General features: G+C 37.2%; 2 long non-coding RNA genes across 4 annotated transcripts; one reads left to right on the top strand and one right to left on the bottom strand.

Annotated features, from left to right (window-relative positions):
- Window positions 1-32,539: 32,539 nt before the first annotated feature.
- Window positions 32,540-71,870, top strand: LOC147655607 (uncharacterized). 3 transcript variants are annotated; one of them, XR_015289303.1, is made up of 3 exons: window positions 32,540-32,638; window positions 63,279-63,326; window positions 65,629-68,486. It is a non-coding gene; the product is annotated as an uncharacterized LOC147655607 (long non-coding RNA). The 3 variants fall into 3 exon arrangements; XR_015289301.1 differs by lacking the exon at window positions 32,540-32,638 and adding an exon at window positions 62,368-62,470 and having other exon boundaries at window positions 65,629-71,870; XR_015289302.1 differs by lacking the exon at window positions 32,540-32,638 and adding an exon at window positions 62,892-62,956.
- On the bottom strand, window positions 58,066-62,262 carry LOC147655608 (uncharacterized). The gene is made up of 2 exons (XR_015289305.1): window positions 62,101-62,262; window positions 58,066-61,959 (listed from the first exon to the last, which is right to left on the bottom strand). It is a non-coding gene; the product is annotated as an uncharacterized LOC147655608 (long non-coding RNA).
- Window positions 71,871-72,089: the final 219 nt, after the last annotated feature.

Genomic DNA, 72,089 nt, shown 5'->3' with positions numbered 1-72,089 from the left:
GGACAGAATTTAATTTCTCAGATTAAATTACTCCTATTAGTAGAGTCACTACAAGAAACAGTGTAACTTGTATGTCTGACTTCACAAGTTTACAAGCTGTTTGGTTAGTTTAGTGTAAACCTCAAATTTGTCACCAGTGATGTCTGTACTCTTCAACATCATTGAAACTTGCTGCAATTGCTGTTTTTCAGCAGTTTCCAGTTTGGTTTCATTAAACCAACAACTAACTATACACAATTTACAATAATGAAAGAACAAGTTAATGGTGTTTGCTGCAGACTGCAGCTTGTCCCATCTATGGTTCAAAATCTAAAAAATCAGAAGACTAAATGCACTCCTTTTTCTATTGTCACATGAAGAGGGGATATTTCCTTGATTCCTAGTATTTGTCTATCAGTGTCCCAGGAAAGCTGAGACCCTTGTACACAACCAGGCTGTCAGCATCCTATTATGGAGACACATCACTGAGCAGTTCACTGGAATGGAGAGTGGTTTGGCTGACCTGGTTCAGGGACACACACCAACAGCATAAAGAAGACCCCTCAGCAGATCTTCCCACCTTATGACTCCTAAGTGGGTCTTCCCCTTTAATTGAGTATTTTCCCTGATCTTTCCACATCCCTTCTCAGTTTTAGTTGTTACCTCAGATAGTCTCAAGAATATACTGTATTGTCATTTGCAGGTCTAAACAACACTCCAAAGTAATTAAATGGATTTGTACTCAGAATTATTTGATTCTTACTGCTATTGCCTTTTTCCCAACCTGGAAATGAAACTTAAGATAATTTTAGTAAGGAGGTAATATAAGAGGGGATCTTTATTTGGAAGCCTTCAGAGGCAGTTATGGAAAGATGTACATAAAAGGCCACCCCACCCCCACAGGGGTGAGTACATTTTTATAGGTTTTAGGAAATTAGAATAATTGATAAAAAGCACCAATTAGGAGCACAAGTGGGAATGCAATTTTCTCCCCCCTTCCAGGTCAAGCCCCTTCTCTGGAGCCCTTCCTGCAGCATTAGCTGTATTTTGTCCATGAAAATGTATCTCAAAGGGTTTTCTTGGCCTTGGCTCCCAGGAAGAGCCAAGTTAGCATAGATCTTTGTACTCCCCAGGTCTTGGGGCTCTGGAATTTTTTTATCTTTCTGCTTAGGGAAAGGCCATGGAAAATTACTGGGAAAACTAGCTACTAATACAATAGGTGACAGAGTTACAAATAGATGTGTGAAGAATACAGAGAACATAGAAAAATGGTAAAAGCTAAATGGCATCACTGTGGCAACATAAACCATATGGATTTTTTCCTGCTTACTTGATTGGGTGAAATCAACTCAGATTCTAACTGTAAAAATGTTGTCTTTACATGCAGAATCACTTTTTCTTCTGTCTTTCTAAATTTTGCAGATTTAGGAACATTTTTCTTAGCAATCTCATTTGCAAGGATAATTCCAGAAAATAAAAAAAAAAAGAAAAAGAAAAAATGGAAGCAACAAAACTACTGGAAATTTATATTTGAAGTAATGTGAAAGAAAGACATTTTCAACAAAATTTCTCAAGAGAAAAATGTATACTGTGTATCAAATCTTAAGGAAATTATGAAATCTATTTATTCTCAAAAAATTTGCCTGTGTATATATGTGCATGATTGTGTGTTTGTGCACACATGAATTTGCAAAAGAGTTGAAAAATATTTGAAGGAGAGACAGAAATTACATAATAATTACTCTTTGTATATCACTGTAGACAGTGTGTGATTAATTAATGTGGTTTTGCTGTTTTTCTTGGAGAAGAGCCAATCTGTCCACAGCATGAGATTTAGGAATGATTTCTTACATGTGAATGTGCAACAATCAGGTAATTGATTTAGAATTACAGTCAGATTTCTGATCTATTCTACGAAGTCTTTACTTTTATAACTACTTTGCTTATCACAGCAAAAATTCTCTGTTGATAAGGATTTGAGAGATTTTTACTTCTTAGAACCACACTATAATTTGTGTTGTAAACTTCTGTGATGGATTGACCCTTTGCAGCCTCCAGTGGTCATTTACTCCACCTTCCAGGATGGTCATCTATATCCATCCTGATTTATTTTACATTGTATGGAAATAGTCTTCAGTGGTAAGTGAATAATATTCTGGAAATTTTAATATGGAGATGTTTGTAGAATATACAAATGAATGAAGAAGTATATTGTCATAAATTTTTATTTTAAATATTTACATTTTAAGCAGAATTAATGCAGTGTAAGGGGAAGAAAATGAGGTTGAATTTACTTAGATAAGTATCTTTAAGGGACCCTTCCCATGAAATCAGTACTGTATACCGATGCATACTCTATAACCATACACAACCAAATCATCCCTGCCCCCATGAATTTTTAAGCGGTTTAGTCTACATACAGAAGAGACAAAGGTACACAGTAATACATAGAACTTTATTAATCTACATAACCAATCCTTTCACACATCATCAAACTAATGATTATTGCAGTTTTTATAAAAATCCACAGCAAAGTGGTGTATAAAAAAACAATTTTTAGGATGGATGGAAGAGAGGCTTGAAAATATTTACATGGATCTTCTGTGATGGATTGACCCTTTGCAGCTGCCAGATCTCACCCAGTTGTTCTGCCTCTTCCCCTCCTCAAAAAGACAGGGGAGAAAATAAGATGCAAAAGTTCCTGGCTTGAAATAAGACAGGGAGATCACTGACTTGAGGACAACATCTTAAGTACCAGCAGCAGAATAGACACAACTTGAGGAAAAATCACATAATTTAACCAGTAAAGAGTAGAGTTGGACCAGAAGAAGCAAAGACAAAAAACGTAAACCACCTTCCTTCAACCAAGCTCCCTTTCTTTGCAGGCTCAACTTTTGTCCATTATTCCCAAGTTCTTTGCTTCCTCTCCTCCAGCAGCACAGGGGGATGGAAAATGGAGCTGCAATCAGTCCCTAACAACTACTCTCTCCCCCTCATTTCTCCTCATGCTTTTCCCTGCTCCAGTGTGGGGTCTTCCCATGGGCTGCATCCTCCTTCAGGCCATTTTCACCTGCTGTGATGTGGGGTACTTCACAGCCTGAAGAGTGGATATCCAGAACACCTTCTCCACAGGATTTCTCCATCCTGAGGCTGCAGAGGCATCCTTGCCAGGAACTTTCCTCCTCTCTCTCTCTCCCATTGGGGCTGCAGGGCAGTTTCTCACACAGTTCCCTTCAGGCCTGGCTGTCTGGCAGAGTTTTCCCTTCCCTTACTCATCTGTGCCCTGCGGTGAGACTGTTGGATCTGACTGGAACCAACTGTGTCTGCCTCCACACAGGCACCACCCCTCATCCCCTCCCACTCTCACTATGAAAACTTTGCAACTTAAACCAAATGCAATTTTTCAAAGATGCAAGAATACAACAGCAAAGGCATGAAGACTTAAAAGGAAAAACAAACAAACAAACAAAAAACCAACAAAAAAATCCCAAACAAACAAACTAACTAAAAAAACCCAACATAAAAACCACACAAACAAACAACCTCCACCAAAATCTAACCTAACTAGAGGTTAAAAATTGGCTTCCTGGAATAGTTAGAGTTCAAATTCAGTTTTTTCATACAAAAATAGAGATTATACATATAGGATAGGCAAAGTAAAATCATCAGTTTATTTGAGTGACATGGAGAACAGCAAGACAGTGGAAGAATATAGAAAGATTAAAAGCCTAAAGCTGAATGGAAAAACAGTGTTTGTTGCAATGTAGTAAATATACTAGGAGAGAAATATTGAAATTGTCAAGGAAATGGTGTGCCAAATGAGATTCTGAACAAGTTCTACCTGTGTATTTGAAGAGAAAAAGTCATGGCTTATATCTTATGCAGAAAAAACTTGCCAAACAATAACCACAGTTTGTGTCTAAGAGCCCAGAGTAAGTCTAAGAAGGGGCTCTAAGTTGATATGGGTAACTGAAAAGCAGTCTACGAAAAATGTCATTAGTGACAGAGGACAGAAGGACAGCTGTGTAACCTGTTGGGTGGACAGTAGAGAGGGCAAGGTACTCATAAACACGCATGAAGGCAGAGCAAGGGCTGGGGTAACTAGGTTAACATATAAGCTACGTTATGAGGCAGGTAGATAACAGAAGGGAGAAGAGACTAATACCAGGGAAATTCATCTAATAAAAAGAAAGAGCTTTGTGGAGCAGAGTTAGCAGTGATAAGACAGCAGCAGGGTCATGGAAGCAATTTGAGGACATATTTTCAAAAACTTTGCCTCTTTATTGTATGGACAATGTAAAAAATGAGTAAGAAGAAATGAGTGTGGCTGTCAGCATTTACTTGTTAATCAATGAAAGTTCAAATGCTGATTTAAGAGTCAAGATTTTGAAAAATACCTGGTATATACCTTGTTGTTCAGGATATAGAAACAAGCTGGTAAATAAACCACTACCAATCATAACTGTATTAGCTTCTGTCTGAATCACTTTATCCCTGAGGACTTTTTCCTCCTTCCAATTTTTAAGAGAGCTTATATGAAAGTCGTTGAATTTCATATCTTTTACTAGTTCTTTAGTAAAATAACATTTTATCATATTTTGCTGCTCTAGCAACAATACCTCCCTAGATTTTTTAATTGCCCTTATGGCATTCATTTGAACATTATTCTTTTTTTTTTTTTTTTTTAAGTATACAATGTCACTTCCAGAAATTCTTTTCACCATAGTGTTTACCATAGTCTCTGACCATGATGTTTAGTTGTGCTCTCTAAAATCTTTCCTGACAGTTTGCTCACACATACTTTTTGTTTACAGCATGGTCTGCAACTAACTTCCATGCTGCCTGAGAAGACTTCTACCTCCTGTCTTTTTTTTTTACCTTGTTTTCAAGACATTTGTTCATTTCTATGTTGGTCACCTTTCTAAATTGACTGTGGCTCTAATGAATGCCTGCTTTTGTTGCTACAGAAAAGGGCTACAGAAATACTGAAGGACCTAGAGAAAGCCATTTGAAGCTGAGGTCACTTGGTTTGTCCAGCCAGGAGAAGAGGGCACTGAGATCTCATGGTGGTCCTCAACTTATTCACATAGGAAAGCAGAAGGGCAGACAGTGATCTCTTCTCTCTGGTGATCAGTGGCAGGAGTGAGGGAATGGCCTGAGTCTGTGTCAGGAGAGGCTTAGTTTAGGTATTATGAAAAGCTTCTTCACCCATACAGTAGCTGGGCACCAGAAAAGGCTCCCCAGGGAAGTGGTCATGGCACAAAACTGCCAGAGTTCAAGAAGAACTTGGACGATGCTCTCAGGTGCACAGAGTGACTCTTGGGGATGCCCTGTGCAGGGCCAGGAGTGGCCTTAGATGATTTTTGTCTCTTCCAAATAAGAACATTCTATGATTCTATAAATACTGAATTACAAAAATCAGTCACTGTAACTCAATTAGCCTCAAGCATCAGCATTTATAATCACATTCTTTGCTCTGGTGACGACCAAATAAAAAATTACCCTGCCTCTTATGAAACTTCTGTGATCTTTCCCTGATTCAAATAAGGTAAGTCAAGTCTGCCATTTCTCTTTTATGCCCTAATCTCAAAGCATCCCTGACCTCTTTTGTATAGTTGTCATTGTCCCCTATGTGGTCAAGGAGACAGTAATAGCTCAAAATTGCTTTTATTCTCATCTAGGTCTGGATTTTCCCTTGAAGAAGATAACATCCTATAAGATTAAAGTGGAATCTTAAGGGGATGATTGTACAGAGATCTCTGCAAAGTTTTGGTTCATGAAAACCTCAATTTCCCCAAATTCTTTCTATTAGTAATCTTGGTCATAAGGGATATTTAGATATTTACCTCAAAGGAACATAAGCAGCCTACATAATTTACAAGTCTGTAGCATCTGCATTACCCCACCAATACTACATCTGACACTTCATTCATCTGACACTTGGAAATCCATCCTCTTGAAAAATTTCTAAGTGCTCATTTTACCTATTTCAAGTGAAGAGGGATTACTCTAGGTAGCCTAAGGTATCCAGTTGATATGGCTGACTTTCCTTACTAAATTTCTATCCCAAATTAGAGACTTAATTCTCCTGTCATTACTCCATTTATTCCACATTAAAAATGCCTTTAGTTTATTTAGTTACAGATTTTGTTTATTGTTCATCTTCATATGGCAAAGATGGTTTTGGTGTGCTTCAAAGGTATCCATTTATATACTATTGTCACAGTACAGCTAGTGTGTAGCTGGGCAGATAAATCTGGCCATAAACAGAAATCAAATTTGGCTGGCCTAGCTCATTCTAGAAAAGAAGTAGAACAAGTCCCTGGGTGCGTGATGATAGGATGGATTTGAACACAGAGACCACAACCAATCCTGTTCAATCCTGCTGCAGAGATCTCACTTGTCAAGGAGCTGGGTGTTAAAACCCTGACCAATCAGCTGTCTAAACCTGGGAAGTTCAAATTCCCTGTAAAAAGATCTAGCATAATAAACTCTTTGCTATTTGTCTTATAATCAAGAGTCATGATTTTTGTCTTCAACCTATGACTGCATGTAACATGTGTGGGAAGACAGCCATCCCATGAACAGAACAGAGGGAGACAGAACAGTCCATCAGGCTGCATGAAATCATGGCAAATGAGGAAAGCTGCCCAAAACGGCATGAAAAGCTGACCAAAATGGCATGAAGAACTGACAAAAAGTGGCATGGAGAACAGACCAAAACAAAACCAGACCCACTTTGTAAACACCCCTTGTAAATAGAAAACAGTACTGAAGAAATGGAAGAATATTTTTCACTGGAAGAGAACCCCATCCTCAAGGTATATATTCTCCTTTTACCTAGACAGGGAGTAAAGTATATACAGCAGATATTGCTAGCCTTTCTGGTGTTATCTGGAAACCATGGACTGAATGTTATAAAGCCCTGGAAAATTTTTTGGACTCTCTGGGACGGTTGGAAGCCGAGCAGGACGCAAGGGCAGCAGTGGAGATGCTGCGGACACCACCCACTGAAATGCCTACCAAGGACATGGAGTGGGGCAGAGCAATGAGTAAAAGAGTGAGGGGGGGACAGTCATTACTTGCTGAAGCTCCCCCACTGCTGCTGGTGCCAGGTCTATCCTTGGAATGCCTAGGTCCACCCATGCCCCAGCTACAGCGACCATCTTTGTGCTCTATGCCCCGTGACACACTGCAAAGACAGCATGCCAAAAAACCTCAGTGTGGCGGATGCCATGTACTTAGGACACAGCTCACCCAAGACGGCAGCCGCCACATAGCACGGAAGTCATCCAAAGTGGAACACAGCCTGGGGGGATAGAGATACCATGCTGATCATGTGAAGGCAGTGGCCAAAATCGCCCCTGCATTTGTGCCTGGAACTTCCTTTGATGTGCTCACCAGAAGCCAGAAAAAGTGGCATCACCAAAAACCGGAAGAGAAGCTGGCAGCCCCACAGTGCCAGGGCACCACGATTTTTGGACCAGAGCCTCTCACACCACAAACACCAGACGTGTCTGCACAGCCTGCATGGCAATTGCCAATCTGCCACCTCCAATGTTGGCTGCCCCTGCATTGCACACAACTTCACCCGTGCTGCCATCGCCCAAGCCGCCACCAAAACCCACAGCTGCGGAACACCATCTCATGGCATTTGCAGCCAAATTTGCAGAGGCATTGCTGCCACTCTGCATCCACAGACCAGATAAAGAAGGATGTTTGGGCCACCACGCCAGCCCCTCCAAGCCCTTCTACGCCTCCAGCCAACAACTGTAAGTGTACCAGGGCCATAGGAGGAGAACCAGAAGATAGCCCCCAGTCCCCCGATTCAGTTAATCTTGAGGAACACCCTAACAGTGTCATGGGAGAGCTCGTGCTGCCCTGTGCAGTGCAGCATTGGCTAGAGCCGGGGGGAGCTTTTTCCAGCAGTGCATTCCCTCTCCGTATGCCTTCCACACAGGTACGACAGCAGGGGAGGGCATGCATATCTCCAAAGACACAGTGCTGCAACAGCAGTGGCAAGTCTGCCATACTGAGATGCCTGCAACTGCATGATGCTCTGAGCCAACCCCAGCTGCCCCAAAAGCAGACACCCTAAAAGAGGGGCCCCCAAGCATGTGCCCCTATGCCAGAACCTAGGATCAGGGCATGGGCAAAGTCCCCACAGGGAGCCTGGTGAGCAGAAAGCGGTGGTGAAGGTGGTGGAGGGAGGCCTATGAGGGCATGGTGCTGTGGGGGCAGTAGCAATCAGGCCATCCCAAAAAAATAGCACCAGCTGCCATGTGGTGGCAAAGGGCTGGGTACCCTCTCAGCAAGCCCAGCGGGGTGTCAGCAGCTCTCTGCATGTGGGCAGTGAAGGGGCAAATCAAAGAACTTAGCAGCACTGGCCAAGGCAATGCTGACAAAGGCAGCGCTGATTTCCTACCCCATGGTGGCGTTTGCCCAGGAAAGCATGGCTGCCCTCTAGTACCTCAGGCCACCCTCTAGCAGAGCCCCAGAGCCACCCCACCCACCGCTGCTTTGACTCTGTCAAAGTTCTCATGCCCTGCAATATCTAATATGCTGATACTAAATGGAAGAAAAGATTGGGCTAGTTTAACGGCCCCTTCCTCAAGAGAGAGGACTGCAACATTTACACGTGCTAAAATTAAAACTGACTCATATAACATATTAGCTAATTCTTTTGCAGTTATTATGAAGGTGTCATGCCAATGTTACGAATACAGACAGCAGTTTGCCAAGTATGTCCTGAAGTTTATAATACAATGTGTATTGATTTTGCTTCTGTGCACTCTGTAGGCATCATGCTTGCTCCATCAACCTGAAAAACATACCACAGTTTTAAATTTAAATTGTCAAATGCTGTCAGGAGTGTTTGCAGCTGTGAGCTAAACTTGTCATTTCCTATAGCTAATTCATAGAAATTTTCTGCCTTTACTATAGAAATAGCGATTTCTACACGAATTAGAGTCAGTGCTGATATAATGCCTATGTTACCACTATCCCAAACCCCTGATTTAATATTGCCTTTTATGAATAGAGTCTCCTATAATAATTCTATTTAATAAGATATCCTATCAAGTAGAAATTAGCTAATGTTTTTTCAAGGCACTCTTTCTAGAAAACAACTTCCACGTTACATTTTCCTAATGAAAAAAAAATTACCACTAAAATGAGAAACTTAAACGTAGCTACCTTTCATATTTAAAATACTAATCGCATGTTTTCTTATTTTTAAACCAAAATATAACCATGACTTTTAATGTTAAGTTTTTTGCAATTAAGTATACAGATGTTAATCACAGAACTGAAGTAATTTTGAGATTACAAAAAGATCAAAAACTATATGAGAAAGTATTAGCAAGAACTTCTAATTAACAAAAATAATTTATACTGCAAGAAATATATTAAATGAAAATGCATAACCATCCCCCCCCAAAAAAGTTCAAATTAACCAAAATTGTTGATTCGCCCATGTATACTATAAATTCTTATCTTCCTTTTTTTTATTTTCACTGACTAAATCTAACTCAATTTAAAAACTCTTAACAAAAGAAAAATGTTCATTATTTACACTGCTACCATTAAGTGATATTGTTAAGCATACTAATAATACAATAGCTGTATAAGAGTAACTTAATTTCTTCCAGCCTCAACAAACAACTTCATAAGTATCCTTAGATAATGGAAATAACTCACTTTTGTTATCTCTGTTCTGTAATGCTACAAATTATCTATATTTATAGAGACAGACAACCCAACAGATTTTGTATTTGTTTTTGATACTATAACTTTAGAAAGAGATTCTACAATAGAACTGAATATTATTAACATTGTATCTATGTATCAAATAATAAGCTAAGATCACAACCAAGTGAAAAAGCCTTCACAAGAGAAATCCAAAAGCTCCAAATATATACCTTAAACCATCTATGAAACCCTTAAAACACAAAAATGTGTCATTTTTAGTTATATACCAAGATGTAACCTGTAGTGACTGAGACAGAAAGGTATTTCCATTAATAGTTTAAAATTAGTTTGTTTGTAACAAGGATGTGGATGGTACTTTCAGAGGAGTTTTATATATATATATATGTATATAGTTATAGTTATTTATATATCATTAGTTATTTAGATAAGGATAAATAACAAAGCCAGCTGTTCTATGAGTCATTACTGGAAGACTTATTTTAAGGATGTGATAGGGAGTCTGCCCAGTCTGGGTTCCAGCTCTGGGCAAGCTGTGGCCTTGACTGGCAAGGAGAGGTGTGCCATCAAGCCCTCCCAGTCTAGGTCTTAGTTCTGGCCAAACTATGGTCTTGATTGGCAGGGAAAGCTATCAAATCCAGGTGTTTCTGTGCTAAAGATGAAAGCAAGTCAGTTTGACTAGCTGATTTCACTTTGCAAAAGCTGAACCCCTTTTCCTTGAGATAAACACGGAGGTGTCATCTGGGAGAAGCCTTCCAAGTCCTCATTGAAAAAAGGAGGCTCCTCAGCAACGGCAGACCCTGAGTAATAATAAAGCATATAGGCAGTTATAAGTTTCACCTTATTAATATTGTTCAAAGGTGATTATAATTCAAGGTTTACAACTTGCTTCTTTATCTTCTCAGTACAAGGCAGGGCATTCTATGTGCAAACTCTTCTCAGCTAAGTTTATATTAAAAATTTTGGTAGAGTTTTTGTCTAGTATCTTATATCTTTATAGAGTTGCTAGCTCAACACTTTTCAGACTAGATTGGATTTTTTTTTTTTTTTTATAAAGGAAGCTTTAAAGAAATTAATGAGAATGTAAACTACCTTTTTGTCCCTACCTTCACTTTGCAAAGAATCACACTTTGTAAAATGAACCAAGAAGCATCCTAAGTAAATATTGGGACATCCCTTTGGACAGAAAGCCCTATATTCCCACAGCTGCAGTTAGATAATAGAATAAGATGAACTACATTTATTTAGAACAATCATGGACTATGAACAATAAAGCAGAATTATTTGTATGACCTCTGTCTTCCCCCATCTGCCTCAGAAATTGTGATTTCTGTCCTACTGTCATCCCAGAGGTACTGAACTGAAGCACTTTCACAAGGATTCTGTCAAGTCAGTCCAGTCAGCTAGATTTTTCTTGGGGAATCTTCTATTCTGACACAAGGTGAAAACTAAGTAAATATTATCGTTGGATGAGGTGATGCCAGGAGAATTCCTCATTTTTAATATTTTAGATGCCTAACATGTGCTGTATGTCTGTGTTATGCCAAGCAGTGAAAGACCAATTCACCTGAATATTTAAATATACAAGAAAAAGTGATTAAAGCCTCTAACCAAAGAATTTTCAATACCAACGAAATCCTTCTTCTAACTGCACAAACTTGGCATACAGAGATATCCAATTTAAAGTACATATTACCTCTGCCTTGTGACAGCAAGATCACATGGTTGTACTCCTGAGAATGTATTTTCTTTTTCCTTACTGATGATTTTCTGTGTTACTTTCTTCCTTACAATTTTAATAATTTTATTTTCAATACTGTAATAAGTCTGTTGGATAACATGGTATTGAAATATTTTTACTTTTTATTCAAAGAGAAAAGCATGCACATTCAATGTTCTCGAGACCCACCAAAAACGAAAGAGCTGATATTTCTGTGGCACTTGGTGGACAATAGAAAATTAGTAGGATTTTTATTTTGCTCAAAATCACATAGAATCATAGAATCATTGAATAGTTTAGGTTGGAAAGTACCTTAAACATCATCTAGTTACAACCCCTACTTTCGTTGGCAGGGACATTTTCCACTATACCAGGTTACTTTAAGCCCCATCCAACCTAGTCTTGAACCCTTCCAGGGATGGGATATCCACACCTTCTCTCAGAAATCTGAGTTTACTTGAATTTTACAGAATCAGGATTAGTGAATTTGGAATGGACCAATGAGCTTGTGAAATCTTCACCATTCAACTACTAAACACTAAATAAGTCAAGGCTCTGAAAAAAACCGATCAGATTATTCATTATATAATTCTTGAAACTTTGTGTCAAGTTTATTTTTATTGGACAAATTAAGTGCAATGTTGATGATGACATAAAAAATTTATATTACTTTGGACCTGTATTTTACCTATCTAAAAAAATCTTTTACAAAATAAATCACATTTATTGTTGCAAGTGAGAATTCACATTGATTCTAGAAAAACTGTTACAAACCCAGCTTATTTTTACATTTCCATTGGCAGCAATTTCTTGCCAACCAAAAATTTTAACCTTTCTATGTTAAGAAAATACGTATTTTTAGTAATTTAGTGTTTGAAAGAATGTCAGCTTTCAGGATAACTGCTGAAAGAAGAGAAAGCTAAATTCTTCAATGATAAAGTTTATCTCCAAATAAAGGAAAAAGAGTCTGTTTCTTAATCAAGTACTGTTTCAGATTTTCAGAACCTGCAGACTAAATCACTAATCAAATTAAGGGAACATATTTTAACTATTTGCATCAGAAAATTTCCAGAGAACTTAAAAAACCCTATTGAACTGTAGAAGTACATGACTCAAAATATTTTTTTAAGTTCTATCCCTAAACCTTCTCTATCTCTATGGATTGTATTCATACTGTAAATACATTACACTTGGAAGAGTATTGACCCCACATTTGTCTCAGTTGTTCACATTCCAGATTCAGATGTTATTATAAGGCTTAATATGTACATTTTATGAATACAAATGTTTTTAAATAAAGTTCCCTCATACTTTCATTTCAGCAGTTCTATGGTTAGAGTTTTTATTCATCAAGTTCAATCACATTACATATTCATACAGCACTGTTTGTGAAATTGAGCTTTATTTTAAAGTATGAATTTATTGAAAGTCACATAGTCACACATAACTTGCTTTATAGGTTTAGTATCAGTTACAAGACACCAAGCCTAATGTTCAATACCACTACCTCACCACAATCAGAGAACAGGTTGGGTTGGAAGGGTCCTTTAAAGATCATACAGTTCCAAACACCTTCCTTGAGCAGGAACACCTTTCACTAGGCCTGTTTGCTTATAGTTTCATCCAACCTGGCCTTGAACACTTCCAGGAATGGGGAAGCCTCACCACCCCTCTCAGTAAAGGTAAAGAAAGTAGGTTTAGGTTAGAAGAAAATCTTTTAGGAAGATTTAGGAAGATTTAGGAAGAAGAAAATCTTCACACGTTTTCTCCTTTTCCTGTCACTACTTGCCCTTGCAAAAAGTTCTTTTCCATGTTTCTTGCAGTTTCCCTTCATGTACTGGAAGGCCACAATTATGTCAGCCCCAAAAGTCATAGCCTTTTCTTTTCCAGACTGAACAATCTCAGTTCTTTGATGTTTCTCATAGGAGAGGTGCTCCATCTCTCTAATCAACTTGTTGGCCCTCTCTGGACTTGCTCCAACAGGTCCATGTCTGACTCGATCTTCTCGAGTGTGACCTGGCTAGCTCAGTGATGAGGTTTCTCTTCACTCGAGTTTCGAGCCAGCATATGTTTGTGAGATTCACTGATTTTCTTCAAGAATTCAAGTCTATAGAGCGAGTAAAGAAATCAGGGGGGGACTCTCTCTCTGGTTTGCATTCCACAGTTTATTTCTGTGAAGGGGAATCCAAAGGATGAGAGACAAAGGATTTGGGGTCTGGGAGGTCTCTTTTAACAGGGTTTCTCGGAGGGAGGGAACATCAGAGAAAAAACCAATTATTTTTCTCAGTTAGTACATCTTACAAACTTTCTACAAATCAAGGTTACACACACCAAGATAAGAAATAACAGACACCAACTTCTTCCAATGCCCACAAAGGTGTAGGAGTATTCTCCACAGAGGGGCAGGGGGGGAGAGAGGGGGGGCTTGGTTTCCTGGCAACCCAGGGGGGAAAGAAAGGGAAGGCAAGGTAAGCCTGGCCTCCCAGCTTCCATAGCTCAGAGGCATTCTGGGACAGGAAAAACAAAGTTACAAACTTCCGTGTTGGAAAGAAGGGTTCTCTTCTCCCAACCCCGTGCTTTCCTGGGCTAAAGAAACTTCAAGCAGCTGGAAATGCCAGCGGGGTCTTCTCTTTATCCGGCCTCTCGCCGTGGGGCTGAGGAGAGAAACTTCAGTAACCATGGTAACTTGACACCAGGTAAACAGTTAGGAGAAAGAGAAGCTGGGGGTGGGGGGAGAATCACAACTAAAAGATGGGAAAAGATACATTTCAGGCTATCAACTACAACACATGTCCTTCCTGTGCTGGGGACCCCAGAGCTGGGTGCAGCACTGCAGGTGGAGTCTCACCAGAGCAGAGGAGACAGAGTCTCCTCCCTCCCTTGCTGGCCACGCTGCTTTGGATGCAGCCCAGAACATGTTTGGTTTCTGGGCTGTGAGTGCACATGGCTGGGTCATGTCCAGGCTCTCATCCCCCAGCACCCCCAAGTCCTTCTGGGCAAGGCTGCTCTTGATCTGTTTATCCCCCAGCCTGTGCTGATACCACGGGTAATCCCAACCCAGGTGCAGCTTGGTCTTGTTAAACCTCGTGAGATTCCCATGGGCCACTTCTAGAGACTGTCCAGCTCCCTCTGGGTGTCATCCCATCCTTCAGGTGTATCAACCACACCACTCAGCTTAGTGTCATCTGCCAATTACCAGAGGGTACAACCACCAGTGGCTTACCCACCTTCTAGATACCACCAACTCAAGGGCGTTTTGGTTTTTTTTTTCTTGTGTTTTTGTTTTGTTTTTTTTTAAATTGCAGATTCTTTCTGAGCAGTATTTCACTAATATTGTTGCTAAGGTTGCCCTGTGGACAATTGATATGTGGACTATCAGGTAAGTGCACTGTCAGGTGGTTTTTTTTTTTAATGAATCAGGAAATTTTGCAATGAAAGGAAAGGAACAGAGAACCTTGGGGAATGGAAACAGCTGAGTTTAATGCAGGAATATATCTTCATTAAAAGGAAGTACCAGCTTCAGTATCAGCCCTAGAGCTAAACCTCCTCAATAATCAAAGGCTCAAATGTGATTCACCTTCTAGCTAAAACACTGAAAAGAGGAACAATAGTTCTGAGCTAAAAAAATTAAAAGTCTGGTTATTTAGTAGTGAAATGACTGTTTTAACATGGAGATCAATCCTTGATCATATAATATAAAATAAATCCTAAAACTATAAGGAGTACAGACAGCAGGACCAACAACGTTTGGGGGAAGATGTAATAGATAACATTCCTGAGTCATGAAACAGGGGAAATCTAGCACCACTGAAACCTTCTTTCTTGGTCTCCGCTAGAAATAAATGCAGTAAGGTGTCTCGACATTTAAAGCATTCATTCATAAACATCTAATCTGGAGATAAACACTTGGAGAAATGTACCTTGTAGGTACGAAGAACTGGCCTTTAGAAGGTCACAAATTTTTGTGAAATACTTATGCCTTGTCATACTGTAACAGTGAATGCCTTTGACAGTAGTAGACTATGGTAATGGTCTAGATAGTAATAGAGATTTCTAGAACAGTGCAAGTCATTTTACTGTTAAATACTTCGTTTGGGTGTGTTTAGAGAAATCCTCATAGATAAGCATTGCTGAAGAAGCATCATAAAACTTACTTTTATCTTCAGAATTAGGAAAGAAATTTGTGTTTTTGTCTTTCAAAATAAATCATAGGACAGTCACTAAAATATGCCAGAAAAGGAATAGGAAAACTTTTTCATCCACAGCCATAAATGAGAACACTGAGGCACAACAGAGACAGCTTTGAGACTGGAAAATGATTTTGTCAAAAATGGAAGAAATTAGAGTCTAAGGAGGAAGTACTGGCAGAAGAAAACATTGTGAGGAATAATGAAAGTTTAAAGAGATCTTCAGTTTAGCCAGCAGGAAATCTCTTTTCACCAAAACAGTAATTCGGTACCAAGAGAGGCTATCCAGTGAGGCTGCAAATTCTCTGTCCAGGGTGATTTTTAAGATTCAGTTAAAGCCATATCTGACATGATGCAGTGTCGGTATAGTGCCTGTTTAAGTTGGAGGATGGACTTAATGGACTCCAACATTTGCTTTAAGTTAACACTTGTGTAACTTTAGGGGGGAAAAAGGTAGGTGATTAGCTGAAAAGAGAGCAAGTATTAGAAGCCGCAGGATTGTGAATGATAAAATATTATGTTGGAGGGGGTGGGTGGAGTTGCAAGGTTAGTAGGGTACACCAGAGATTTAATATTTGTCTTCTCATTTCCTAAGTATTGTAGGATTGTAAAATCTATCTAACAAATGGACTAAGAACAATAAAAACATTCAGGGAAAAAAATTCTAAGGACCATGAAATATTCTTGGATAAGAATAGAAAACGGTTATAGTATGCTCCAATTTCTGCATATTCCTGTCTTTGCGTACACACTACTTACATAGGGAACTTATAGCTAGGTTTATGCAACTATAGTTTGCTGTGTAATCAAGTGTGTTCAGAACAGATAGTCCTTTGCTATGCAACAACAGGATTTCGCCTATCACTGAAGACTAATAAAGCAGAAACTAGTGCTCTAAAAACCAGTAAAAACTGGATCTTTAATTTGCAATGTGGCCAGAAGCCCTGAGGGACGGCCAGATACCAAGAGAGCCTGTGCAAAGTTGATCCAGCGGACACTGTGAGGAGGAGTCCAGCGCCTCCTGCCCAAGACCACCAGGACACAGTGTGCAAGTGCAGACCGACGGAGAACTAATTAATATATGAAGCAAGAGTAGGTGGGCATAAGTTATGAATATGTATAGAGGTTTTCATAAATACGTATGAACTTGAGTGTATATAAACAGATCATCTGCTCTGTTTGGCATGCATGTTATGGTGGAGTTATCCCCCGTGTGTCCAGTGCTGAAAACATCTACTTTACAACCTTGCTGGTTGTGGAGTCTTTATTCCGCATATCACCAAGACACCACAGAAAGCTTGGGGAGTGGAAAATATCACCGTGAGTTGTCTCTGGAGGGTTTTCCAGAACAGATCAGATCAATATCTGCTAAGTGCATCCCAGCTCATCATATAATTTTGATATAAATACCCTTGACAATTAAATAACACTAAGATATTTTTATGAACAAAACATGATTTATTTCTAAGCATTCTCACCACTATTCAGATGTTTAGATTTCTATTAGTTTTTGGTTTATTTTTTTGTTTTTTGATATGGTTACTCTGTTTGTGTCTAATATACTGAAGCCTCAAGGGCTGGTAGTTTAAAGAAATTTGCATCTTGGCTTTTGAAAAAAGCTTCATAAAACAACAATTAAAAATATGAAATAATGAAAAATAACTTACCCCTCTAGTTGTTCAACACTCTCTTGGAAGCTGAGAAGAGGAGGGTGCATGTGTGCATATGCATGTGTGTGTGTTTGTGTGTCTGTGTGTGTGTGTGTGTGTGCACAACTGAGATTTCATCACTGTGCTTATACTTGCTAACTGAGAAAATTGCAACCAAAAATATCTGCAAACTTTCTGCTTGGCATTTTTGTGCTGCAGACTTTATCTTATGTTCTGAAAATGGCACTTGTCAGTGTGATTGTTCACATTTTTCTTCACATTTTATGCACCTAAAGAATGCTAGTCATTAAGTTCAGTTCTTGAGTGACATACTTAAAATTGTGACTTCCACAAATTAGATGGGGATGTTGGATGTGAAATGCACAGACTGAAAGTATGAGAACATTAGGGTCTGTAGGGCATGAGAGCTTTGGCAGAGTCAAAGCAGCAGCTGGCTGCAGGCAGGCCCCACTCCTCAGTCTTAGCATGTGGGGAGCTGACCTGGGACAGCCTGCAGGGCTCTGCTGGCATGCAAAATGGTGGCAGTGCCTTCCCGGGCACAACTTGCTCTGTGGCAGAGGCAGGAATGCAACACTGCCCCTGCCAGGGCTGTTGGCCTCCCTGGGTCACTTCTTCACTGCCCACATGCAGAAAGTTCTGTGTGTCTCGCCAGACCCACTGAGAAAGTGGCCCACCACCTGCTGCTGTCCTGAGCCATGGCCATGTGGCCAGCACCATTTTTTCAGATTGTCTTGATTGTTACTGTCCCCACGGGACCATGCCTCTGCACACCTCTTCTACCATTTTTTGCTGCTGTACTTCACACACTGGGCTCTCTGTAGGGGCTTTTCCCATACCCTTGTGAAAAGTGAGTTTCACCCACCTGACAAATTTTAAAAGGTTTAATATAAACAGAAAGGCAATAGGAGACAAAGATAAGAAAGCAAAGGGTTAAAACAGCCGGGTGCTTGGCTCTCTGCCAAGAGCACACTGGTGTCTTGGGAACACCCTTTATATAACATTCCTGCCACATGGATTCATGCATATTCAAACCTTTCCAGGAACTGTTTTGCATGGGCACTCCTTGGATCCACCTTTTTAGAGCATGTACTTTTCAGGTTTAATTTCCCTTTTATCATCTTTTTATTTGGGCTGGGGTTCTTTCTTCTACAGTCGGTTAGTGTTGATAGCAGCCTGGGCCCCATCATCTGTTCCCTGGAGGTTATCTTGCTTTGTTCAGGCAGGACCTAACCCTAACATCCAAAATTCTTCTTGACCTACACCTAATATTTTAGCTAATAGCAGGAGAAAAAAGAAAAAGGCATAGCAAAAGCTATTCTAACATTATACATATAACAGTCATCTTAATACTTGCGAAAAGCCAATATCACAATATGTATTTATAACACCCTGATCTTTGGTCTCAGTGTAGGGGAGCAGCTTTTTGCATGGCTTTTTGCGCAGCTGGGATTGGCTCAGAGGACCATGTGATCGCAGACACCGCATCTTTGCTTATTTGTGTGCCATTCACCCTCTGCCACTGCTGCTGCCCCACCCCGCTTTTGTAGAGGGCAGGCTGAGAGGGTATGTGCTGCTGGAAAGGGCTCCCCCTGGCATTGCCATTAGCTGTGACACAGCTTTAGCTGGTGCCTCATGGTGATGGGCAATGGGAGCTCTTTTGTGATACTGTTTGGGATCTCTTTAGGAGATTCGGATTGGGAGACCAAGGGCCATCTTCTGGTTCTCCTCCCACAGCCCTGGTAAACTTAGAATTGTTGGCTGCAGACAAAGAAAGGCTTTGAGGGGCAGCCGACATTGGCAGTGGCAGGTTGGCAGTTGCCACGCAGATGCATCCAGTGCCTGTGGTTGTTGCTAAGTAATGCAACTGGTGGTGGCAGCAGGCAACCCCTCTTTGCCCTGCTGGAATCTGGTGCTATTCACTGCTGCCATGATGTGATGTCCTGCAGTCCTGGGAAGCTCATGCCAGCCAGGCCTCAATGTTTCCCAGGTTTCTCACATCTCAAGTGTGGATATGGTGGTATGGGCAGTCCACAGCTCCAGGCACCAGCAGCGGGGCTGCCAGCTTGTTTTCCAGTTTCTGGTGTGCATGCTCCACCATCTTGGGTGACTCCGGCACATGTGCTCTCCACCATTTTGAGCAACTGGCGCTGGTGTCTTAGAAGACACCTTTGCATATTTCTTGGCTTCTAACTGCCCCAGCCAATCCGAAACAAGTCTCCATGATTTTATAATGTCCATAGCAGCTTTTAGAGCTTCTTCTATAAGCCTCCACAGCTTTTGACCATCCAGTCCATGGTTCTTAGACCGTTAGCAGGGCTAACAGCGCTAGCTGTTATTCTACCCCCCATTCAAGTACCTTGATGATGGGGTTTTCTTCCAGTGAGATTCATCCTTCCATATTTTCAGTGTCGTTTTTCTTTTATTTAAAAAGGATATATACAAAGGAGAATCAGTATTTTTGCAGTTTTCCACTGCGAAACAGCTCTGCACACTGTATATTTTGGATGACTCTTCTTGCACACCTTAATTATTTCCAGCTTTTTGCTGGTTTGTGGCTCTTTATGCATGCTTTTTCTGTTTCCCCCTATTCTACTCACGGGATGGCTGCTGTCATCACATCATGGTCACCAGATTATTGCATTATGGGTCATTGATTTGAGACACAGACAACAGGAAATCAGTGAGCCTCCTCAACAAACAGCATGTTTTATGGTCTGGAACTTTCTTATATAGTGGGGTCAAAATTCCTGTGTCTAGACAACTGATTGGTGGAGGTTTTAACACCGCCCAGCTCCTTGACCTGTGATATGTTTGCTTTATGGATTGCACATGATTGGCTGAGGTCCCTGCCTGGGTTTGAATCCAACCTATCCCTGTCTTACCTGGTGCGGGAAAAGGGAAGATTTAGATTAACTGACCGGAAGATGGTGCGCTGTACAAGGAGATAGGGCTCCTTCCTCCCCACCCCCTGTTTATGCTTATGGTTAAACCTGTTAGGCTCATAGTTATAATGCCAGCTGCAGGTGGCAGTGACATAAGCAGATGGAAATGATGCGGTGGGCTAAAAAATATAAAAAGCAAGATAACTTCCTAATAAACGCCATTTGCCATCCACCACATTGGTGTCTGTGAGCTGTGGCCCGAGCAGGCTTGAGGTAGTCGCTGTGTTGTTCCTGAACCAGGTCGTCCAGCCAGTTTAACGGCTTCACCTGGGGATTTCTTTTACTTCTAGGCTATGTTGAGTTTGGGGTCTGATATGGCCAAAATAATTTAGCATCTACAGGCTAGCTACAACCATGACAGAGACCTATTCATTTTAATGAAGAAGTTTTAAAGTCCCATGGATGACTTACCTTATTAACATCCTGTTCAGACTTAAACTTTTACTAGAATATGTTTTTTATATGATGCTATCAGTATACATCATTAAAATGAATAGAATTTCTCCTCACTGTTCCATTCATTTTCCAAGTACCTAAATTATGTTATATTAATCACTTCTCCACTTGTTAAATGGCACCATGACTTCAAATTACAAGCCAGTGTAAAGCAACACTATTCACACTATTTGGCTCTTCTGTCACTTAATCCTCATGGGAGAATTATGTTTCTGTATGCATATGATGAATTATACGATTACAGAGAATTAAGACTAAGAGATGAACATAAAAAGGCATGTACACATTTAATCATGAATGACATGTGCAGAAACACACTTTAAAAAATATGTATATTTACTCTAGTTATGCTAAAATTGCAAATTCCCTTAATAGCAGAATTCAGTTTGAGACCATTATTAAGTGACATTGGAATCTGACAAAAAGAATCCAAATTTTCAAATACTCATAAACTTCATAAAACATGTATATATCACACTCACAGCTGGCATTTCATTTTTCTTCAATGTATAGAACCTCACTTAGGAAATAAAGTGTAGATTTTCCAACTGAGACATCAGTTTCGATCAAAAACAGGGCTGCTTCAAAATACTTACAGTAAAAAGTAAAGAAATTAAATAATTTTTTTTACATCCTTGTGGAGAGATGTTTAAAATTCAGGTGAAAAGGAGGCATTAGGTTTAACAGCCGTGACAGCAACACCTGGTCTAAACAAAAAACAAAACAAAACAAAACAAAACAAAACAAAACCCAAAAAAAGAAGCTGCAGAGTTTGCTCTAGTTTATTTGTAGCACATAAAATAGAAACAGCTTCCTAGGATAGACTCTAACATGTACCAGATTTGTCTCAGTCTAGAAAATAAAATGTTGCAACTTTTTTTAATATTAAGCCATCAACTTACTAAAGTGATTTATAATTTTTAATACCAGGTATTTACTTGAAATTAAATCATACTTATATGAGAATATTTACTTCAAAGTGAATTATACGATGTGCTGGTTTTGTATTAATTGATTTTTGGTGAGGAGGGAAGAAGCTACCCAAGGAAATTATTTTTCTGAGAGAAGCTGCTAAGAGCTTTCTCTGTGCCTGGCAGAAACGAATAGCTGGCTAGCTCTGAGAATTGACAATCTATTAAAACATTAAGAAGCTAGATCTGACTGTGAGATTCACATTTTAAAGACAGGAAATCAGGAGAAATCTCTCTTGCTTCTGGCTTTGAAAAGGTAACTAGCCACCAGTTGGACAGGCCCTGCTCTGCTGTGGCCTGTGTGGCCTGGCTGGACTGGGTTGGACCCTGACTGTGGCCGGGAAGGGGATGAGAGGCCATGGGGCCCCGGCCGAGGCTGGGCCAGGCCATGGCTGTCACATCTTGTCTGACACTGAGCCCTCCCCACTGCCGGCCTGGGCCGAGCCAGGGTCCACAGGGCCCCAGAAGTCACTGCAGGCCGGGCCAGGCCCCCTCAGCCACAGCTTGTGAGACTCGGCAGGGGCCGGGCTGGGCCCCAGCAGCTGCCAGGCAGGGGAGGGGAAGCCATCGGCCCGTAGCTGAAATTGAAGGAAGAAGGGGCCAGAGACCAACCATGTGGCCAGAGTGGCCTCTACCATTCTGGCTGGGCCCCCTGAGATCTTGGCACAGCCCCCAGCACGGCTCTGAAGAACTTTCATCCTAAGCATCTTCGGCTCACAACCCAGCAGAGATGATATGACTATTCTCAGGCCCAGGTGAGATACTAACTCTTTCACTGCATAGATGAAACTTACAAAACATTGATCCTCTCTCAAGTGAAAGAAAGGGACAGAGTGAAGACACGTAGAAGACAACATGAAGACACCAAGGTTAGTAAAGAAGAAGTCAAGTCTCACATAGGAAGGAGAATGAGGAGATGCCTTAGTCTTGGGCTGGAATTCTTCTGGTAAGGCCATGGAAATGGACTACGATACACCAGAATATCTTCTTTAATTCATGAACAAGCATGGGGGGATGGAGTGTTCAAATTGTAGATGTGAGCAGAGGCATCCATAATGAAGTAAAGCAGATGTTGAAGTAGCTGTGATCCCTTAGATCCCTTAGTAGATGTGTTCAAGATGAGAAGCTTGAACAGAGAGAGTGATGAAGACTCTTTACCCCCAGGGAGAGAAGAAGACCTGTGTTTCCAGAGATGAAGATGATTTCAGAGATAGATGAAGAGAACCTTTGCTTTTGAACAGCTTATCCTTAAAATAGTGCCTCATAAATTTGACATGGGCTGTAAACACAGCCGTGGGAAGGCTGCATGAGATGAGAGAGACTTCAAAATTGCAGATTTTCTCTGGGCAGCTGCTATTCATGGAAATTAAAAGCCATGAGAGAACCATTTCTGGTGGAGAAGTCTCCATGGCATGGTGAGAGTAACTCCTCTCCCTACAAGAACTAATGACTGTAGAAGTGGTAACTGATTGAAAATCCTAGGTTTTGTCTCTACATTGTCAGTGAGAAAGAAAGGAGTTTATGGGGAGGGGAGGAGAAGAGTTCTAAAGGTTTAATTCTGATCCTTATTATTTTTTTAGTTCTGTTAATAAAGTTTTTTTTATACCTTTTGAGTCTGCTTTGTCCTCCTCATAATTCATATCTCACAGCAGGAAATGAGTAGGTGCACTGATGATTTTAGGCAGCCCTAAACCCCCTACATATGATAAATCAAATGTGTAGGTCTGTAGAATATTTACAAGGACTAGATGCCTAGGTAGATGCTACATAACCCTAAGTAGAAATAAATGAATTTTAACCTAAATGAGGTACTCAGTCTTTTGAAGATTTTTTTCTCTTGTTGTTAATTTAGAAGCAACCTATCCAGCCCATTTTGGAAAAATACTTTTATGAGGAGAAAAAAAAGTATTTCTCAAACTTTATGAAGTTCAGCATTGTGTCAGATTAGTGCAACTTTTCAAAAGAACTCAGTAATTTTCAACCATGCTTTTCTTCATCTGTAGAAACAGAAGACATGAAGTATTGTTGACAAGAAAATGGTCTAAGCTGTGTTGTTCCCACAGAATTATAAAAACACAAGTAATCAAAACATGTATTTTTCACAACCTTCAAAACTGTAGAATGTGGAAGTAGAAGCTACTTCTTGTAGCAGGCACATATAAACCTCACATAAAAAAAATGAATGTAGTCAAAAAGCATCTGATGAAAGCATACTTTAAAGAGAATTTTGTAAAATTTAGGTACTAGCCCATCATAATCTTAACAATTAGTGCATGGTTTGCTCATTTTCTAAAACAAAGGAAAAGTGCTTAGATGTTTTGGGATATATGTTGTGGGATATGGAAAAGAGTAAATATTGTGTTAAAAAGAAATGGTAAAAATTTTACATTAGACTATAATTACTCTTTCAAGTAATTATATCTACACTGAGCATATATTCTCATTGATTAATAATTTTACTTCAGTCTGCCAACACATCTCTAATTTTTCAGTTAATTTTTTTCTGTTGCTGATGTACATAGTTTTCATATGGAATCAAGGGACAATCAGACTTTTGTGGAGCAGAATTTTAAATTGAAATAAAGTAAAATGGCATTTCTCAAAAATACTTCAATTTATTTTCTTACCCAATGGAGCATTTTAAATGATTAAAGATATATTTGTCTATAGGTAGCTTAGGCCTCCATTCTGGTACATAGTGTGAAGTAGTATTTGGTGACTATATAGCTAATTAAACTAAGGTGGAAGTTGTGATTTTGAACTAATATCCAATAATAATATCACTGTTTGGTAGTATGGATTCCCATGATCAGAGTTGTTCCCATGATTGTAAACTACAATTTTATTTCCATAAATGTGAGTTTCCAAAAGCAGATTCAGTTACCTAAACAAACAAAGTGTACAAGATACACTACTATAAAAGTATGCTCACAATTTGAAAAGAGAAAGTTGACTGTCCATAAATAAAGCAAGAGAAGAGCAATATACTAAGGAACAGAATGACTGGTTAGAGGTGCATGCAGCCCAGTAGGTTTGTGAGAAACCTGATAGTGATGCTACATGATCAGCAGCAGAACAGTATTTGTCCAAGGATTATGAGGTAAAGTGCTATTAGTGGGTCAATCCGGAAACCAGTTGCACCCCTTGAATAGCATACTTTCATTCCCAGTTTCCCTGTAAAGCTTCCAGCTAGTTGCTAGTCATTGACAGTGTTTAAAATTGTGCTCTCTGCCTATGCTCTCATAGGAGCCTTATGTGAATGACATTTGTTTAGTTTAAATGGAGTCAAGATTACCATGCCTGCTATATTTCCTGCCTCTAATGTCTATAAGCAGATGACAGCCGGTGTTAATATCCTATGGTATCACAAAAAATACATCAAGAAAATAAGCTCTTCCTATCTGAGACCTGAAATTTCAATCTATTTGGATTCTATTACCTTCTGAGGCAAGTCATTTTTCATATCCATTTCAGCATTAGTCCTGTGCATTTTGTAACTTAGTTTCCCACTGATTAGATAAATATTTAGTGTTCTATTATATGTCTTTATTTAGTGCTAGACTAAGATCATCCACACAACTTCTTAAGCTTCCAACTTTGATGCAGAAGCATGAATTTTGTTCTTGCCTTTGTCCTGGTTCTGTCCAGGACAGGGTTAATATTTGCAGTAACCAGGAGGTGTATGGACCCTGAAGGCCCTGAAGTTATCTATACCATGTCACATCACGTGCGAGGGTCAGGGGAAAGGGTTCCTTAGGTTGGGTAATGTGGTAAAGCAGTCGGGTATTCATGATTTCCATGTGGTGAGTGCTCGCGTGTGAATCATTCACCTCTTGTACATGCACACTGTTATTAACATTGTAGCTATTACTGTTCATTCTAATTTCACGGTTGTTTCTAGTAAATTGTTCCAATCTCAAACCATGATCTTCACTTTTTGTTCCTCCAATTCTCCTCTCCAGCCTGCTGCAAAAAGGGGTCAGGGAAAGTGATTGTGTGGCAAGACATTTGGAGTGTTTCACTAAATTGTGGACTACCATTCCTAAACCATGACAGCATTCCTTATGAAAAGCACCCAACCATTCCTAATTCTTCTGCTTGAGTCTCCTTTCATAACTTAACTATTGCTATTTATATCAAACATGAGAAACATAGTTCTATCTTTGAGTTAAAATCCATTCCTTCCTAATAGATGCTCTTTAATCCACTGCAGTTGGATAAATCCAGCCTTGATTTCTGATGAATCCAAGTTCTTGCTCCTTGCACTTTTTGAGCCAGACACTAAGATTCTTCAACTTCTTAGGAACATTTCACTGACATAGCTGTGTTTATTGTCATTTTTCTTCCAAATTATCTGAAGTTGCTTTCAGATTCTTTCTCTTGCTCTTCTGTGTCAGCAGTATCCATGCAAACTCTGATTGCTGGCTTTTCTCTCTAGGGTAGACCTGGACTCTCTAAGAGATCAGGCTCTTTTGCAATCAACAGACAAATCAGTATATAGTATTCTCTGGGAGGGGAGGTTGACGATTACATTGAAATAGCATCTTCTGCCACTGAAGTACTGCTTTAAAGCTTGGGTTTGTGGTTCCAAAGAGATTTGCTCAGTGCCAGAGGTTAAATCACCATCTTTTATTCAGGAAAGATTCTTCCCTTTGTTTCAGTTTGGTGTCTTCCCAGAAAACAAGACTGCTGTCTAGGCTTTCATTCTGCTGTGTGATGTTCCTAAAGATCTCTGTAAAGCTCTGCTGCCTTTCTCAGCACAGAGAATTGTTTGATTTTTGAGAATAATCTGCTCAAGGGTGTTCTTAAATTTAGTGAGTGAACATCTTTGGCTACTCTGCTTTTAGGAGATAAAAGGTTCTCTGATGCTATAAGTTGTCTGTATTATGCATAAATGTATACTATCTTTTCAAAAAGGTGCTAGCTATAAAATTCATCCCCATTTTATTTTGCTGGAGTTCTTTCTCCATTTCTGCTTTCAGAGTAGAGAAAACAGAGGGGTTTTGAAGTCAATTTTGTGTCTAGATGAGTTTGTGTACTGCAATAGAGTGAATCAAGATCTACAAGCTAGATATAATTTAGTCTTATCACAAAATGTACACTAACATACTATTTTATATATACACACTATTTTCTAATTGAAATTAGAAATCTAATTACATAGATGGCTTGTGCACTTCCATTTGTAGTGCATTCATTTGGACTGATTAATGTATATATAGGATGCATTGGACAAATTACCTATTGTTTGTGTACATCAGATATGGCTTGCAAATAATATTCACAATTAAAATGGGGTTTTTTACTCCCTAGAAGTCCAGTTAGTTTTGTTTGAATTGTAAATATTGCTTCTCACTTTTTCACAGTTGACACTACTATTAACTTTCTTCGGCATTAATTTGATTTTATGCCAATAAGTTAGAACTGTGAATTGAAAAAAAATGCATCTCCTCATTTTTAACTATGACCTCTGTTATCATTTTAACTCATAGTTTGGTAAATCTGCATGCATGTATTGCCATATGATATAAAAGAATTCTTAGATATTTTCATAGGCCAAATGAAGTTCCCAGAAAGGCAAGGTATTTTTTTCCTTTTCTCATCTCTCCATGCTTTGTTTTTCATTTGTTGAAGGTCCTAAATGTTATCTATCATTATCCAGTGGATATATTTAGTTCTAGCTTGTTCACAGCAGTCAGTAGAGCACTCATAATATTGTAGCATCTCACTCACCCTGGAGAGGAATGATGGGTTGCCTGGCAGCAATTCTCATTCAAGATGATATCAGGCCCATCCTAGCCTTCTTGTCAAGGTCAATTCTCAATAAATAAACCCTCAACAAAGGGTAGAATCAGTCTGCAGAAAAATACTTTCCTGCACAGGATGCAAATCAATGCTAAATTACATAAACCTGTAATTAAAATATATTGGAGAGAATTTGAAGAAGGCAAAATTCTAGAAGGCAAACAACTGAAAAACTATACCTATTATGATGAGTTCACTTTATAACATGATTTATTAGCTCTGAAGGAAGACTGTCTTGCAACTAGAGAAAACAGTTCCTATCTACAGTAGAAAGCCTCCAACAAGATGAACACATTCAAACACCAACCTGGCTCTTGCTTCCCAAAAAATTTTATTTGGAGTAAAATAAAGATATTTGTAGATTCTAGACTCCCTTAGAACGATTTAGTGAAGCCTTATGGTGTGAAGTAATAAAAAGACAGATAAATCTGGTATCCTGCTCTACTGTGAAATTTCTAATGAAAGAAGAAATAAAAGAAACTTAGAAAAGGTATATTGTTCTTTTCACATGAAAAAACTCTTAGGAAATAACCACCAAATTTTTCCTTTTACTAGCAAAATAGTCTCCATTAAAATTTGACAGTATATATGACTGCAACCTTATGCCTGGCTAAGGCTTTATACTCCACCATTGGAAATAACTTCACTAGATGTTGCTTTTATTCCTAAATTTCTATCACTGTGTTCACAGAGCTGATTCATCTTGCCATCGCTGAACTCTAGTTGAAGAGTCAACACACCTGCTGGTTTTCCTGACAGTATCTCTACTATACATTCTAATCAAGTCTGGAATGTCCCTCAGAAGTCAAACTGAAACTTTTTTCCTAAATGCCATATAGATTTCTACATTATACAACTCATGAATCAAACCAAAATATCAGCTATCAGTCTCAATTTACTGGCTGAGGGGTGATGAGGAACAAATAAAATTCCTCTTGACTGTAAGTCATCCTATCAGGCTACCACTTCCTTTCCAGTACAAAATCAAACAGAATATTGACAAAACACAGTATAGGTGAACTCATCTGAGTTTGTGATTCAAAGAGTAGGACTACACACACCACTAGCTAGAGATGACAGAGACTGATGCAAAGTGTAACCACTCCATTTCAATGCAAAGTCCAATGGGCAGTCATTTTTCTTTCATTGTTAATATTAATAGAAAAATCTCTGCTTTCTTGCAGGACATGAATATTTTAGCTGCATAAGAATTTTTTTTTGTTTGAGCTACACCTGAAGTTGAACAAGATTAACCCAGGAAGGTACAGATACTTACCCAAAAATAAATACAGATTAAGAGGGGTTTGGGACCCTTGGTTTAGTTAATACTCAAAGATATTCCCCACAGAGATAAAGCAATAGGATAAACATCAGCCCATGAGAAATGAAGGGATAACCTCCAAAAATAATTTTCCTTAGATTTCATTTCTCATTTTGCAATTGCAGCTTCACAGGTGTGAATACATCTCTGACTTGTAGATAGTGTACAAGCTCCCTATTAAATAAAGATGAAACTCATTGATTATTTAATTTTTTGCCCTTTCATAAGGTGAAAGACAGCTTGTGATGAAAAATAGAGTTGCCATTCTTGCTTTCACAGTGGAGAAAAGCATACAATCTTTATTTTATTATAATTTTAATCAAGCTAGCAGCTGCTCACTGCTGAAGTGAAATGAGAAGGAACTTGCATAAAAATAAACCATTGGTCAAGCCTGGTAGCAAAAAGCTAAGTTCTTAGCTTTTTCACTTTTTGTAGCATAGCTGTAACCTTTTTTCTATTCCTTGCCGTTTTTCCCATTAAAGCTCAGCTGAGTGTATCTGGGGGTGGTGTTTTGTTCTGGGCTTTTTGTTGGTTTGCAATGGTTTCTCATCCTTTTAAGTATAATCATCCATATTATAAATACATATTGTGATATTGGCTTTTCGCAAGTATTAAGATGACTGTTATATGTATAATGTTAGAATAGCTTTTGCTATGCCTTTTTCTTTTTTCTCCTGCTATTAGCTAAAATATTAGGTGTAGGTCAAGAAGAATTTTGGATGTTAGGGTTAGGTCCTGCCTGAACAAAGCAAGATAACCTCCAGGGAACAGATGATGGGGCCCAGGCTGCTATCAACACTAACCGACTGTAGAAGAAAGAACCCCAGCCCAAATAAAAAGATGATAAAAGGGAAATTAAACCTGAAAAGTACATGCTCTAAAAAGGTGGATCCAAGGAGTGCCCATGCAAAACAGCTCCTGGAAAGGTCTGAATATGCATGAATCCATGTGGCAGGAATGTTATATAAAGGGTGTTCCCAAGACACCAGGTGTGCTCTTGGCAGAGAGCCAAGCACCCGGCTGTTTTAACCCTTTGCTTTCTTATCTTTGTCTCCTATTGCCTTTTTGTTTATATTAAACCTTTTAAAATTTATCAGGCAAGTGAACCTCGTTTTTCACAATCTGGAAGTATCTCTTGAGAATAACATACATATACCCCTTGTTTTTATACCTTTAATCAATCTTTTAGGTAGATGTTCATAAATGTGCAAATTACTATGGCCAGTGTTGAAACATATATTTCAAAAACTGAAGGTTTAGTGGTTTTCATTCTAAATACTTCGCAGTTCTTGAACAATCTGATGTGGGAAATTTCCTGTCTGAATTTGCTACTGTTGTAGCTCAATTGTTTTTTGAAAATTAGCTTTGCTATCCTGTATAACAGAACACCCATTTTTTTGTAGTTGTTGTTGTTTTTTGGTTTTTTTTCTGGAAATACATCTTCATAAAGATAAATAGGAATTATTCTTCTGTTGCAGAAGAGTTCTTAAGGTTATCAAGGGTCTATTAATTATTGTTCCTTTTCCAATTTAATCTTCACTGAAAGTTTTTTGAAGAGAATGCTTTTTTATTTACAGACATTAATTTTACATAAAACATGTTGTAATTTTTTCTTTGGAGATAATACTTATTAGAAGAAGGGTATTTTTCCTGGATGGAAGTTGAAATACTGTGACTATGTTATGCATAATAACTTCATAGATTATATGAGTTTACTGTCAACCCTTTTAATACTGTGCTAATATCATAGAAATGCTTTTTTTTTTTTATCTGAAACTTCTGGTGGATGTGGAGAACCCAGTTTTTCTTTAATTATTTTTGAATTGAATCCTTCTATCTTATATATCTACATATCTATATATTTAGTATCTGAAAGTGTCCATGCATCAGTTTCTTTTCAATCAATTTTCTCATTGTGATAGTTGATGTTATAAATCTGTAGGTTAAGACTTACTTTAAAATATAATAACGTGGCGATAACCTAAAACTCTCATCAATATTGTGGCCTAACCCTGTAGGCAACAGAGACCCACATAGCTGCTCAAAACTCAAAACACAGCATCATACAAGGTACTATAAGGAAAATTAACAACATCACATTCAGACATAGTAAAAACTGGTTTTGGTGTTCTTACAACATAGGAGAAAAGCTGTCAGAGAAGTTAGCTAGAGCACCTGCTCCAGAGGTACATGGTGTTGTGAGAAGGATGCTGGGGCAGGTTCAAATGCAAAAAAATCTAATACAGCAGTTAGCAGCTGATGGCAAACAGCCATTCTGTTGGTGATAGATGCTGCTTTGGGTCATAAAGAAAAAATAACAAACAAGAGAGAGAGAGGGAGAGAGAGAGCAGAGAGCGAGGAAAGGGAAAACTCTTCCTAGTGGACAATTCTTAAAGAAAGCACAGGAATTCCTAGACAAACACCGTCCGTGTATGTTTTCTCTGATGCAACTGGCTGTTTTTCCCCTATAATACTTTACCTTTAGCAACTACACAGTTTCCAAACTACACATCAGGAATTGCTCAACCTCCAAGCTGATTGCTCCTGCTTGTGATGCCTCAGTTGGTGCCAACATAGGGCAGGTGCTGCACACTGCCTGGCTGCTGACCTGTCTGGATGCATGTTATTGTCCCCAGCAGCATAACCAGGGATTATCTTGGGCAGCGGGTAGAACAACGGTAAAGAAGGGTCTTTCTTATACCAATGGCAACTGCTTCCGAAAAGTAACTAACGTAGCAACACCACAGATTGTGGGAGCAAGGCCTTGGGAATAATAGCAGCAAAACAGCAGCATGAGAAAAATTTGGGGAAAACACTGTCACAGCAGATCACATGAAGAGCTACAGAGCTCACAGGCTGTAGAGTGGGAAAATTGAAGGTCCTTAGCAATATAAAAAGTTTAAGACACCTAAGGAATGGTGAGAAACCAGTCTGCTACAACCTGAAGAATGAAACTCTTTCTTAGGTGGAAGGGAGGGTGACAAAGAAACGAGAGGTGAGATCTCATGCTGATCTACAGTGTAAATGATGGACCTTTATTTTGAGATTTTTTTTCCCATACCTAATAGAAAAATGTGGGATTGTTTAAAGCGCTGTATATTTTAAACACAAAATAATAGAATTATAAATGCCTATGTACTTTGTACAAAGGCTGAGGATCATTTTGTGGAAAAAAATATGAAATACTTATTTTGAAATGTGGAGACATTTTTATAGAGATTTTGACATGAAATTGCATCTGCTTAAAGTGCTGCAGGCAATTATGATTCATTCAGCTAATATTGTCTTTCTTCTTTGAGGACAGTATCTTCAATAATCTTCCAAGCAGAAAGTAAAACAATGTATTATAATAACCTATGTAGTTAAAAAGAGAAAGTAAGATATAAACTATATGAACTGATGACACCTGGAATAAATGCAGTTTATATTTACTGTTTATATTTAATATTATAAAATAAATATTGTATTTTTGATACATGATAAATATTTTTTCTTATTATAACACAAGTAATACATTTTCTGTTGAAAAATCATAGAATTTTTTTTTCTATCCCATTTATGGATAAGATTAATCTTACAAAATATTATGAATCTAACATTTTTGCTTAGGCATATTCTAGGCTTTACAGAGTGTTATTCAGACCTCAAGAGACTTTCTGGAATGAGGAATTTTTAGTTCATTTTGGTTTCTTGATTAATTAAAATATTACCTTCTGTAGCTGGTACCAATGAGCTATTTTACTGAGAAGTCATGTTACTTGCTTTTACTTATATTTTCAGACTGCAAAATCTTTAACCTGATTGGCAGGTCTTCTGAAGATATGTGCATAACATCCTGAGGTCACTGCCTCTCATTCATCAAAACCAGAAATTTTATGAGTAAGTAAAAGAAGATGCTTACCTCAAAAAACTGTTGCTCTTTGAAATACATTTTCTGTATTTGTGGCATAGGGAGATCATTGATTTTACACTGTAAGACAAAAACAACACCCAGACACAATCCTGTGGTTTTTTGAGTGGCAGCTGGGAGAGCACTCAGAAAGTTGTCACAGTGTGTTGGAACAAATATACATGAGCAAAGTTCCTTTAAAGTACGAGGAGCCAAGGTTCAAATAAAAGGTTACACTGAGTATGGGTTTTTGAGGCATGTACCTTCATATGGAAAGGGGAAGAAGGACTCTAGTTTCAGCAGTCGGTGCCTGAGGATACTGTTACTATGCTCATAGTGGTTTAACTAGGATTTAACTCCTAGTTCTAGCAGGTGATACTCTCTTCCTCATCCTTTATAATGATGAAAAAAAGTTGTCTTCTTGTCTACCTTGTCATCTGTGATCCCACATGCAGCAGAAGCAGCCTGGATATGAGAAAGAGAGGGACATTCTTTTTCCAACTCCTTTAGGCAGTAAGACTAACAATTGTCAGCTGCCACAGATAGCAAAGCACGTCATGGTAGAGACTGCAGACACATTCCAAGACTTGTACAATCACAGAGTAGCTTAAGCTTGGAAGGGATCTCAGGAGGTCATCCTGTCTTAGCTCTAACTCAAAACAGGGTCAGTTATGAGGTCAGGCCTAGTTGCTCAGAAATTTATCCAGTCATGTCTTTCAATCTCCTGGAGACTTCACCACTGCTCTGTGCATGCAAGTTTGAGAGTTTACCTGTTATCACAGCAGTGACAAACAAGTCTCTCACTATTTCATATAAAAAATAAATTTAAAACAGTGCCATGAGTTTATGTCAAGAACACTAACATGGCCTACATTTTCTTCTGAGTCATAACAAAATACACTCTTTTTTACTAGACTGCTTTTAAGAAGTTCTTTCTTAAAGTAAAAAAGAAAATAAAACACACCCAAGCCCCAAAGAAGCAAACAAAAGTCCTGTATAAATTAATTCACCATATTTACTGAAAGATGAATTCTTATTTTTCAGTTTGAAAAGTTAACAGTTTTTTCTTGCTTTCTAATTTTCTGAAAATAGAAAATTCCACAGAACTACAACCACCCCATTTGCATTTCATGTCATGTGTTACGCCTTTCAAGCTATATTCTTAGCAGCACTCAAATACTCAACTGATAATCATTTTTGGCTACTAGAATAATGCAGCTAGGGAAAAAAAATCACTACTCTCTTTTAATGATGTGTACTTGAATCATTTGCAACACATTATAGGTAATTATAGGTACTGGCTCGTATCATAAACTTCTCATGGCTAAAGCACAATAAATAGTTCTTTTGACTTCTGTAATTTAAGGAAACAACAAAAGTAAATTTTTAATCTCAAAATTTTATCTGTCTCTACTTCCTTTTCCCCAAGAAACCCTGCAACATTTGTTACTTCACTGCAGATTTAGAAAAATTGCACAGGCCAAACTACATGATACAATTGGCTATCACCTTTAGATGGATTCAAGGAGTCAGTGATATAACATAGATTTAATATCCGATTACTATTAATTAGATTTGCTTCACTTGCTTAATTTTCTTTTGAGTACTTTTCCTATAACTTGTCTTGCCCTTGTGTCCTGGGGTGATTTTATGATGCTTGTATCCCCAGTTGTCTGTTCTGTTTATGTTACGTGTTAAGTTCTGCACCTTTAAGACTGGTTCTAAGAGTGAAGAGGGGGAAGAAGAAGCACACAGTTTGTGTTCAGAAAGAGCCCTCACTGCCCCACATCCTGCTCCTGGACTGTGTTGTCTGCAGCATGGACAGACAGCAGGACAGAGCTCTCCTTTACTGTTATTTAGTTTATCTGTCTGAGGCAGAGTAGTTCCCCAGACTGTGGATTTTCCCTTTTTTTTCCTTGGATCTGTTCAAACCTGCTCTGGACTGAAAACCCAGACAAACCCCAGGAGCTCACACCTGTGGTCCATTGGAGCCTGGGCCTCGGCACTTTCCAGCGCTGGAGGGACTGAGTGAGCCGAGGTGCACCATATGAAAAGGATTATTAGTATCTGGATTTGCCATGTCTTCAGAACAGCAAAAGGTTTTATTGTTTAATATTATTCATTTTTTTTTATGCATTTGGATACTTTGCTTGTTAAATAAACAGTTTTTTCCACTTTTCTCCAAGGAAATCTTTTCCTGAATCAGTTGGGGGAGGGGCCATTTGAATTTGATTTATGGACAGACCCCATTCGGAGATTTTGTGCCAAATTTGCCCTAAACCAGAACACCTTGATAGACATAGGTGTGTAGAGACAAAATATGGTCATTGCCTATACTCCTGCTTTCATCAAGTGAAAGTTCTTTAAATGTTTTACAACTCATTCTTCCCCTCCTCTGCTATACTACAGGCTGTTGTATTAAATGATACACTAAGGGAAATACCTGTTTAGATATACCATGTAATGCATCAGCTTTCCTTTGCCATCAAATTCTGCTTATCTAGGACTTTAGAGGCAGGCATTTTATTTTCATCCACAAGTCTATGACCTCTCCACCAATTATCCCAGGCTCAAGATCATCCAGAAAGGAGGAGGAACAGCATGAGACAATGGCTCAGTGCTAAAGAGAAGCCTAAACATTTTCCAAGAAACAATGTGCCTCATCTTTACCAGGCAGGGGGTCAGTATCATCAGCAAAAGATGAATGGTTACTTACTGCAGGATAACCAGGGTTTCAGAAGTATCCAAAGCTTTTCTGTTACTCCAGAAACTTACCACTGTTTAACAGCTGTCACAAGAAGCCTAATGACTGCAGGGTATGTGTCACAGATCCCATCTCTGAGACAGCAATGTACATATCATATCTCACATTTTATATATAGATTGAAAGAGATGCAAATTCACTTCTGTATTTTTGCACTGCTATTATTCACTGATGTAAGTATTAAAAATAGGAAAAAAGGAGACACAGTTTCAATGAGTGTGATTTGAGAGACAAGATGTACAAGGTTAATGAATTACAGAGATTCAAAACCCAAATAAAACTTTACATGTAAAATAGATTGAATGTTCCATGAAGAAGACAAAATACAAATATTAGGGTTCACTTAAGTCACTGAAATTCAGAGGATAAATACAATTATATTGTACTAGTGTAAATTATAAAACAAATTTGCATTATAATTTTTGGTACTGATGCCCATAAAGCTTGCACAAGTCTAGTGCTGGCAAACACAAATGGTAAATCAAGTGACAATGGAGTTCAAACTGAAAATACTTCAGATCAACTTTCTTACACTTCTACTACATAGATATAGAAACCAGGAAAAGTCAGTCTTATGAAAGCTATTTTTCAGTCTGCTCCTGTGGTATATAAATACACTTCTTATAAATAACGTATAAAAAGCTAGAAGCTTACTGGCGAACAATTTTTTTTTTTCTGAGATTGGGTGGGGGTTATTTCAGGGTGTTTCTTAGTATTGATCTTGGATTTTTAAAGTTTGGAACATGGGAAACTTCAGCAGTATCTTCTATATTTATGTAAATGAGGCTGTGCTTTCTGGGTTGCCTTTTGCCTGTAGTTGTTCATACCTTACTGTTGTGGTTTTGGCTGCAGTTGAGTTATTTTTCTTCATAGAATCATAGAATGGTTTTGGTTGAAAGCAACCTTAAAGATCACCTAATTTCAGTCCCTTTGCCATGGGCAGGGATGCCTTTCAATAGACGAGGTTGCTCAAAGCCCCAACCAACTTTCCCTTTAACATTGCTAGGGATAGGACGTCCACAGCTTCCCTGGGAAACCTTGTCCAGTACCTCACATTCTGTAAAAATATTATAATAATGTTTGTCATTAAATGCTTCCCATTTTATGAAAAGTTTCAAAATACATCAAATTTTTCACATTATGGACTCTTGTATGTATTTTACTTATTTTACTATTTTGACTTTCCCTTTGAATCTATTATTATGTGTTCATGGTAGCTGTTTGTCTGAATTCAAACTAAGTATTTGAAAACTTCTCTCACATTCTATTGTCTTTCCACAATAAAATGGATAGCTAACACATGATAGATGTGGAAAAGAAAGTCAAAGGTAAGTAACTTACTAGCTTCTTTAGCATATTCTTTTCTTTTCTTTAGGAAAATATCTTTCTTCTGTTATAATTAAATGAGGGTATATTTGAACAATGAAATAGTATTTTTGCTTGCAGACTGAGTGGATAAGAAAGACATTGCATCTTTAAGCTCAGTAAACCCTATAAGCTCATAACCCTAAATGATTATTTTTCACTGATTTGACTGTTTCTTGATCACCATGAAGCAGGCAGTGGCTGTTGCAGGAAGCAATGAGATTTAAAGAAGCTCTTTTCTTCCTCATGGAGAAAATAAGTTATCTGTGTACAGATAGGGCATGTTAAGGATTGTGATGACCTGTTCCCTTTAGCAGAGTACTCACTGGTTCAAGTTTAAAGCTTGGGGATAGTCATAACTGAGTTTGTTAGTGAGAAAAATAAAAGTACTACATACCAAGGACTTGATCCAAAGTCTTGATGTATATTTGATTTCAAATTTCCTCAAATAAGCTTTTGATTGCACTCAAAGTGCTCTGATTGGAATTTTCAAGTCAGTTAAAAGAAAATAATAGGTAATCCAGGTAATTCTGTGTTTGTAAGGAGGTGGGAGATGAATTTAGTTAGCTTCCCTTCCCACCTTGTGTATAGATTAAATATTGGAATATTGGAATTTTCAAATACTTGGTCCATAAAATATGGCGAGCATGCTGGAACTGAGAATGGAAAGTGGAAGTAAATGAAGGAATGGGAGGAAGAATCCTGAATGCCAATAGTCATGTTTGTATGATGATGATTAGTCACGTATGAAGAGCAGTTAATGGAACTACTCTTAAATCATTAAGAGTCATATAAATCTCTCTTTAGGGGAAAGGAGGTGCTGAAATTTAGATTAAGTTTAACTGCAGCTTCACTATTTAAAAAAAGGGCAAAAAGCTCATTTTGCTGCATAACTGGAGCTACTAAACCACTGTAGATGGGACTATATGTATCCATTAATATAAAATAACCTATGCCCTATAAAAATCAGAAAGGTCTGATGCTTGAGCGTGGGTCAAACAAATTGCTTATATTAAAGATGTTTAATCTGGTAATTTTGAGTTTGAACAGAATATTAATACTTGTTTAATTCACCTTCATGTTTAGAGTGAAAACAACTGCAAGGAATGAACTATTGCTTAAAATATTCAGGGCAGCAACATATGCCTCAAGAGATAAGAGTTTCACTGTTAGTTTAATTAGGAGAAAGAAAGCACAAGCTTCAAGTATTATTTACAGGTTCTTGACATATTCACTAATGAATCATAGGATGCTGTAAAGGTTATTCTGCCTATTACAAAAGAAGAGCACAGTAATTGTTTCTTAACCAACTTATTTCTTCACACTTATAGTCTATTCATAGTGGATCAATGTGCTTGAAATTGAAACAAAAATTCTTTGCTTTCACTGTGTCAGCAATCTGGTAAGATACCTTCATATGTGAGATAGAGTACAGTGGAATATTTCTATGTACATTGTTGTACATTAAGGAGTTGAGCATACTACAGAGTTTTCACTACTCTGAATTTTCCAGAATACTTAATTTGTTTTTTGGAATAGCAGAAATGTTGGGTGCCATTGTCAGCATTCCAGACAACAATAAATTTTCAAAATAAAATACATTCTTTTCTTTAGCATAGATTGATTTTTATTTTTTCTGCCTGCATACTTATCAACTGGATTGGTAATTTTTGTTTCGATTTATTTTTTAATTCTTCCTAATGCAGACACAGACACTATTTCTTGAGAAATTACCTGTTACATTAGACAATCTCTCAGCTAATATAAATCAAGAAACAATCCTTCTTTTCTAAGTAAGTGACTTTATGGTTAATGAAGATGATAGTGCATCCTACCTCACATATAAGGAGTGCTAGACAATGTGTAGCAGCATCCACTATTAGCATTATGCCAGATTTTCAAGTAACAGCTCTAAGTACAGCATGTCTTACATACTAATGTGTTGCTCATCTTGATGTCTTCAAAAGAACAGACATCAGATTACTTCAGCTGTGGCTAACTACAGAAAGACAGATTATGAAATACAGTATTTATAGTTCTTGGGTTTGAGTGCAATCTAGGTTAGAGAGCCCATTTTGGAGAGTTACTGATTTTTGCCTGTGGGAAAACCTATATGCACCAGAAAATCAAACAATCAATATTTTTATTGTTTGAAACCTCTATGTTATTTCTTCCTTATAAAATGAAAGAACTAATTTTATATTAAAACATTGTTACAATCATGTTTTATTAATAATTTATTAATTAATATTTATTAATTTATTATATTATGTAAAAAAAATTAAATGTGAAATTTTGCCTCTCTTCACATCACTAGTATTTGAAGGTTCCGATTTTGTCTGAAAACCCCCTGACTTCCCATACTTGGCACTGAAGGGAGAAATAGCAATCTATTATAGCTTTAATAGCTAGTCTGAACTATATACATTCAGGGGAAAGGTAGAAAAGCTAACATCCCAAGCTTTCTTCAAGGGTGATGGTGAACAGAAAATTAGATTCAGCTAGTGGTAAAGCATGATTGCAAGAAGGCTATGACTTGCCCTGCTGAGGAGTTAGACACATTTCCATGTCTGCTTAAGTTTCCCTGCATTTTGTGCAGAGATCCAGATTTATCAGTCTCCAGCAGTCAGCCAGGGTATAGAAAAAATCCTGGAGGAAATTACATTTCCCCCAACAGCAGGTGGTTCCCCTCTAATGAGATTTTTTGAGGACCTTAAATGAGCCCGTTTAATTTCTGGTTATGTTTTAAAAGCTGTTTTGGAGGAGACTGTCTTTAACTCAGACACTGATTCCAATGCATTTATGTCAGGTTATGCCCTGAAAGATTCAGTTACAAAATAGTTGGATTTTGTTCTCTCCACCTGTCATACAGTCTCTTCCACCAGCTGTAAATTTGTCCACATTAGGAACTTTACCACATCTACAAGTCCCTTTCTTCCTTTAATTGGAGGCAGGGCAGTGAAGAATTACCACAAGCCAAAAAGAGAAACAAGAGGAGAAAAAAAACCAAACCAAAGCAAAAAAACAGTCATTGTATTTCTGTTATTCAGATCTCACAGTCATTTGTTTATAAATAATTGTGATTATATCTGAGATACTTGACTTCATAACTAAATTTTGCTCCTAACTGAAAAAAAAAGTATGGAACTCAATTTTTTTAAAATTTAAAAGCAAAACCTATGGCTATCTAAATTGAAAATGGGGGTGGGGGGGTGGAGTGAGTATTTGAAACAAACAAACAAATCCAAGATTTTTCTTATGCATCTTACTGTTTCACACAGATATATTTTTTGACATCTTTGCATAGTCCTGTTGATGGTTTTCACATCTATCTCTCTCTTCTTTTGACAAAAGATTAGAACCAAATGCACTCGAGTCCCACAGTAAATGGTCAGAAAAGCAAAATAAGCCAATTATTTATAATATAAAAATATATATCCATTTTTTTTATTGTCTTCTTAGCCCCAAAAGAACAAATAAGCTTACTTTGTGAACTAAAATACTGTCTGAAATTTAAATACCTTGTCAGATGGGTGAAACATGCTTTGAGTTGTTCCAAAGTGTTCTTATTACAGGTATTTAAACTGAAGTCTAGGAAAAAAACTTAAATGTCAATGGCAGAGTTCTCAGAATGGTAAGACAGATGTGGTATACTAAAAATTTTCTTATTATATTGGTAGTTAAAACAGGGCTTGGAAATTATCTAATCAGGAGAATCTATTTTAATAAAGGATAGTCTTTATTTATCTGGTCCTTTCTGCATCTAATATTAGCAGATATTTCTCATAATTGAAAACTAATAAAGAATTCTTCTATCAAGAGAGAACAATAGAAAAGTTTGAAGAATTCTGAGAGTATTATCATAGAAATTGACCAGAAAAGCCTTTGCTATTTAAATCAAGTTTTCAGCAGCTAATTTTAAGAAGTGACATTGTCATTTCTTCTGGAAGAAGTCTTCCCCATTGTTGGAAACCGAGGAATAGAAACTTCTACATATACTGAAGAGCTCAATTTGCAGCCTTGGAAAGAACTTGGATTGATGCAGTGATGAAAGTACACAGGCATTGGATAGAGAAATTATAAACTTATGTTCCTATTGGTTCAAGTAAGAATATGTCTAGAGTAAATAAGAAATTATATTAGGTAAAATATTTGAAGTTTGAAGTTTAAACTGTAATAGTGTGATTTATAGAATAAGTTAGAAATCTAGAAACTATAACAGAGGTGTGTGTGAATACGTGACCTGTCAGCTTATTGTTTAAAAGACAGATGCAGTGTGGCAAAATTAAGTAAAGATGATAGGTTAATAAGTGAAAACAAACTTCATGTCAGCTGTCTATTGGACTAAAAAGTTTTTTATTGCCATGCAGAGAAGAAACTCATGACTTCTTAAGGCTATGGTTGACGTATTGCTTCTAAACCTCACGCCTTGAGACTGATATCTTATCGAACTACTTGAGCAATAAATCATCTGAAAGCAAAGTGGTCCCATACCTTGTATTTCATCTCGACACTCCATATTTCAGAGTCCAAATCAAGACAGAGAAACAATATAGAGAAAAAGCAATAAAGAAGATGGCTGAAAGAATATAATTATTCAGTATTGTTATAGAGATTCACATATAAATGACCATTTTATTTTTACTCCAGATGCCAAATAATCCCCTAACATGGTACTATTTAACAATGTTCTGTACAAAACCCAGGAAAATATAACAGCACTTAGATGTGAATATTTTTTTTTTTTACTGAATAGCAAAATCTACATATCTCACCTACATGGAAGGGCTACCAAATGACCCAGGAGAAAGGAAATGGAAGCTCAAAGTCTCATGGTTTCCTGTCAAATGACATGTTCTATTCTCTGTTGTAGCAAGTAACAGTTTCTGCCTCAGGGTTAAAATAACCTGTTATTTTGTAAAAGTTTATTTTATAAAAAAGTAATAGGTTTCTTTTACATGCAGAAACTATGCCCATTTTCCCAAAGGCTGACAGATCTTGTTTGCCTGTTTGCACCCAGATGTCCAGTAGGATGAGAGCTATGGAGTTCATATTCATAAAAAACATTATTACAATTTTTTGTGGCATGGATACTTTTTTCACAATAACTGTTCACTGTAGCATGGACCATCATGACAATACCCTTTAAAAAGAAATTATACTGAAATATGAGGTAAAGCCTTAGGCAGTTGGTAGCGGATAATTTCAACAGTTTTAGAGAAAAAGAGGGGAATGTTTGTAAATTGAAATGCTGCTACAAAGAAAACTCTTGTTTCCAGAAAACTTTTATATTTTATTGGAATTTTCTTCAGTGGCAACCATACTGCCATACCCTCGTAAGATTCAATTGTATTTGAATTTGGTGAGAATATACAACCTTGCTTTTCTTCTCTTCAAAATTATATGAAACTTTTTAGACTTTGTTGTCCTTTCTGCACTTCTGTTCCTACCAGGGAAATCCATACCCTTCAACACCAGTCACACCCAAAAGCTTAGCATGCTGATGGTGGGCAAGAAATTAGGAAGGAATGTAGCCAGGACATTTGACCCAAACTGACTAAAGGGTTAGTCCATACATTATGAAATCATGTTCAGCAACAAAAGCTAAGGGAAAGGAGGAAAAGGTGGAAAACTCCTTATTAAGGAGTTTAAAGAAAAAGTCATAGTATGCTTTACTTTCTAGAAATTGGCTGGGCATCATGTGCTGATGGGAAGGAGAGAATTAATCACATCTCCTGATCTGTTGTAGGAGGTAGAGTAGGATAACTACATAACTAAGTTGTGAATACAGTTTACAGCAGAAGGGCCTTGCATTCTGAAGACTTCCAAGATTATTTTGGAAATCATTCAGCATATCACATCGCAAAGGTACCTGCTAGCTCCATCAATAGAAACCATTTAGACATATCATTTATCTAACATACTATAAATATATAGAATAAATAGTATAATGTATAAATAAATATATTTATACATATATATATATATCAAACATAACTAACATTTAGACATTTAGACATATCAGCCTAAGGCTTCACACCCATCTAGCCATCTAGGCTCTCATAATTTTGAAGACAGCACAGTACATTAAAAAGCATGGTGGCATTAATTCTGGACTCCCACTAGGCCATAAAGAAAAAATCAATAAATTTGTGACTTTAATTTGTCCAGGTGCATGGAAAATTTGTAGATACCATATGTAACAATCTATGTTGGATTGCAGTTTTGCCAAGATCTGAAGTCTGAGATTGCATTTTACTAAAGTGTGTGATACATCCCTTTCTTGTTTTAAATATTGTCATTTGTCCTCATGACACAAGAGAGACCCATTGCTTTGACTTAGAAAATGGAACTTACATTTAGAACTAATATTCTTATTACACTTTACTGAAATTCTGCCATTCAGTGGCAGGGCAATAGAACTAGTACTTGTAGCTTGTATGTTTGCCTAGCTTCATTCAGAGGCGAGATTCATTTTCCTTTAGACTGGAAATCAGAATAAATTATAAAGAATATAAATATATTCTGGACCTAAATTACTGCCCCTATTTAAGGATTTGTCATTGTTTAAGTCATCTAGAAGTTAAACCAAGTAATTTTTTCCAGTGCCTTTACATAGGTAAGGCTTAAATAATTGTTTTTGGCAAGCATGTCATCACAGGAAAAAACTCATGTTGTGATAAGGGTGGATGCAAGCATTTATCTTCTGCAGACAGCTTCAGACAAAAGGAAGAGAAGTGACGCAATTGTAATTGTAAAGTGACCTTTCTGCTATAAGGATATTGACAGTCATCCTCTCACTTCTGTACAGTATCTTTTCCATCAAGAAAACTAGTCTTTTTAGTCTGTTGTTGGATTTTATACTTACAGTGCTTTCTCTCAAAATTTTTGTAGATTTTTCCTGGTGTCCTCAAGATAACATTTACCATATACCTGACAAAATGTCAGCAAATAGTAGTACATGTTTTCTTAAAAGGACTCTTGCTTTTTTCATGTTGATATCAAACCATAATTTTGTTCAACAGAAAAAGCTCTTTCTTTTTTTGTTTTAAGAAACATTTTTTGCATGTATATCCCTTTGGGATCCCCCTGGTTAGAATGCAGAAGAGCAGACCAACTGCAAAGATTCATGTGTCAAATAAGAAGGCATAAAATTAAGTTTTGAATACAAGAAAATGAAGCTGGATTTGCAGCTCAATTTTCAAAAAATGCTTAAAAATTCAGGCAGCTTCAGGGTGGAAACATTTATCTAGTGATTTTTAAAACAAAGCTAATGTTAGTGCAAGTAACATAACAAGGTACTGTCAATAATTTTGACAGTGACAAAGTAACCAAAAGGGCTAGAGGGTAAGGACTAGACTTGAATATGTAGTCAGGTAACTATAAAAGCCCTATTACATTTTAATTGTTCAAGTACACATGAATAAATTTGAATTTCTACCTGCTACTCACACTTTAGATTGGATCTGGTAAGACACTGGCACTGGACGTAGTTACGGGTTAACTTTCCATCTTCTTGGTCAATATTAGTGATGAAGTGCAAGGATTATCCTGATTTATAGAAGCTGTACACTATCTGAAATTTACCATCCTTCTCACAGGGAAAGGAGGAATTTTGACTTAACAGTTTAAGTCATAAACTAGATGTTAATGAACTCCTCTTTGACAATGCCACCCTGTGGTAGTCAACTGAATTCACTTCCCCCCAGAAACAGCTCAGTAAATAATTCACAGGACTTTTCCCTCAGCTTTCACAATAAATGTGATTAGTCTGCTGTTTCCCAGCATTAGTACATTATTTGTGTGTTTGGCAACTATCTTTTAAGTCACTGTTATTTGGATTGTTCATGTAGATTTTTGTGATCATGACTTGTGAATAGATATTCCATGCATGAGAAGAAATGCTATAGTCAATGGGGTGATCATTTGCACATAAATTTCGCCTTAGTTGTATTATTACAGCACCACTACTTGAACACTATCATTCTTATCTATTAATGTATATTTATAATTTCACATTAGGCCATTTCAATCCTTTATATTCCTTCCTATTTTCTTGTGAGTAAAGTCAATATAACAGCAAAGGTTTTCAAAGCACAGTTTTCAAACCTCACTCAAAATCCATGGAACTTCAGATGAAGAACTTAAAGGCAAGCTCTTCTACATTTGTACTTTGACTTTCATCTTTAGGTACTGTTCATTTGACAGGATTCATGTTAGAATCTAATTTTAAAAAGTGGTTTTAAGGAAGCACTCCAAAATGCATCTTCAGAAAAATATTCCTGAAGTTACTACAACAGTTTCTGGCCTTCCAAGTCAGCTACAGATGTGGAGGAATAATTGTGTCTTTAGAAAAATATACCATATAAAATGGATTACATTCTGCTGTTTATGATGAAGAAAATATCCTATGTGCAAAAATGGCACCAACAGTAAAATCAATGAAAAACTCTATTTCCTTATTTTTTCATAAAACATTGTTATTTAGGTCTGAAAAGCCATAGGAAAACTGTTTTTTACAACAATCTCCCTTTTATAAATCCCTGCAATGGGACATTTATTGTCTTAATAACTGGTAATAATTAATGAATTCTTTGCATCAAACGTGTAGTCTTAATTTTTGTACACCTGGACTTCAAAATTCTTTATTTCTTCAATCATTTTATTACTCTTTATATATTTTCAATATTTTTGATGTGCTCTGTTCTTTAAAGACCATCAGTAATATTCGACAGTAGGCTATTGAAGAGATAAAGAGGGGAAGGTTACTGCTTTTATAAATATGATAATGTTGTGTGCCAAAAATGATGGGCCTAAGGCTTCATAAGGACCCTGTACCAATTCACCCTCTACCCAAAAGCATCATTCTGTTCCTGTAGAAGAAACCTCTGCAAGACCCCAGATTGTATGAATCATACATTGCCAGCTGCTATTACTTAATTTGCCTTAAGAAGGAGCTGTCTTCTGTCAATGAGAGTGCTTGCCAAGGAAAGAAAGTGCGATATAAAGAAAAAATTAATTCCTTTACTTTCAGATCCCTAAAGGGATCCCTGTAGTTGGAATTCTGACTGAAAATCTCTACCAGTGGAGAGTCACATAGGTGCTTACTGATCATTTTTATGGTGATGTTCAGGTATTCATCTGTTACTAATTTTTTGGCATTTGAATCATCTACACTGACTTTGCTGTTACTGGAGACAGGCAGACAAAAAATATAGCTAAATATAAAATCTTTATGGACAGCACAGATCATACAGAGAAAAAAATATTAAATTATATATTCCTTACCTGGAAATATTGATCAGTCCAATTTTTAATTTCTTTGAAAGGTAGAAAAGGAAAACAAAATGGTCTAATTTGACCTTGCACTGTTAATATACACCTCTAATTACTGTCTATAGCTAAAAATGAAGCAGTTTATGTGTAATATTATAAAATATTATGGCATGTGTTATAATGTTTATGTTTGTTACATGCATTTCTTCTAAGAACTTGCCATTACTTAGGATAATTTCTCTATTCTTATGGTCTTAAAAAGTGAGTGAGGAATGAAAAGAGAAGTATAAAAGTTGCATTAAAGTTTTATCCAACTTCTTTTTTGATCTATATTTTTGAGCTGTCAGTACCAAAAGCTATGATATAATGTATAATAGGAATGTTAAACTATCCATGCAGAAAATATAAAAAAAAATTGAGTCTAAAGGTGAACTTCAGAGTAGTTACTTATTCTAGAGAGCAGTCTCTATAAAATGTTTTTCTTCCCCTGATGCCAGTAATTTTAACAATAAAAGTGAAAGCACAACAAACTTGTCTTTAAAGGTGACAATGCAGTGATTGAAATGAGTGATGTTCCTACACATATAAAGCAGCTAGAGCCTTTCCTCTATTTTTAGAGGTACATAAATCAATCAGTTGTGCAGGGCCAGATACAGAATTCTTTTTTCATTATTAGATGTTTTATACATAAACAGAATCCTGTAAAAATAAAAGACTTTTCACTGACTAATATTTTAGCACAGTCAGAACTGCTGTCTCTGCTCTATTTAGATGATTAAACCAAAACTGGTCATTCCTTGTTATTAAAAAATACTCCTTCAAGAATGTAAAAATGAAAACAATACATTAAATTTTAAATTACCCTCTGTGGAGACTCCACAATTTTGGGAGGAGTTCAACAAAACACTTCTAAAGGGTTTTTTTTTTCCTTGTAGAGGAGTCAGATTTGATGATATCCATGCATTGTATAAGATCCCTGTGGATTTTTCTGATGCAGTGAAATAGCTGCTAATAGCATTCCACATTAATAAATTGAATCTATGAGGAAATAGTCTGGATTTTTCCCTATCAGCAGTCATCTTTGCAAAATGATATTGTTTAAATCGAAACTGTGCTTTATTGATGAAATTTCTTCTGGTGCACTTTTTAAAAATTACATTAGAAGAAAAATTCAGGTTTTTTTTTAGTCCCAGAGCAGAATTAGATTTTATGGTACATTCACCACAAGAACTGTTTCCCTGAAGGCTTTAATTCCAGGAGCACTTATTCAGTTTTGATGGACAAGTTGATAAGAAAAAGTATTTCACTGATCTATCAGTATAGGCAGGCAACCTGTCATTTAAAAAATAAATTTTAGAAATGTAACCAGATAACTATGTCCCACCAAGGACACATAAGCCATACCCACTGAAGCTTATTAGAGAAATATCTGCTGGAACTAAAAGCATCTATATTCAGAATTATAAAGACATTTTAGAATAAAAAGGAGGAAATTTCAGGGATGGAATATGAAAAGTAAACCCTTTTGAGGCAGGAAAAATAAAGGTTAACTCAAACCAGTTTTCAGTAGGAAGCAGTTCTTGAATTTTTCACATATCTTGCATTGTAGTTTCATTCCTTTTTTCAGATACAAATGACAAAGTAACAACCATTCGGACTTTTATACTTGTACACTATGATACAGAAACAGATTGTTCCTGCCTATCTTGCATGACCTTTATTACATTCTGATTGCACTGATATTGCAAAACATTACTCAGAATCCTGAAGCAAGTATTAAACAATTGTCTCGAGTTTTCTCCTTATTTTCTACTTTATTTTGGCTTCATCAGTCCACTTCATGTTCTTTACCTTGCAGTGATACTGTCCAGAGGCTTTCCAGAAGTCTCAGTGGGTTAAAGATTTGGGAGTTAATGCAGTACAAAGCTATTGTTTGGCTCTCCATATTTACTAAATATTCCCATGGTCCCTGGTGCAAGACAAGATTTTTTTCTTCTAGTGCATACAATTTCTTAAGTACTAGATCTAATCAGATTATCTCCTTTACTGTTTTTCTAGCTGACAAATGTACCAATGATACTAAAATAAGTCATGTTTCTGCTTCAGCCAATCTTTTTCAGTGACTTGTTCTCTTAGAGACTTTACATCTTTTCAATGGGGATTACTGAACATTTGCTTAGTATGCTCAGGTGGTGTAAGATGACAAAAGGTCAAAGAGAAGAAAGAGAAGAAAAACACAAGAAAGAAAGGTAGGAAAACTACCTATAAGGGCTTGTGGAGACCTTGTCAGTGTAAGGATGTGCTCCCTTTATACAGGAGAACAGGGCAATTTCTTTCTTAAATGCTTGTGTCATTTTACTTTTGTGTCTTTACCCTGACCCAAATTTTCATCTCTATTTTCCAAGAAGTCCATTACTTAATCTTCTCATTTCTCCATTAATCTTTTGGCTCCTGCAACATCCAGTACTTCCAGGAATTTAAACCTTTTCTTGTGTTGGCTATGATTCCTGTCTCTGCTGACAGGTCTGAAATATAGCCTCCTGCAGTCTATATAAAGATGAGAAGTGGTGCAGTCTATATACAGACAAGATGTTTGAAAAGCAATGTGATCTGGAGATTGAGCTTTGTGCATTCAGACTTTAACACAACACTTCTCTTTTTCCCATGTAAAGACAAATGAGCAGAGGAGTAGTTATGGAGGAGTGGGCATCTTCAGCTCAAGAACATATCTGATATATCTGCTCTTACAACCAAAAGACATGCATATGCTCATGACGGGGTGAAAGCATAATCTCAGTTTGACTTTATGCTAAAGGCTGGATTGCATTTTAAAAACATGAGGGAGAAACACAGTAGCAAGATTACTTAAGGAATAATGGTGGACTTGTCCAAGAATTTTTAAGAAAGGGCCAAGTTCTGTGGGGCTGCAATTCTGCCTTTGTTCCCTTGAGCCTGTCCAGTTATTCCAAAACATAAAAGATTGTACAATCTAAGCACTAAGTAAACTGGATTAAATATCCAGGAAGATTTAAGAGGTCAGATTGTTCCCCATATTTGACACTTGGAGCAGGTTTGTGCTTACTGAAAAAAAGCCAAAAACCCCACAAACAAACAAACAAACTGTTGGGGTAGACAAAGGCTTTGACTTAAGGTTGTGGGAAAAATAGTCATGGAGAGTAAAATATTACCTGCATTGGCCCCTGGGAGTTTATTATGTTAATGTTGCTAGAAAGTTTTTTGTTTCCCCTGCTGTTACTGGTTTACGTTTGTCACAATTATTTGCAAATTCCTAATCTTCACTCCTGGTTGGTGCCCTTCCATCAGACTCTGCCCCTACTTTAGTTTATATAAATTACTCTAACCCCCGGGTCCTCACCTTTTTAGTGCACCCCATATCTTGTTCACATTCTTGGTTGTTGCTGTGGTTTGCTATTTTCTCCTTATTAAAGTGCTTTTGTTTTGGGTCACTAGATCCTCATTTTATCTCTCCTGCTAAGGGACCTTTGCCCTGACATCCCGAGGTAGCACCTGGTCATCTGATCTGGGCCTGGACTGCTACAACAACCAACCCCATAAAAAAAACAACAAAACAAAACAAACTAACAACCCCCCAACCCAAAACAAAACCAAGAAACCACCCCAAAACAAAACAAGAAACCAAAAACCCCAAACTCACCACTGAGTACAGCACTCATAAATATATACAGAATCCAGGTCCAGAAAATCTACTACCCTTGAAATGTGGATGTGAGTCCTAGGGCATAATGCCAGGTGCATATAGCAAGTAACTACCTACTTCTATACTGGTGAATTCAAGCGCCCACAGAAATGTTTTTGGACATGAATTTGGCCTGTGCTAACTACTGCCTTACCAAAGAAACCCCAAGCACATTTTGACAATTAAAATGTTATTACAGGATAAAATCACATAATCATTCATGTTGGAAGGTGTCACGGAGACAGACTATTCATTCTGCATAGTTTAAACCAAGAAATAGTTTAACTATTAAACTATTTTGAAATAGTTTACTAGTTTACTAATGACATGTAATTAACCGGCAATCAATGAGCTGTACCTGCAGGTTGAATATTGCTAATACTGCAGATAAAGCTAAAATGTTAGTAAATCCATACAAAATTCTAAATATGTATCTATAACTAATCCCAAGTAGTTCTAATTGCAAACATATGCACAGTGGTACAAACACACCCTACCCTCTTAACAGCACTTGTGCATTACAAGTACCCCCTGCTCTGTCTGGGACTACAGACTTCCCTACTTGTACCTGCATCCTTCAAGAGTTGTGGGTGCTCTCACCCTGTGGGACCCTTGTATGCTCTCTGCATCTCATGAGGTGACACCCATGATCTCAAGTGCATCCTGCAGGGTGTGGGGCTCTGCTCACAGCAATCCATGCTGGTAACCCTGATCAGAAGGAACCAGCTTATGGCATCTGACCAGACTGCTCTTCTGGAAGAACTGTGAAGCCAGTGCAGTAACCCCTAGCAGCACCAAAACAGGTTTTTACTACTGCTGTGTCTACTCCAAGATCTCTACTCACATGTTACAATTTGCCATGCTCCTTTCATACTTTTTTTAATGCTGATTCATTTCAAAATGTCCTTGTATAATTCCTTGGTTATGTATTTCCAGGTAATTTATGTCTTTCCCTTTTACATGATGATTTTAGATCTAATAGTTATCTTTCAATTTAGTACATTGTGTTGTGGGCAAATATTTTCCAGTTGGGCATACTCAGCCCAACTGGAAACATGCATGCACACATGCATGTGTTGACATGCATTAAATAGTTTCATGTTCTTACCCACAGCAGATGCTGTTATCCACGCCATTTGCCAAGGGTAGACTGTGAAAATACCCCACAAAAGAGGTAATGTGAAGTCATTTAGTCCAGCCTCCTGCTCAAAACAGGTTCAACATACAGCTCTGATCAGAGTGTTTAGAATTTTTGACCAGTTGAGCTTTGGAAGCCTTCAGAGCTGGACATTGTACAGTCTGTTGGGGCAACTGGCTCCAGTTCATAATTATACTGAGCATACTTTTTCCTTTTATCTGATTGGAAGAGGAAGGGCAGGGGCAGGCTGTTTCTTAAAAAAAAGGTGTGATAACAGCAGGTAATAGCAGAACATGGCAGAACAGGCACTTTGTACTAGACAATTGTACTTCCAAACATTCTCTAAAGCCTGTGGAATATGTTCTGTCAAGATCTGTGTCAACTAGTTTTCAAATTGATCAAGGCTGATTTTTTTAATGACACAAGAAGTTATAATCTCATAGAAAAGACTGTTCCATGCTGGTGGCATCAGTGACAGGGACTGTTCCTGAACAGGATTAATTTACTATTTGGAGATATAATCCACATGCCTTCTCTTTTCTACTTCTCCTTGCTTGCAACCACATTATGCAGTAGTTCAAGACATTTCCTCAAACATTCTCTTAAATTGTTTGTTGATGAAGACAGACTAAATTCTGACCTACATGTATGCCAAACCTTTGGGATTCAGTGGAAAATTACATGGAAATATAAAATTATAAACTGTTTTGGAAGCAAATACAATATATGCCAACCATATCCCAGGCGGCATCACAAGAAGTGTGACCAGCATGTTGAGGGACGTGGTTCTCCACTTCTACTCCACTTTCATGAGGCCCCAGCTGGAGTGCTGCATCCATCTTTGGACCATCCAAGATAGAAGTGGACCTGCTGGAGCAAGTCCAGAGTAGAGCCACCAAGAGATCAGAGACCTGAAGCACTTCTCCTGTGAAGACAGGCTGAGAGAATCGGGATTGTTTAGTCTGGAGAGAACTCCAGGGATGCCTACAAGAGATCCTGACTGGGACTTTTTAGAGGGGTATGTAGTGACAGGACAAGGGATAAAAGTGTCAAACTGAGAGAGAGTAGGCTGAGATTAGATATTAGGAAGAAATTCTTTACTGTGCAAGTGCTGAGGCATTGGAAAAGAATGCCCAGAGAATCTGTGGATGCCTCATCCCTGGAAGTATTCAAGGCCAAGTTGGATGGGGCTTTGAGCAGCCTGGTCTAGTGAAGGTCTCCCTGCTCATGTCAGGGGACTGGAACTAGATGATCTTTAAGATCCTTTCCAACCCAAATCACTATAATTCTGTGATAATTCCTTCTACAGTGTGGAAAATATAGGAGTGAGATTGCTTATTTCCTAAAAATACTTTGTTTATGCATTATTAGCAACCGAGTTCAGCAAAAAGAAAATACAGCTTTCTTTAAAAGAATGACAGTTCTATGAAGTCTGGTGATCAAAAATTCCTGAGGGGAAAGAGTTTTTGTTCCCTTTGTGTGGAAAAATGAGAAAAAGGGTAAGACATACATCATCCACTCGCACGTCCTCTAGGGATATTTGGAGAGGCATTCTAGCAATCTGAGCTGATGAGCAGTGGATTTTTTACTTCACAGAAGCAGCCAAATTTTACATTTTATTATGTTTTGATATGAAAACTAGACATGCAGCCATATTTTCCATTTCCAAATTTCCAGGCAGCTCTAATAACTGCATATTAACTTAGACATCAGCTTGGTAATGGATGCCCAGAAAGGCTCCCTCAGTGAAGGAAATATCTCTTACTCAAGCGCTCATGCTTGGCAGCCAGGCTTCTATTTAAAAGGACTAGATGCTCGTTATTGCTCTCCCATGAGCCATGTGTTGTGACACATTGCATATATGATAGTAAACAGTGCTGACTGAGACCACTTTTCTAGGAGATGTGACACAGAGGACACAACATAAGATTATGAAAAAACCCACAAAATAACCAAACCAAACCAAAACAAAACAAAACAAATTAAAAAACCAAAACAAAACAAAAACCTTCACAACTAATGAATTTATAAAACTGGCCTTACAGCAAAAATGAGGAGCTTCAAAACAGGACCAGAACCAGAGGTAAGCAATCTCTGGTTAGTCTTTCTATTTCTCTCAGTGAATCTTTAAAGTGTAATTTATAGTCATTCCTTGTGGAAGAACCAGAGAATCTGGAAGGCTTGCACTCAGGCTGTGTCTCACTACATGCCTGTAAGGCTCTTAATCAACACTAGAATTTGTTTGCTTGATTGTCCTTATTGTTTACAGTATCTCCTCTGCTGACTGGAATGACTGATATTGCCAAGAGCTGGGAAAAGAAGAAACAGTGATTTCTGGTAACCATGTCTACTATTCAGCAAAGGTTTTGCTACTGCTCAGAAGACTTGACTATATTAAGATGAAATATGCTAGTACATGTGCCTCTGTGTAGAGGGAATAGTCTAGTGCATGTAATGTCTTGTTATTTTATGTTAGTGGAAACTTAGTAAGAATGAGACATTAATAAGGCACAGACATAGCTGACATATTAAAAGATAGCACCAAGAAATTTTAGTTATTGTAGTCATTTCCAGAGAAGGCCTGATCAAGCCTGCAATCTTCTCTCCGGAACTTTCTGCCATGTATTAAAATCCCTTACCTGCTTCAGGTGGAGCCTCTGACCTTTTCTATCAAGGTCTTTGTTATATAAATATAAGGCTACCCTTTTGCAGACAGTCTGGTAAATTACATAATGCAATGTATGAACTGTTTTGGAAGGATAAATCCTCCCTTTGAGGACTGATAGAAGGAACTAGTGCTTGAAACAGGAAAAAAGAGGGTGCTGAAAACAGCAATGAACTTTATGCCTTCCTACACATTATGTTTATGAGTGTCATTGTGCACATGTTAATCCAGAGCAGTTGATGCCTCTCTCAAATCAGTAAGCCTTGTCATTGAAGGTCAAATAGAAACTTGAAGCTGGGAAGGGTCAAGCTAGTGAATGAGAAGGAAAAGCTTGCTGAGACCATAATCCCTTCACTCATGTCAAAACAGATTTGAGCTATTGTTCAGCCTGTGGAACCTCTATTACCTTTAGAAGTCATTCTCTTTGAAAGCATTCAGGAGCCTGTGGATAAGAAACTTGAAATGAGCACAGTTTAAAGGAATTCACCTTTGTCACTTCAAGGAGAGAACAGCCTGTGCCCTACAGATATGAACATAAAACACAGGCACAGTAAAAGTCCACTGGTTTATGAGTTTTGGTGTGAGAATGATTACAATCATATGGTTTTGAATTATTTTTCTAATTGTTATAATTTAAGATATAAACAAAGGTAATTACATTAATCTTGGTCTGAAAGGTAAAGTTCTTTAGATTTTGATGGAAGTAGTACTCGTAAAAGATATAAGCTATCAAGCATAGCTATAATGCACAGCTGAAAAGCTCTGCTAAAACAAGAAACTCAGAAGAAAACCTGAGTCTTTTGCAGGGTCAGTAAAGACTATATAATGTATTTTTAAAAAGACAAAAGGTTTTAAAGCATCATTATAGTCTGAATGAAGCTCAACATTTATGTGGAAGTAAGAAGGTATGGAAATGGGGAAATAGATACTAAGATCATGCATGAGCTCACAACCTCTGGGAAGCTAAATGTTAACTTTGTAAATAGAGATAAAGAAGAAGAGTATTGGGCATGGGAGTTTGGAGACCAATCCATCTTATTTAAACAGATGGCCAGAAAGACATAACTAGGCTTTTCCCATTCTTTGGGAATCTGTTGATAAAATTATCAATACATAGTCAATATAAATTACTATCAAGAACATGAACATCAAGCAACATATTGAAAGTAAAAACTGATTGTGTGATTTGATAGAAATCACTAAATAACTAGGTGTATTGCTGACACAATAAGGGGGTATATGGGATCTTTCAAAGAATCCAAAATAATGGTTTGAGTTTACAAGAAAGTTAGGCATGTACGTTGGCTCTCCGACCAGAGCCGTAATTCTCAGCTGCCTGATTTAAATAAGTTTCTCTGCAGAAGAAGAGTGCATAAGTGGTTCTGTTCTTTGGTGGGAAGGGTCCTAGGAGACTTGATCTGATAGAAGTTGATAGAGAAACAGAAAAGGACAGATTATTGCTTTCGTTCTTAAGTGTGATGAATTGCCACTATTGTCAGCTTGTTAGTGGAAGAAACAAAAAAGGAAAAAAAAGGGAATTTATCAAGAGATTTTGACTGTAACACTGACTGTTTGACTGGAAATTCTTTTACACACTTTCTCTTTTATCTTCCCTTTCCCAAGAGACCCTATAACACCTTACAGAAAGAACAAGGCAAAAGTCTAATTCCAATGCCAAAATGATCTTAAAAGAAATTTATTAGATCTGGACAACCACAGAAATTCCTAAACTCTGAAAGACCTTCAAGGAGAATTATCAGGTTCCAAAAAAGATTGTAGAGAATAGGACAAAAGCAACCAGAAAAACCAAAAATAGAAGAAGTATCCACTAGGATAAAAAGCAAAATTTATATTTTCAGTATGCCAGCAGTAAACCATGCATGCATTATCATAATTTTGGTGTATTTTTTTAGAGACTAATCAGGCCACATGCCAGCATGTACAGATAAATTTTGATAGATTTGGACTTAATTGTAGAAGCCACTTACAAGCCACTGATGTCTGCAGAGGGTCTTGTTCAACATAGGAACTACTTATGCATTGGCTTTTAAAAGAGATATTTAAAATCTGCTATTGTCAGAGGTAATCCTCAGTGTAGGGCAAATTGACATGCACCTCAACACAAATGCTAATGGAATTGGGTACACATGGCATAGACCCACTTGTCTGATGGTATCATATTCCTGATGCTGAGTTACATTTTGATACCTGGTCTAACTTATGGAATTAAAGGATGAAGAAGAACTAGAGAAAAACCCCAAATGCTACACGGAAGAAATAAATAAAATGCCTTAGTTTTTATCATGGAAACTTCCACAGATTGCATTGATTATAGAAGGATTGAAGGAAAGAGAGGCAGAAGGCGAGAGAAATTGTAACCTGAAATAAAATCTGAAGTAAAAATTGTCTGAAATAAAACCGTTTCAATTGTTCCACTTGGTGTGGACATACTGGTAATATCTCTCAGTGTGTTGCAAAATCTAAAGACGAGAAGGATCAAAAGTTACCTTTTGAAACTTCAAATTTCAAAGGGCACATTAACCTTATGACTGAATTCAGATTAAACTAGATAGCTGCTTACCAGATCTAAAAGAAATTAACTTCTACCTGTAATAGTCACAAGTTTCATAAAATGATATGACACTCAGCTTGAGAAAACTGACAGTCTTAAATCCTGTCAAATAAATACCCACAGTATACCAATAAAAACACCTGATACATGCTGACATATATTCCAAGAATCAGATAAAGGATTTGTTTTCACATTAGATGAATGAAACTGAGCTGTACATTGTCTGGGATGAAATAATAACTCTGAATATTTAACCCATCTGTCACTGTTAGGGAGGTGTAAGTTCAGGCAGGTATAAAAAAAAAATTAGTCTTTTTTTGTGACATGGATTGGGAACTACCAGGAATTCTAATAGCTGCCAAAGAAACTGCAATGGATCAACTGAAGACACTTCTTTATTCTAATAGAAAAAGTGAAATGATTGTAATCAGATACCTTTAATTTGGTGAAGAAAGGCAACAAGCAATATCAACTGATTGATTTTGCTAAAGGATCAGTTTTTATAGTAAGCAAAGGGGAAGCTCAGTGTTTGGTTATGAGAACAAGTGTTATTAAGGAAACAAAAGCATAGTAAGGGATTAAATTTGAAGAGAGAACCCAAGTAATGGTAAAAACATTAAGGACATAAAGATCATGCCTTCTTCCACCATGCAGAAAAATCCTATGCTATGACAGACATTTGGCTCTCCCCTAACTGGTGCATATGTCCAGTTGAGAAATACAATACAGTTGTAGACCCCTTACTGAAAAAAGTCTTCTTTAGAACCACATGAAAATGTGGAGTTTCTACTTTTTTTTGTCTGTTTCTTGCTACAGAAACCTTCCTTTCCATTCTGTGTTTCAAGACATAGAGTTCAATAGGATTTCCTACCCAGTGTTGGAGGGGGAGATGGCATTTATTTACTTATTCAAAGCCCCACAAGTTTACAACACTGAATTAATAAGCTAAAATTATTGGTCTATTTATTGGTCAGCTTTCTTGGAAAAATAAATACTACTCAACTGAAAAAAAATCATTTTGAAGTAGTGATTTGTTTTAAGGGAAGACAAAATATGCTCTAGAATACACAAAGGTTTGATTTTCCTGCTGAAACAATCTCAGTCCTGCACTAGGTTGTAAAACCTTTATGGGTTTGTTCTGTAAACTGGCTGCAGCACAATCTCTAGTAAAATGGTGGCATTAACTGGTTAGTATTTAGAACTCATCAAGACTATTTTTTTCTGTGAAATGGTAAAGATTTACATAAAGGAGTAGGGATATTTTTCACCAGACCCAAAAAAAGCAGAACATTTTTCTTGCGGCAATATGGGACAATTCTGATCTTACATGTCAGATGATTTCTTTCAGTGTATGTAATGACTTCAGGCATATGCTTGGAATTGTTAAGGATACAAGCACTCTGTTAACACCATAAATAATCATATCACAGATTTCAGCGGCTGTACTTCTCTGGATACTGAGCTAAAAACATTCCTGAATTCCCTAAATTTTACCCATTAAAAGCTTAGCTTCTGTCTCCCAGTGCTGCATTTACTGCAGAATAGGAGCTAAAGCCACAACAGAATCAAACTTCATTCATCTTGAAAAAGATTGCGTGGTACTTTTATACTACATAATGCAATGTATAGTTAACCACAAATTCCAAAATATCGACAGAGTAGTGCTGTTTATGGAAGAATAAATCTATAATCCTGTTTTCTTACTCTTTGATCAAAGACATTTACTTTTAATGTCTATTATTGGTATTTTCATTAAGGGCACTGAGTTGAAACATGCTTATATCACCCTAAGATGGCATTTCTTGTCATTTTATCTTAGTGTTGTTAACTCTAAAAGCCCTTTGCTTTGATAAGAAAGATCATAAGAGAGTATTTGACAAATCAACACTGCCCAGACACCAGCTATTTTACTACATATATTTTTGTCTGTACCTCATGATGATAGACTATCATCCATTAGATGAAGTATTATAGATGAAGTATTATAGATTTCTCTCTGTAGAGAAAAAGAAGAGACTTATTTTTTCTTTATCTGACAAAGATACACTGCTCTGGGAGCATCACTTTTGTTCTAGAAGCATATTATCTTAGCCTGGAAGACTGACAGCATGCTTCTAGTTTCATTCATGAGGCCAAAAATTTTTCACAGCCTTGGCCTTCTTGTGAAAAACACCTGTATATCTAATAGGAAAACAGAAGTGCAACTTCATTGTTTCAATAAACTCCCACATGAGTATGAAAGACCTGTTTTAAGAATGTTTTAAGAACATTTTTTTTTGAGAGTGGAGGGATAGAGAGGAAGTCTTTGAAGCTTGATTGTAATAAGTGTACATCTCTTTTTAACTCATAGTAAGAAAAATCACACAACCTAGAGGAACTTTGAGAATGTGCTACCCTGAGTCCTGTTACAAGAGTGAAGACCAGAAAAACCTGTTATAAAAAAGTAAAAAAGGTCTACAGAGAGAAAAGACTCACATTACATTCTGTGATGGCTGAGATTAGTTGATGGCTGCAGCCTTTTTCATCGAGCCTGTGTGCTTCAGAAAGCACAGAAAAATGCCTGAAATTCACATTTGCACATTTTTACCCATCTGCTATGTTGGTAGCCATGTTTTTAACCTGTATGATAGAAAGATATTGACATCAGGATATAACTTCAGTGCGAAAAACTCTATGGAAACACTGAACTACAACTTGCAGGCTCTTCAGGTACTTCACACAAGCTAGCTACAACAGCATCACAATATTACAAAAGGAAGTAAACAAAAGGAACAATCCAAAAGTATTTCTGCACCTGTTTCTTTAGGAAAGCTGAACAACATCATGGTGCTCTCAAAGCCAATCTTATAAAAATTCAAGTGATCTGTGTTGGAGATTTATTGCTTCTACCATTCAAGGACATTTTCAACTTATTGCTGAAGCTGGAAAATTAGCTTTTCAGGCATGCTGAAGTTACAGAGGTATTCAAGCTGTTACATACAAGCATAAGTCTCTTGTTAATTTTCAGTGACATCTTCATCATTTAAAAAAAAAAAAAAGGAAATCAAAGTGCCTCTTATGCTGTTTGCACAATATCTGTGACACCATACTTGAGATTTTGCTCTTGATGCTGCTTGGAAATAAGCTTACTAAAGTCTTCATTTTTATCCAGAGTTCATTTTTATAAGTCAAGTCAAGTTTGTATTCTTAGCTTAATTTTTACCATTCAAAAACCACCAAAACAGTGGGCAAATATTTAGCCATAAGGTTATACCAAGATTATGTGTAAGGCAGGAGGAACCTTTCTTTCCCACTTTAAGATAAATTTTGGAAGCAAGTACATGGATATTTTATTGTATATTGCTCCAGTTGTGTTGTATCAGATGAGAAAGAGACAGATTGATGACAGGGGAGATCATTGGTTTCTACCTGCCCATTCACTTCCACCTATCTGAAATCTCATGTAATAATAAAAATGTTAGAAATGGCTGAAATAGATGTGACAGACAGTGCTTTACTGAGCTACTAGAAGTGTGTGGACTCTCAACAGCACTTGCAGCAGATTTTTAATTGCTTCATCAGCGTTCTACTTTTTCTGCCTGATTCAGTGACAAGTCAGTAGCCATACATTTTGTTCTGTGCTGGAGCTGCAGCTGAAATATGTTCACTTATTTCTAACAAGATTCATGATGTTGCAAGATTGCCTGATCTGGAAGTCAGGAAAATGAAATGAGAGGAGGCAGGGCAGAGAAACAAGGTAGGAAAGAAAACACAGTTAATCTGAAAACTTTTAAAGTCTCTCAAAGTGAATCTCAGCAAATTTGTGATCTTCTCTGAGAGAAGATAACAGCCAGTTCTAAATTTCAACATGACTGAAATTGTTTCAACAAGGAACACTGTGAGTCAGTCACTGCCAGCTCTGCTGTGCCCAACTGGTCACTTAGGTAAGCTGAAACAAATTTCGGACATAATTCAGTGCTTGACTTCTTTTATGTAACTTTCACACACTTCTGCCCACACAGTGGGCTATTTAAACAGCTGCATGATCCATATACAGACTATTCCCAGCTAGCAGGGAAATGTGAGGGTCTCTGTAACAGTTCTTAGCTATACCAAGTACTAGCATATAGTAAAGACTTAGAATTGGATTTTGCTTAACCACCATAAATATTTTCCTGTGGAGGCAGTAAGGAAGACATCTATAGGACATATACACTAAAAAATAAAAGAGAGCAGAGAACCTAGCTCTGTGCCAAGCCTGTTTTCATCTAAAAATCTTCCTGTTAGACAGGTAGTGGCATGCAAGAAATAATACAGCAGTGCCATCACAGGCATTCAGAAATTATTCCGGCTGCCCCACACATCAAGTTATAGCTAAAATAAGTAAAAAATATCATTGTAATGTTGGATTCAAAATCTTTCTTCATTTTGAATCTTCAGAATTCATACACTTTCATAACTCTTTTGTGACTCTGAAACTTGCCTGGGTTTTAGTTTAAAAGAATTCATCAATAAAAAGTAAAATCATGTCATTGGTCATAATGTGTAAGTTCACAATGTAAATGTTGTTTTACAGATCACAAGAGAATTTAAGGGGGATGACCCAAAGAGAGAATATAATGCCAGCTTGTTCTCAATCTCCTCTGTGGATTAGTTCTCATTCAGTATTACTCTTTTACGTTTTTCCAAGTTTGTATAGGTTAAAGAGCAAAAACAGTCTAAAAGGATTCATCCTACACCTGAATCCAGATTGTTATCAAATATTCCAAATGTTGACTGCCACACAAAATACATCTCTTTTTTCGGACTTTCTCTGAGGAGTTGAGGAGAAACTGCTCTATTTCTGCTATTTTACTCTAATGCCTTCAAAGGGTAAAGATTGTAATCATAGGGTGAGAACAAGGTAGAGAAAAACACACTTCTTCTGTATATGCATACAGAAGATCCCTGGGAAATCCAAGCCACTGTTGCTATGTCAAGTGTGGACCAACCTGAACTACACAACATACTATTTTTCTTGACAACATAGTTCTTTTCTTCACTGTGAACCTCCAAAATTCAATAAATGAGTGTCTTGCTCCTCCAGAGAAAATATGAGAGCAGGAGGAATAATACACAAAGTTAATTGTTTTCACAATAATCTGAAACTTCTTTATGTGTAAAAGTTAGTAAGCAAAGGAAATCCTAGTGTTTATTTTTTATTCAGCTGCTGGGGTGTAAATCCATTAAATTTCACAGAACTATATAGCACCTTTCTAAATTTAGATTAAGTATTACCAAGAAGTATACAGATTATAACCTATCTTTAAAGGAAAATTTATATGGCTCTTTCTGTCAGGACTTTATACCTGGCTATAAGAGCTGTGAGACTAGTGTCATAAATCAATGTTCCTGAGTATAATATCATTCTCATAGTAAATATACAGTCCAAAGAGTACTTTCAAGAGCTATGTGAGAAAACTCATTCATACTCTTATCAGCAGTGATAAGAACGCCATGGATATTGTTCAAATCCTGTCATGGGGAGATATTTTTCATTTTAGTGATACTGTATGTGCAAAATATGAAGAAAAGTGCTACAGCTCTGAACCAGTGGTTTTGGTGGTTTATTAGTCCTTTTTTTTTTTTTTTTTTTCTTCCCTGCATCTCTGCGCTTTCCCATGTTTCAAAACTCCAGGCTTGGTCTTGCTATTTAGAGAACGAGGTCACATATTTTTAGTCTTGGGAAATTAATTTTTCGTTTTCAATTCTTTGGTAATTTTGCTGCCATTTTATTTCCCCTTGCCTCAGCCTTCTTATTCTTCTTTATTTGACTACTTTTTCTTCGGTGCCTCCTGTATAAAAATGTATAATTAATTTTATTTATAATTATTTTATTGACATCTATAATTGTTGTAGCTGATAGCTTGAAATATATCTTTTCTCCTTTTTTAGTTGTGATTCCCCCCCAGCTTCTCTTTCTCCTAATTGTTTACCTGGCGTCAGGTTACCACGGTTACTGAAGTTTCTCTCCTCAGCCCCACGGCGAGAGGCCGGATAGAGTAAAGAGAAGACCCCGCTGGCATTTCCAGCTGCTTGAAGTTTCTTTAGCCCAGGAAAGCACGGGGTTGGGAGAAGAGAACCCTTCTTTCCAACACGGAAGTTTGTAACTCTGTTTTTCCTGTCCCAGAATGCCTCTGAGCTATGGAAGCTGAGAGGCCAGGCTTACCTTGCCTTCCCTTTCTTTCCCCCCTGGGTTGCCAGGAAACCAAGCCCCCCCTCTCTCCCCCCCTGCCCCTCTGTGGAGAATACTCCTACACCTTTGTGGGCATTGGAAGAAGTTGGTGTCTGTTATTTCTTATCTTGGTGTGTGTAACCTTGATTTGTAGAAAGTTCGTAAGATGTACTAACTGAGAAAAATAATTGGTTCTTTCTCTGATGTTCCCTCCCTCCGAGAAACCCTGTTAAAAGAGACCTCCCAGACCCCAAATCCTTTGTCTCTCGTCCTTTGGATTCCCCTTCACAGAAATCAACTGTGGAATGCAAACCAGAGAGAGAGTCCCCCCCTGATTTCTTTACTCGCTCTATAGACTTGAATTCTTGAAGAAAATCAGTGAATCTCACAAACATATGCTGGCTCGAAACTCGAGTGAAGAGAAACCTCGTCACTGAGCTAGCCGGGCCACACTCGAGAAGATCGAGTCATATAATCAGTTATTTATGTTACTCTAGGTCTCATTTTTACTTTTACTAATTATTTTATTGTGGGATAATTTTTCTTTTCTCAGATGATCTCTGCCCTGAAAAATGACAATCCAAACTCCTCTGACAACTTTCTATTTGCTTCCACAGGTCAGAGAATACAGTTGAAAATTTTCTCTGAAAACTTATTTTTTAAATGAATAGTTTTTTTAAAACTTTCATTGTGATGCGGCAACATACTGTTTTCCTGGTTTTGTTTTTCTTGAAAATGTACCTTCACTTTTTATGACTAGAAAGGGCAAGTAAGAAGCCAGGCAAGAAGGGTCTTAACAGAAAAGTTATATGGAAGCAAAAAATGTGGTATGGATTTTATATTTGTTTTGAGAAGAATTGTTAATTTTAAAAAATAAATAACACTTCTGGGACCCTTTATCATTGTCATAGACTAACCCTTTTTTTTTAATTGTTTCAGAATATTTTGCTGAGGTGGAACATTGGAAAAAATAATCAGTAGTGTCAGGTAATTCACAGTTCTGTGATTAAGGCTGCCTCCTCTTGCCCTTTCTGTTTGTTTTTGGATTAGTTGTTTCTTTGTGAGTGAGTACAAAGGAAGAGTTCTTTCTCAGTTTTGAGTTTTCCTTTGTTTTCTACATTTCTCATTCAGCCTTCTTTCTTCCAAAGGGGAGTAGAAAATAAAAATAATTTAAAAAGTAATAAAGGGAAGAAAAACCATGAACAGCAAAACATTTTTTTCAGCTTTTTCATCTGAAGTAATATAAATTCAGCAAGTTTGAATATGGAACAAAACTTTGAAAATATTAAACAATGAATTTTTGAACCGAGAAGGATATTTTCATAAATAATTGGCTTCCTCATTGAGACACAGAATTCACCTTCATCATGGAAATTTTCTGGATTAAAAAAAAAATTTAATTTTTTAACTGTTCATATAAAGTTACTATTTATAACAAAAGTCAGTATAAGAAAATTATGCTGTAAATGGTATTATTTTCTATATTAATTCAGCTGTTGCACAGGGCCAGGAAACAAAGAGTGATATTTTCATGGAAACATTAAGTTTTGCCTGTTTATTTTCACTGCTGTTCTTGCACACTACTTCCTGATGGAAATTTGTAGTATCTGATCTGCAAAGAGCTAAATATACATTGACCCTATTCTAACTTTTCCTGTGCTATAAATATCACATGCTAAATTTCATAATCTAAAAATACTCTAATGGTTTCTCAAAGTAATAATAGATTTCAAGCACCTTAGAAATATTTTTATTTTAAAGGTAGTAAAGTAATTATGTGCGTTTTAAAGCATTAGGTTTCTTTTTATTTCAGCTCTGTTTGGCTGAGATAGTTAGAACTATGCGTTGCAAATTGTTACTAGCACCACAAAGATCCAATCGGGCTGTAAGGTGTTTGATGATTGCACTTGACATTGATTGACCAAAAATATATTTTCATCTTAAGCAGGCTATTTGGAGGCAATGGGCCAAAAAAAGTACATTGTTGCTCTAGATAAGATTATGGCATGATGTGAAAAATTAATTTTTTCAAGCCTTTAATAAATCGGTGGAAGATTAGACTACAACCTACCATTTCCTGGTAGTACATCCCACACCTATCCCATTAACCTGACTGCAATTATACAGGGAATAGTTTTTTGTTTAAGTATGTTAATGAAGTTCTGAACATGTAAAAACTTATACTACCATCTTATAAAATTGCTTAATTTTACTACCTTTTATGATTCTGTTAACATGTGAATTATGCTCCTGAATAATTTTTCCAGCATTTCTGTTTGCGCATCATACTGATGACTATTAAGAAAACCTCCTGAGTTCAAAACGCCAGAGTACAGATAAATGTTCAAGAGTCAATTGACAAGACACACATTTTTTCAGTGATCCAAGTAATCTTATAGTGACTATATAAAGAAAAACAAGTGCCTATTAATAAAATTAATATTAATGAACGTTTTCAAGAGGTACTAGTGTCATCAGCCATGTGGCATTTTGAGTTTGCATTGCAGTTTTAAATGTACTTTTGGATAACAATCTGATGCTAAAATGACACACATTATGGGAAGAAAAGTTTAAAAGGACTTTTCAACATCTCTGTTTGCATCCAACCTATACTTACCTTCTTTTCCAACTCTCTTCAATTTCTTTCACTTTTAACTTTTTAGTCTCAACCAAGAAAGTGAATTATATGGTTAGTTAGCTCAAATCACTGTAGTCATTACAGAAACATTCAACACCAGGGACCAAATAGTATTTCATTACAATTACGATTTGTCAATACTGCAAACATGAACTGTAAAGAATTTAAGTGCTGCTGTGTCCTGACCTGGTTGTGAGGTGATTCTAATTTGCAGTGTAGACAGCTGGCTGTCTTTTATCATTTTCCCTTTATAACCTTCTCCATTCCCTTAATGATATTAGAATCTCATTCTTTTCATTCTGTTTTGGTGGGAAGGTTGAAGGTGAGCACCATGGAGAGCTGCTGAATTTCTGTCACATGACCAAAAAAGTCAGCAAGAACATAGTACAGCAAATTTCATTTTCAACATTAAATTTTAATAATAATGTTACACTATATGGCTAGATAAATATTTGCTTAATATTAGCTTTATTTTCTTCTTATAAAGGTTTCTTACCCTGTTTGATCTGTGTGCTAGAAAATTCAGTTTCTTCAGTTGTTTCTTAGTGATTTCATTGAGGTCCTTTACAGATTTGCTTATCTTTATTCTTTCATTTTCATCATCTTAGAGTACTCCATTTCTAAATAACATTTTGCCTTATTTTTTAATAGGATAAAATAGAGAGGAAAGCAGAGCTGAAGAAAACATGGAAGTGTCTTATGTCCCAGAACACAGAAAAAAATATGCCATCTATAAATTAAAAATAAATAAACAAACAAACAAAAACCCAAAACAAAAGCACAACAAACCATAAAACAACAACAAACCTCCATAAAAGCCTTTAAATGCAGGGTCAGTTCCTAGCCCGATGGGACTATGGATACCCATAAAGGTAGAGAATAATTAAAGTAAATTATTGGCTCTGGTTATCTCAGTAATTATGGGTACACAGGTCACAAATCCTGAGCACACCTGTTGCATCAGTTTACACAACAGCCTATGACATCAAGACCAACAAGAAATGTGAGAACCATACAGAACAGCTTTTTAACACTTAATTTTGAGCCTTCACCATTCAGAATGTAAGTCCCTTCTGAGTGGTGTCCCACAAGGGTATGATGGATCAGTTACGCAGACTGTAGGATTGAGTACAACTTCAGCAACTTTGCATGTGACACCCAGCTGAGTGCTGAACCTGATATGCCTGAAGGAAGGATCCATGAAAATCTCATTAAATTCAACAAGTCCAAGTGCAAGGCCCTGAACCTGGGGCAGAATAATCCCCAACACTGGTATAGTCTGAGGCATGAAGGGATTCTGAGCAGCCCTTTGGAAAACGGCTTGAAGGTGCTGGTGGATGAAAAACTGGACATGAGCCAACACTGTGCACTCAGTTCAGAAAGCCAATTGTTTTCTTCACTGAATAAAGATAAATATGTCCTGCAGGTCAAGGGAGCTGGTTCTGTGCTTCTATTTCATTGTTGTGAGACCCCACCTGGAGTGGTACATCCAGCTCCTAAGTCCTTGGACCACGAAAGATATAGACCTCTTAAAACAGATCCAGAGGAAGGCTGCAAAAATGATCAGAGGGCTGGAACATTTTGCCTGCATGGGAAGACAGAGAACTGGGGGTTTTTGACCTGGAGAAGAGAAGGCTCTGGGGAGAAGTTACAGGACCTGCCCATAAATAAAGGGAGCTTATAAGAAAGGTGGAAAAAGACTTTTGACCAAGACTGATGGGACAATGGTTTCAAACAAACAGAAAAAAGGCAGATTTATATCAGATTTTAATCTTAAAAAGAGTACTTTTATGTAAGATAAAGGGAAGAAAGGTGAGGTTGGTGAGTCACTGGAAGAGGTTGCCCAGAGAAGTTGTGTACACAGAAGTATTCAAAGTAAGGTTGCAGGAACTTTAAGCAACCTTGTTTAGTGGAAGCTGTCCCTGCCAATACAAACCATTCTATCATTCTGTGAAAGAACTGAAAATGCACAAGAGGCAAGTTCTAGAGCAATTCTGAGAATAAATTACTAAACACTAAATAAAATACAAGAGTAAAGCTGCTGACAATAAAGAGAGAAAAACATTGTCAAAAACTCCTAAGCTTTTGAAAAAAATCGTGCTGGGTCTTACCTGAATTAAAACTAGACACACAATGAGAGTCAGTTTAAGCAGAAGTTCTTTTAGATGTAGTCCCATGAAACTGGATGTTTACCTGGATTAAGATTATTGATCATACTGTGACTTTTTTCTTACTGACATAATTAAGGACAATTTTCAGTCCTATTAAAAAAAAATCCCAGTATTTGACATGTATGTGAATATATACACATGTGGATATATGTGTATCTGAACATAATGCAAGACAGAAAGGCAAAGGGCAAATCTGGTTTTGCAAATCTATAATTCTACATCTTGCCTGTTTTTACTTGCAATCAAAGCAGTCTGTAATCTATTCCTTCTGGAGATTTCAAATCTGCTTTCATATGTCTGTAACTAAAATCCGTATTTCAAAACAGAGAGATATAAAAAAGTAGCACTGGGAGAATTTATAAAATTGAACAAAAATGAAATTAATAACATGCATAGTTGTGTAATTACATGAGTATTATAAAATTTTATTAGCATACAGCATAGCTTTCTTATTTCCATACAGAATTTGAAATGTGACAAAGCATAGGAACATGTAAGGCTTCCTATTTTAATCCAGACTTTGTGGGATCTTTGGGTTTATGCTGTTATGGTTAAACCTCAGCCAGCAACTAATCCCCACAGCTGTTTGCTCACTGTCCCCTTGTGGGATGAGGGAGAGAATCAGAAAAGAATAAACAAGCTCATGGACTGAGATAAAGACAGCTTAATTGGGAAAGTAAAAGCTGTGCACTCAACAAAGCAGAACAAGGCATTCATTCACCACTTCCGGGCAGGCTGGTGTTCAGCCATCCCCAGGAAAGCAAGGCTCTATCACTTGTAACACTGACTTAGGAAGACAAAATGACATCATCATGAATGTCATGCTCCCCTTTCTTCTTCTCCCCCCAGCTTTATATACTGAGCATGACACTACATGGAAACTCCCTTTGGTCAGATGAAGTCAGCTGTCCAGCTTGGTCCTCTTCTAACTATGTCTGCACCCCCACTATCATCACTGGTGTGGTGGGGTAAGGAACAGAAAAGGCCTTGGCTCTGTGCAAGTGCCACTCATCAATAAGAAAAAAATCTCTGAGTTGTCAGTAGTGCTTTCAGTACAAATCCAAAGCATGGCCCATGCCAGGTATTGTGAAGGAATTTAACCCTACCCCAGCCAAAACCAGAACAAGGGATCAGTTGGTACATTCTACATGCTGCGTCTAATGAAGCGCAAGAAGGTGAAAAATACATTGTGTTACAAAGGATGTACTTTAGAAGCAAGCACAGTTTTCAAATTAAATTGGAAGCCTTAGGTAAATAGATTGTTATTTTTATCCTTGTTTTTGCTATAAATGTAAACTAAGTTCTTAATATAAGCAAAAAATAAAGGCAATGCAAGCCTATTAACTGTCATGAGAACTCCTTCCATACATAAAAGAGGGACTTTAAGACCCTTCTATGATCTTTGGAAACTAATTTCAATTCTGTGTCTGAAATCCTGGCCTCATTCATTAAGGTCAAATTACTGTTGAGTTTAGGATTTCTTTTTCAGAGACCAACTTCATCTGCATGCTGGAGATAAAATTAATTCTACACATTATTAATTTATTCAATTTATGAAAGCTGGTAGTAACTGTTCACACCAGGTATAGCACACAGTTGCAAAAATTAACATTGCTAAATATGTGTCAGAGTTCTGAGTTTGCTTTGCTTTCCCTCTGGGGTTTGGCTGTGCTCAAGGCCAGCTCTGATCTGGTGCAGCTGTGGAAATGAGGGCTGGAGTGCAGAGAAAACAACTTGGATGGAAAAGGCTGTGAGAAGCCTTTTTAGAATCCCACTCTTCTTTGCATGAGAAATGTTCTTTAGGCCGAGATGCTTAGCCTTCTCTTTGCCAGAGCTGTGATAGTACTTTGCCTGTGCCTGTGGTCACCTGTGTATCTCACTCTTCCTGACCTGTGGACTTGACTTTCCAGCTTGGTCTTGGACCATCCTTCTGGATATAAGTTAGCCTGATCTGAACAGTCCACTTAATCAAACCACTGGAGCTGCTCTTTTCCCTTGTGTGGCATAGGACTATGGCCTTAATCTTTGGGGGTGCTGCATCTCCTGCTCTGCTGTCTCTCAAAACTTGGCTTTCCCTCTCCCCTGGACTATCTGGTTCCTACTGCCTGTCAACTCTAGGTGCAAAAGGTTGTAGCACATACCATGGACTGGTCATCCTCACCTCTGAAAATAAGCACATATTCATCCTATGTGTTCATAAATGAAAGTCTGTTGAGGAGGAATCCAGTGACAATACAATAGGTTACTTTTTCTGAAATAATACCTACCAGGTTGTTATAAAATCTGAGGAAAGGAGGAAACAAGTTATTGAATGGATAGTGAAAACCTAATACTGATATCTTAGTGTGTTTTGTTTTGAATGCTGTGAAAGAGAGAAGCTTAAACCAACCATTAAATTCAAGGAGACATGAACTTAGTGAATGCTTGTGTATCCACCTTGCTCGTTTTTAGAATGTTTTATTATTTCATAGCTACAGTGGGAAAGAGGTACACTCACTTAACTTCAATAAGCTGAACTGATATTTTTTCTAAGATACCTTGCTTATCCACAATGCACCAAATAATTTTGTGATTGTAAGGAATCTTTGTTTTTAATTTTTTTAGTCAATACAATGGAGAGAAAGTCTACAAGAGCTAAAGAGAATTTAATGCTTTGAAATATTATCCAAATTATCTATCAAGATGTTTTTTTTCTATGCACAGAGATGGAAACATAAGGATTTCCCAAATATATCAGAACAGAAAGGACAAAGAGAAGCATTTCTATGAATTTTCGAAAACTTCTTCACACAGACTCCATTCACTTGGAATTCTGCAACTTTGTGATTCAGACAACAGTTGTAGTGCCAATGTAATATAAGCTATGTTCATGATGTTAAGAGGGCGAGATCTTGTAACATCCATCCAAGGTTTTATGCTATATTGTTTTCTTTAGGGACTGTAGAGCTGGAAGCCTATTTTCCAGAAATACCCAGTAGAGATACAATTTTGTAGTGACTGATCTAGGAAGAGGTGGCCTTTATCTAATGAAATTCAGGAGTAATATAGCATACAGGTGGAACCCAAACTGTTACCAGAAGAGAAAAGTAGCTGAAAACAAATTCACCCATTCTTTATGTAGTGGACATGAACAGATGTTTCTTCCTTGTAATAACAAAGTCCTTTGTGTATGAACTGGAACTCAGACATCTTCCAGGGAAATCCTCTAGGACAAAAGAAGACTAAGACATCAAAATTTTTCATTACAGATTGATCACCAATTTATTACTGCCACCCAAATAAAGAATGCTTTGAATATCCTTCTATTAGCAATACCAGGAAGTAGGAGTTAAAGTGTATTAAGTAACTTATTCTTTTCTCCAGTGATAGGAATCTTACCAGATCAAAACAGATTACTGAAATTCTGCATATCTCTTGAAGTAGTGGCTACAACAGGAAGTACAGCCAACATTCATGCTAGCTAACTCTTATCTGAACATCCTAGCTGTGGCATAACTTGATCTCAATTACAATCCATTATTTATATTTCATATTTCCTAGAAAGTTTACAACAGAGTGGAGTTCAACCACTAAAGCATTACAGATATTAAGATTTTTTTTCTATCACAACCCTTACCAGTTAAATTGCAGAAGGATAATGTTGTGCACCTCTTAATGTAGAGAGTCTTTGTATCCCTCACTCCATCACTGCCCTGAAGATGCAGCAGCAGCTGCCAATTACAATTACAATTTTTAACCTGGAAAATATTTTTGTCTCTGTATATCTCAGGTGAACTACTTTCTCAAGTATTACAACAAATCATATAAAATGGGAGTGTTTACAAGAGAAACACTTATTAGCAGCCAGAGGAGCTGCAATGACTGAGCTTCTTACAGGAAGCAAGCTTTCAGAGTTTTGGTTTTGTGCTATTTGTGGCAGGTTGGACTGGAAATGATGAGCTGATCAAAGTTGAAGAAAGCTGAACAAAGTGACTTTTTTGTTATTTTTTTGTTCTTCAATTCCATTTATTCAAGTCATGTTGCAACATCAATCCTACAATAGCTGGCTGTGCCACCTTCAAGGGTTTCTGTCTGTTGAACTGTCAGTCAAACTTACAAACCTTTTTCACTGAAACTGTCATTGCATGGCTTAAACACAAGAGATTCCAGTCTTATTACAAATGAGAATGAGCTTTTTATTTTAATTTCAGTGAAAAGAGTAGGACTTTTTAAAATCTTAGTGTTTTCTACACTTTACAGAACTCTAACTTCCATGCCTCATATTCAGCTTAGCTGATGATTTCCCTATTGACAATTAATAAAGACGTGCTTGGTGGATAATGAGGGATTTTTCTGAGCTGAACAAGTAACAAGGAAATATTCTGGCAAAAAGTCCAGTGCTTCATAATCCATTAGAGAAGATAAAAAAATGTTTCTGTCAGTTTCACTGTATGCTGTGCAACATGTATCATGCCGGTTTCAACATTATTATTTCTCGTTCAGAAATGTGAAAATTGAGGTACAGAGAACACCCTTCCCATTCCCCAGTTATTCAAAATTTGATTCTGTAAAATTATTTGTATGGCACCTCATGTTGCAGAGAAAAATTTACATTAATTAATTGTCAATGTCATGAAGTTATATCTACAGACACTGTTTTTATTAAATGAATTTCCAGAATAATATTGTAAGTATCATCCAAACTATTTGAATGTTAAATAAATATTCTTATATGAAAATGACTATATGGAAGCTTTAATATAAATATGTGAATTGCAAACCATGCAGAGGAATGCATACACAATGACAAAAGAGAAATTCTTATTATTAGGTTTGCCAATCCATGCAAGAATGAGGTCAAATTTTGTCAGTCACCTCATTCCATATGTATAGCAGTAAGCTTCAATCCCATAGGTAATATATAAAGGCTTGTCAAACTAGGTGTATCATGCTAATAAAAAG

The sequence above is a fragment of the Cyanistes caeruleus genome, chromosome 1, assembly GCF_971803275.1.
Source record: "Cyanistes caeruleus chromosome 1, bCyaCae1.hap1.1, whole genome shotgun sequence".
Lineage (NCBI taxonomy): Eukaryota > Metazoa > Chordata > Aves > Passeriformes > Paridae > Cyanistes > Cyanistes caeruleus.
The sequence above is the reverse complement of the archived record's forward strand: the minus strand, read 5'-3'. Positions and strand labels throughout refer to the sequence as shown.